General features: G+C 32.2%; 5 protein-coding genes across 7 annotated transcripts; 1 reads left to right on the forward strand and 4 right to left on the reverse strand.

Moving 5' to 3' along the window:
* Positions 1-12,086: 12,086 nt before the first annotated feature.
* Positions 12,087-15,152, reverse strand: LOC114176112 (pentatricopeptide repeat-containing protein At3g24000, mitochondrial-like). Of its 2 annotated transcripts, none has more exons than XM_028061046.1 (2): positions 13,228-15,152; positions 12,087-12,406 (listed from the first exon to the last, which is right to left on the reverse strand). In XM_028061046.1, exon 1 carries the CDS (start codon positions 15,019-15,021, stop codon positions 13,312-13,314), a length of 1,710 nt encoding a protein of 569 aa, XP_027916847.1. In that variant the 5' UTR covers positions 15,022-15,152; the 3' UTR covers positions 12,087-12,406; positions 13,228-13,311. The 2 variants fall into 2 exon arrangements, with proteins under 2 accessions (XP_027916847.1, XP_027916846.1); XM_028061045.1 differs by having other exon boundaries at positions 12,087-12,373; positions 13,228-15,149.
* Positions 15,153-19,130: 3,978 nt separating this feature from the next.
* LOC114177915 lies at positions 19,131-21,801 on the forward strand. 2 transcript variants are annotated; one of them, XM_028063515.1, is made up of 5 exons: positions 19,131-19,308; positions 19,995-20,090; positions 20,430-20,490; positions 20,642-20,682; positions 21,429-21,801. In XM_028063515.1, exons 2-4 carry the CDS (start codon positions 20,006-20,008, stop codon positions 20,673-20,675), a joined length of 180 nt encoding a protein of 59 aa, XP_027919316.1. In that variant the 5' UTR covers positions 19,131-19,308; positions 19,995-20,005; the 3' UTR covers positions 20,676-20,682; positions 21,429-21,801. The 2 variants fall into 2 exon arrangements, with proteins under 2 accessions (XP_027919316.1, XP_027919317.1); XM_028063516.1 differs by lacking the exon at positions 20,642-20,682 and having other exon boundaries at positions 21,429-21,725.
* Positions 21,802-22,322: 521 nt separating this feature from the next.
* On the reverse strand, positions 22,323-26,692 carry LOC114177913 (putative ubiquitin-conjugating enzyme E2 38). Its single transcript, XM_028063514.1, has 6 exons — positions 26,495-26,692; positions 24,702-25,211; positions 24,373-24,436; positions 23,964-24,103; positions 23,576-23,887; positions 22,323-22,887 (listed from the first exon to the last, which is right to left on the reverse strand). Exons 1-6 carry the CDS (start codon positions 26,549-26,551, stop codon positions 22,552-22,554), a joined length of 1,419 nt encoding a protein of 472 aa, XP_027919315.1. The 5' UTR covers positions 26,552-26,692; the 3' UTR covers positions 22,323-22,551.
* An 18,026-nt stretch (positions 26,693-44,718) lies between these two features.
* Positions 44,719-46,533, reverse strand: LOC114175099. Its single transcript, XM_028059857.1, has 2 exons — positions 46,086-46,533; positions 44,719-45,326 (listed from the first exon to the last, which is right to left on the reverse strand). The coding sequence occupies exons 1-2, from the start codon at positions 46,531-46,533 to the stop codon at positions 44,719-44,721; spliced, it is 1,056 nt and encodes a 351-aa protein (XP_027915658.1).
* Positions 46,534-54,974: 8,441 nt separating this feature from the next.
* On the reverse strand, positions 54,975-55,949 carry LOC114175100 (floral homeotic protein FBP1-like). The gene has a single exon (XM_028059859.1). The coding sequence runs from the start codon at positions 55,947-55,949 to the stop codon at positions 54,975-54,977; it is 975 nt and encodes a 324-aa protein (XP_027915660.1).
* Between the last annotated feature and the right edge of the window lie 16,140 nt (positions 55,950-72,089).

Here is a 72,089-nt window from a genome sequence, read left to right on the forward strand (position 1 = left end):
CTATGTGTGAAGGATCAACTGTTAAAATATCAGCTCGATCCAACGGTTAACGAAGTAGTAACCTTCATTTTACAAAAAGTGTGCAGTGTTGTCAACAACACGAATTTAGTGACCTTGCGATAAAACCTGCTCTCACTACAGAGCTCCGATTAAAGATCCGACCGCTCAAAGTCAAGAATTATGTGTTAAGGATCAGCTGTTAAAATTTCAGCTTGATCCAACGGTTAACGTAGTAGAAATCTTCATTTTACGAAAAGTGTGCAGTGTAGAAAAAGAGTAGCACCACATCAATTAAACATACTTGCTCACCATACATTTTTATTCGACCAACAACCTCATTCAAACATCACAACCATACAACAGACCAAAAATCGGCAAAATAACTTTAAAAACATAAACCCTAGCTTTCCTTATCTGAAAAGAGTTAGTCAAAACGACCCCGACCCTTAAGCGAATGAGCAAGACAACTACAAGAGCATATTTAAGAGTTGAAAATCTCAATACAGAGGAAGCACGGAATTATTACGAGGAACCCTAACGACAAGCATGAAGGTTAAACTAAAAGAGAAGAGTATGCATCGGAAGTAACTTACGTGAGTGAAAGAAATGGGTTGAACTCAGTTGAACTTGGATGAACCCCAAACCCTAGCAGAGGAACGTTACTGTTCTAAGAGAAGAGAGGCTATTTTTCTGAAAGTGAGAAGAATGAAAGTGTTTCAGCTGGTTTAGAGGCTTTGGTTCCTTATGGGCCAGCCCTAGGCCCAACTTATTTGTGGCAGTCCTTTAAAATAAAGGTAGTAAAGTAAGTGGGCCTTACATTCTCCCCAACAACAAAAGTTTTCGTCCTCAAAAATTCATCGATGAGATAGGAAGGAGCTATGTTCTCCTTGTCTCCTCTGAGAACCACCACTCAAACACGACTGATATAACGACTCCAACACCTATAGTCACTGGAAACTTTGCCTTTGTGCTAAGCGATATATGTTCAACAATGTAGATTGGTTTAGTCACTACACTTGAAATGACTTCCAACTTGCAACCTTAAAACTTGAATGTTCCTTCATACTTGTCCAACTAACTTGTATCTGATATACTGACTCACCTCCCATATGCTCCCCATTACCTCTTGTAGGTTGTATCAAAGTCTCAGATGACTTTATGTCTCAAACTGAAGCATGTTCGTTATCACTTCCCATCACCTTGTTCACTCCTTGATGCATCACTCCACTGTCTTGATCACTCTTGAGTTCTTTCCTACTGCTCCACCATCAACACTCTTACCCACTTTTACGTATAACGACACCCATAACATCTTACTTCCTTTGTTGGCTTCATCCAAGGCAACAAAGTTCCCTACCGAGTTATTCCATTTCCAATTTAAAACTCTCAACTGATTCCATCGCCATATCGTTTTGGCATCCTATCCTCATTTTTTTTATCCCTTAACTCGTAACCATCATTCCACCAAACCACAGAACCATAACTTCCATTGACTCTAAATCTCTAGTCTGTTTTGCACCAAGCAACTATATGATACACCTCAAACTAAGATTGCCTGATTTCGCCTTTTCCCAATCTCTTTGAGAAACTTACTTGTCCTAGTCGAATAACTAGATCAAGGGAGTCTCTTCACATCTCCTCCTCTCAACTTAGACACTTACTTCTCCGACAACCCTTACCCTTACCCTGTCAAGCCCAGATCTTGAATTCTCTTCTAGAAATAAACACCTACCCTTGCTTCCTTACTTCAAGGTTGGTACCCTAACTTGAAAACATAATTCAACCACCTCTCATTTCCTTAGTCCAACTTCCTTTGTGCAACACTATACTTCCAACTCGGAATGATCATTGCACACTTTTACCCGATACTCACAAGAATGAAACCTTTGATGTTTCTAAAGAACTGGCCTTCGTAGAAATCTCTAGGTCAGGAGTAAGATAGTTCTTCTCGCGCACCTCTTACCATTTCTAAGCATCATCTGCCACCATCCCGCTGCGCTTCTCTGATCCATACACAAGCTCACTTGTTTCCCTGCTCAAAATAATGATCCTTTCATGTCCGCCATGACAAGGAAGCAATCGTCATTGAGAAACTTTCCTCGAGACCCCTAAAACTTGCAGAACCCTTTAAACTCCTCTTTTGATAGCCTTAGCACTCCATTTTCTCAACCATGTATCTATCCGTTTTAAAACCATATTCCTTATTAGTCACTCCAACCTTAGTCAATACTCTTCTTGAACGGTTGACACATCACAACTTCTTTTAAAGATTCACCAAACTTGTAGTCATCCTAGTGATTATACTGAGTTTATACCATTATGTCTCCAACAACTCTTTCACTTGTTCCTCTTACCTCACAATCCTAGCATAAAGCTTCCAATTAGAAACTATCAGCACAAGTTCGACTTCAGACCCAAATACAAAAGGGAACTTTACCACTCTAAAGCGAAAATTCTAATATTTACTTCAGAACAAATCTATAACTCTTCTACCACTGAGATTCCTTGCGTCTATTTTTCGCTCACCTTTGTCGTATAACTCTGATTCACATGACATCTTGCCCTCACCTTTCAGCTTGATCCACACTTGTTACACCACTACTGACATATCTCTTTAAATCAAAGGATACTACTTCGTTGGAGATCACATCTCCTAAGAATGAGATTAAGAGAACAACCAATTCACCCTTGAGATTATGTCCCAACCTTGTAAAGGAAACAATTCAAATCGACTTTGAATTTAAATACTTTGATCACCGCGAAGGCACCACACACCCGAACAAGTCTCCACTTGGTTGCAATTGTAGCAAACCATCATCTCAACCTCAGCCCCATTTTTTTAAAGGCAATCATGACTCTTTTATCATATTGGCAACATCAAGAAGTACACGATCCTCAGAAAATCGGCCCTTAGTCCAAGCATCACTTCGTAAGGTGTATCTCTGGATGAGATTTATTCGTGCTAACCACTTTAGCATCAACCATTGTAGACACCATGTCAACCACTCAAAACTTTTCTTTTCATTCTCCCCATCATTGTGCTCCGACATCAGTTAGGTCATCCTTCCATACGAGAATGATCTTTAAAGGTGTGCTCCTCCGTCTAGTACGTGAAACCTTCCACTTTATACCCAAGGTCAGATGCTCTACTCATGGGAACTACTTTTCTTGGAAACATTCCACTAACAATTTGAAAAGATCCATCCTCACCTGCTGACTATTAATCCTAGTATGAATCTCTTATGCCACTCCTTCCCTAACCATAAAGTGTTTTTTCCTCTACTTAGGAACCTCATCTTTCCTGATTGATCAGTAAACCCTTATCCAATTCAGTCTCTCACTAGAGATTTGCCATCTTTTCGCACTTCACGGTCTCCTCCTCTCTTAGCTTTCTCGTTGCCAAGCAATCTCTCCACTTTCTGCAACTTAGAATTTGCCAATTGTTCCTCTTCCACCACTCCAAGAAGCACTAGATGTGACCATATGACTATATTCAATGACACTTCTCCTAACACTGTATGCATTTGCATGACTCTGAACTTCAACATTGACGGGATGTAGAATCAGGTTGATTTTCCTCAAACGTTGTTCCACTTGCATGCACTGGTATTCTCCCATATGTTCTAACCTCTAGATTCAACTCATTTGGAAAACTTGCGGTATTTGATCCCAAACTTGTCCTTGAAGCTCCCTTAGTCCAATCATTGCTAAACTCCAACATCTTTTCTCAAACTATTAACCCAACTTAGCTTTCCTTGCTCAACGGTATGCATCACACATCAACTTCCTATCTCTAAGGCGAAAGTTGTCTCAGAGACCTCATCCAGCACTTGTAAAGGAAGGCAGACCAAGTTGACATTGGATTTGCATTCCCTCATTTCTATAGACACCAGACACAGAGTACAGAGACATAACAAGACAAACTAGAACATACGAAGCAACACTCCATCATGTACAGACAACCAAACATTTTTGTCTGTCACCCTTCTTTCCCCAGCCAGTAGAATTAAGAAAGGAAAAACAACCTTTAATCTAGTCATGAGTGTACACCCTCATTACTTTATCAAGGCATTTTTCTGTTCTTAAAACTTTTGGTTTTACTGACACACTTGACTAGACATGACTACTCACGCCTGCGAGGGATGACAAACCCACAACCTCAGGTCATCCTAAGCACGAACTGCTCTGATACCATTAATGTAACATCCCATTTAAATAATAACATAATTAAATGAAATCTTACACCGGATAATATAAAGAGCCAAGTTACGGAGTATAAAGTCACTCCTTACAGTTATCCAAGATACTTAAAAGGAAATACTAAAGCTCACTACAATGCCTACAACCCAAAAGGAGTAAGAGATAGCCAGTATTCGAAATAAAGCCTTAGGGGCAATACAATACACAGGCCTTCGCCCTAAAGAAAAGCCCAAAGAGACATGAAGTCCAGCACGGGTAGACTGTACAGCGGAACCATCCCTTCTATGTTGACCTCGAGTACCTCTCGCATCTGCTCCCATCAATAAATTGATGATCATCGCAATGATAGAAGAACAACATACAAGGCAATCAAACAAGCAAAAGGGTAAGCTAGAGCCAAAAAGATTTTATCATGCAATCAGATATACTTTCACAATCCAATATACATACATCATTCAAGCATGTTATGACCTTCCAATCAATACACTAAGACTCGACTCGACTCATCCGGATACATATAATCTGTTCGGATTCAGCAGATGCTCGCACTTGTGGTGGATACCTCTGCTCACCCCCAAGCTGCTCACCCCCAAGCTATGTGTTACAAGTGTTACAAGTGTTATAATGAAACAATTCCCTCACACACAAGGTTAACCCTTAATGAATTTCAGGCCTCCTGCTACTCTCACCACAGGAGTCAGTCCGCTCTGAGTGAGACTAACTGACTCCTTAGAGTGTCAGGATGCAATCCTTACCTTGAATCCTTACCAAATTATATATATGGGACACCATCATGGACACCCACTAACAGGGGCCATGGAATTACGTCCCGACCACTGAAGCACGACCCTGAAATTCCACCTAGAGATTTCAAGGAATTACGCATTAACCACAGACCAATCATGTTCAATCAATCAAGTAATGTTTACCATACACAATATCTCATGCCAACCTTTACAACCCATTCTCATTCATAACCAAATGTTGAATCCATACCAACTCATCCTTCCCAAATAGTGAATATATATATTTATATTTCATATCAAGACCATGTCTCCTTGATACCAACCATCTCATTTAAATCACATGCCGAGTTCATACCAAACCCATCATCCACAATCCATGAACCAACTCACTCATGCATAATCATTTATCACATGCTTTTAATATAACAATTAAATTCAAGCCAGTAATAACCATTCAAGATCAGAGAAACAACCAAACTACAGAGAAACAACCAAACTACAGCGATCTGGCGATAAAAATGGATCTCACTACAGAGGTCTGATTCAAGATCAGACCGGTCAAAGTCCAAAGCTATGTGTGAAGGATCAACTGTTAAAATATCAGTTCGATCCAACGGTTAACGAAGTAGTAACTTTCATTTTACAAAAAGTGTGAAGTGTTGTCAACAACACAAATTTAGTGACCTTGCGATAAAAACTGCTCACACTATAGAGCTTCGATTAAAGATCCGACCGCTCAAAGTCACGAATTATGTGTTAAGAATCAGCTGTTAAAATTTCAGCTTGATCCAACGGTTAACATAGTAGAAATCTTCATTTTACGAAAAGTGTGCAGTGTAGAAAAAGAGTAGCGCCACATCAATTAAACATACTTGCACACCATACATTTTTATTCGACCAACAACCTCATTCAAACATCACAACCATACAACAGACCAAAAATCGGCAAAATAACTTTAAAAACATAAACCCTAACTTTCCTTACCTGAAAAGAGTTAGTTAAAACGACCCCGACCCTTAAGCGAATGAGCAAGACAACTCCAAGAGCATATTTAAGAGCTGAAAATCTCAATACAGAGGAAGCACGAGATTATTACGAGGAACCCTAACGGCAAGCACGAAGATTAAACTAAAAGAGAAGATTATGCATCGGAAGTAACTTACGTGAGTGAAAGAAATGGGTTGAACTCAGTTGAACTTGGATGAACCCCAAACCCTAGCAGAGGAACGTTAATGTTCTAAGAGAAAAGAGGCTATTTTTCTGAAAGTGAGAAGAATGAAAGTGTTTCAACTGGTTTAGGGGCTTTGGTTCCTTATGGGCCAGCCCTAGGCCCAACTTATTTGGGGCAGTCCTTTAAAATAAAGGTAGTAAAGTAAATGGGTCTTACACCTATAATGCCATGTATCAATGTCACACTTAGCACAATTAAGCACAGTATTAGGGACAAAATTAGTTTTTTCAATAACAGTGGTGCCATTAAGGTAGTATAAGCCCTGGTTGAAATCAGCTTGCCTAATCATCTGATATGCGTTAATGTCTTGTATCTAATAACACTCAGAGGAAAAAATCAGATTATAGTTCAAATCCTTGATCAAGTTTGAACTGAAATTAAATTGAAAGAAAATTCTAGAACATACAAAACATTAAAAAGAATGAGATTCTCAGAAAACTGGACTATTCCAATGAAATTAGTAGTGACAGTATTGTTATTAGGCAGTTTAATATTCATAGGTCTTATCTTGAAAAAGGTGGTAAAGCAACCTTTATTTTGTGCAACATGATCAGTTGCACCAATATCAAGAATCTAGAGGTTTTTACCTTGGGGTTCTTTGTCAAAAGAATTGGCACGCCTTTGTATTTGGTTAATACTGTGCTAGAATCATTATAGTCACTTAGGAGTTTCAACAATTTTTGCATCCGATCTACTGTGAGCCCTTTGATTGTGTCATCCTTGACATTATGCTTGTCATTAGGGTCTTCTTTCACATTCAGATTACAAACATGTTGCTCCTTCTTATCTTGACTTCCTTTTTCAGTGAGATTGATGTTGTATTCAGTCCTCTGTTTATACCATGGGGGATAACCATGTTTGGAATAGCATTCATCAATTGTATGATTCATCTTATGGCAATAAGAGCACTGTTTGCCATAATTGGGATTCCTACCTCTTCCCCTTCCTTAAGACCGAGAACTAACACCTCTGCCTTGACCTCTCTAATTGCTATGTTCTTGAGATTTGTAATGCCTTTCAGTCGTATTGAATAAAACCTTACCTTCCAGGTTTAAACCAGCAGCACCATTTCTTTCTTGTTACGGAGTAAACTTTATTCATATTGGGTAGGGGTTCTAATAATAGAATTTGAGTCTTAACAATGATATAGTTATCATTCAGACCCTTTAGAAAACATATCACATACTCAATTACCCTTTGTTTCACGAAAGTTTTAGAAAGATTACATTCACAAGACTTACCACAAACACAGTTGGGAACAAGTCTGAAAAACTCTAATTCTTCCCAAACAATCTTCATATTTGTGAAGAATTGGGTGATACTCCTTTCACCTTGTTTGGCAGAATGCTTTTCCTGAAGAAGGTCTGAAATGCAGAAATAGTCTCCCTTTATGAATCTTTCCTTTAAGTCTTCCCAAAGATCCTTTGCAGAATCGATATAGATCACATTTTCTGCTATTTGGACAGAAAGAGTCCTAATAATTCAAGACAAAATCATAACATTGGCTCTTTCCCAAGCTTCATAGAGGGCTCGTCTCTGGTGGGAATTTTGATGTTGCCATCCACAAATTTCAGTTTATTTTTGGACATGAGAGCTCTTCTCATATTTTTTTTCTCCATGAGATGTAATTAGTTTTTGTGTATGTTGACCTGTGTTGTTGACTTTTGACTTAATTTCTTTGTTGTTGTTTTCATTCTCCATGGTGCAAGAAACCTTCTTGAGGCTAGCAGATCACTAGGGCAAGAAAATAGAGTGGGCAGATGGATATATAGTAGGCTATGAACCTGCTTTAATACCATATTGAGCCCCTTGCATCATTTTCCCACAACACAAAAAGGTGCCCTTCTCTCTCTCTTCAGATATAAGAGCCCTAACTCTTACATCAGAGGCGCACCACGAAAGGAAAAAGAAGCATGGAGGAAGAAGAAGGAAGAAGAGAGGAGAAGAAGAAAACGAGATGCAACAAAATGGTAAGAAAGCAAAAAACTCTACTTGCACTGTATTTTCACATTGTGTTCACACATTGAAAAACTAGAGAGGATCTATATCTTAAATAGATCCCAAAATAGAAAAGGGGAAAACGACCCTAACCGATTCTAACAACAAAAACCCTAAATAGTAGGGTTTCAACAGGCGGGATAACCTGCCCTTGGCCCCTTAACTTGTTTTTATTTTATTTTTTTAATTTAAAAATTAAAATTAATTAAAAAAAATAAATTTTCTATATTTTATTTTTGTATAAATGTAAATATGCAATACTATTATAATTTAAATAATTGACACTTACAAATTAAGTTCCAATTATTAGTTATAATAGAGTAATTCAACATATAAATATAATAATTACTTTTATTTATCTAATAAAAATATTAATTGAGCAATTAAAAGCTTAGAAAATATTTATATGAATAAATATGCTCTAAATATTTATTTATGTATATATATAAACAAATTTTATAAATAAAAATTTTAAAAAATAATTAAAAGAAAAAAGTGGTGGGCTGACTCGCCATGTGGCGAGATGGGTTGTAGCTTCTAACCCGTTTTTCAATGGTGGGTCAGTCCGGCTCTTTTTGCCACCCCTAGTTGAAGTGAGCTCAGCTCACTTAACCCACGGGTTTGAGCTAGGTTGAAGGTGGGTTGACTCGTAACCCACCAACAACAATACTTTATTAGTATTTTTACCATTTTTTATAGTTTTTTATTAAAATTATTTACTACTTCTAAATATATAGGTTTACAATTTGATTTTTTTAAGTACTTGAATAGTATTCAATAATATTTGAACAGTTTAGATGTTTAATTTATTTGTTTGCCAAAGTTATATACGTTGAAACTTTAATTTTCAACTATTATCTTTATAATAATATTTGGAGAATTAGATAAATACTTTGATTTCATTAATATAAAAATAATTAATCGAGTCAATATAATTTTATTGTACTATAATAAATATATAAATAAATTTAAAAAACAAAACATTTGTAAGTGAGTCAACGCACCAACCCATGATAGGTCGAGTCGGGTTACAAAATTTGTGGCTCACCAAAAAGTGAGTCAGGTTGCATATTTGGATATTATTTGGATCATTCTTATTGCATATGGTATTACAATTCTATAGAAGGTTGTCACTTTGTGAACTGCTACAAAAGAGTCCATTGTCACAATAGAAGCAGTAAATGAAGCCTTATAGGTACGAGGTCTAGCTGAAAGCTCAAGATGCAAGACCAAGTTGTCACCTTCTAGTGTGACAACAACAGTTTTATACACTTAACCATGAACCAAGTTTATCATCAAATAATGAAGGACATTGACATCAAGTTTCGTTTTGTAAGAGACTAGATTTCTCAAGAATCTATAAAGGTTATAAAGGTCTTAACATATCATAATCCCTCCGATATGATTACAAAGGTTCTAACAAGCAACAAATTCTTGCATTGTTATGATTTGATCTAGTTGTTTTGGTGATTAAGCCTGTAATAGCTAAGAGGTAAGTAGTTATTATCGTTCACAAGATTTGTGTTGATTTAAGGTGGAGATTTGTTAAGATTAGTTCAATAAAATCTTGTTAAGGCTTCGAGGTAGTCTAACTGCTTCATACCATCTAACTCTTTCATACCATTCAATACTAGATGTTTATCTTCATATATCAACGTGGGTAGAATGTCTTCTTTAGGGATGTCAACAAAATTCATACCTACGGGTATTCATAGATAAAACCCGCAATAGGTAGGAAATGGATATTGTAAATGGATACCTGCGGGTAACAGGTACAGATATTTTTAAAACCTGCATGTTAACGAGCGGGTATGGGTATCATACTATCCGTACCTATGGATACTTGTATTCGCTATACTCTAATTTAAATTAAAAAAAAAACATGATTAAAATATTAACATATTGATTTTGAATGAGTTATTTTTTTATCAATTAGTTTTAAAAAAATTCATTTTTTTATAAATTGTCACTCAACATTATTTAAATGGGTTATTTGGACTTTGTTTAAAATTTATGAATGTTATGTATTCTATTTTATTTGAATTTATGATTAAAATATGTTGTTAAATATTTATTTATATTTTTTTGTAAATACACGCGGGTACTCTGGATATCCGTGGATATTAAAAAATTTTGTGAGTACCTGCATAACGGATACCCGACTGATATGCATACAGGTACAGGGCATATATTTATCCAACAGGTAGGGTACGGGGAAGCTATTACTCGTACCCTACCTACCTCGTTGACTTCCCTAGTCTACTCTCTTAGTTTCTACTAAGACTATTTTTGTCTAAGAAAGTCGCCTAATCGATGTGTCAACTCAATAATATTAAGATTGTTCAAGTGTCTTATCCACTAATTTAGACTTTTTTTATGGAAGTTAATTATGGTAGTTATTACTTTGTAAAAATAGAAACTTGTGTTGATGTTAAATGAGAGTTGTTGTTTCACTAAAATAATATAAAATTATGATAGTTGAATAAGAGTTTACTTAGAGAGAAACTTCGAGTTATAATCTCTCTTCATAGTGAATTTTGTTGGAGATGCATAATGAAGTTCTTTAACATTCAATTGAACTAGGGGATTTCTTTCTGCACCTCCAAGATTTCTTCTGTACCTCAAAAAAAATTTTAAATTCCAAAATTATCCTTTGACCATTTAATCAAAATAAGCAGATCGCATCCCAGATTAAATTCAAACGTCGACTTCCGATAAAGATGTTTCCATATGTCGACATCAAATGAAGAATTTGAACTTTCGGATGTCAAAAAATTTATATCGGAAATTGACTTCCGAATATATATATATATATATATATATATATATATATATATATATATATATATATATATATATATATATATATATATTATATATCGTTTTCATTTTTATAAATTCAGTTTATTTTTTTTAATTATATTTAATTTTTACTTTTATTAATTTTTTAACAAATTATATTAAAGTTAAATTTAAAAATATAAAAAATAAAGAAAAAAATAATTAAAATTAAAAATTTTAATTTTAAAAAGAATTAAAAAATTCAAATAAAATAGAAAATAGTATATATTAATTATATAAATAAAATAATTATAAAAATACTTATAAAATTAAAAAATAATTTAAATTAAAATAACAAAACTTTAAATTAAAAAAAAGAAAAAATAATATATATTTTGCCACTTCAACGCTTTTTCATCTTAGATGTTTTTCTTTTTTTGATACTTTTCTTCTTCAATACTTTTCTTCTCCAAAACTTTTCTTCTTTAATACTTTTCTTCTATCAATGTCTTTTCTCAATATATCCCTTTGATGTAATTTTCTTTTGTCAATAACAGGTTGAATGGAAAATCTTTCAGCCATCAAAGGGAGAATGTGAAATGTACATTTAATATTATTCACAATGAGTCCTTTTTAATATTATTTGACAATTCATTAAGCAAATTTAGTTAGACATATAATATACTTTTTAAAAATATAAGTAAATATTGATTATAAATATATTTAATTAGAAATACATCATTTATCTAAAATTTAGTATACATAATAATTAGAATAATATTAAAACACTTCAAATTTTTAAAATTCAGTATATAGAAAATAAATACTAAAAGAAATAACTATGAAAAAACTTACTTTTAGAATAACTCAATTTTTATTTTAACTAATTCAAAAACATCCAATTTGTCGAATGTGTGCACATGCACATATACTTCTGTAATTTCTTAAAATAATAAGGATGCGAATAATATATAAAATAAGAAAGGTATGTATTGTGTTTTAATCAAGTAGGGTGTAGATGTAGCACTAGGTAGTCATTGTGAGTATCCTTATATATATATATATATATATATATATATATATATATATATATATATATATATATATATATATATATATATATCATCTTTCAATAATTGTATGCTTTGCAGCAACATCTGTAGAAGAATATCTATAATATATGTTGTATCTTTCAATAACTTTAGCCTTTGAAACTGACAATTCATTCTTTAGACCAAGTAAGAAGTGAGTATTGAGTTTTGTATAAGCTGTTGAATTTACCAATCAAAGACGTCCCCAAGGCAGCCAATGGTGAAGAAACTTTCACTTCTTTGACCGACAGATGAGGCGTGTTTTGACATTGACAAATTCCAAAAACATTCAAGCTTTCTCCATTCCATTCTCCCCGATGTCTCTCTGTATATGATGCAGTTTTTCAAGTGATTAAAACTAGAAACAGTGAAAAAGGTGATTAGGACGAAGTTCTAATACAAATCAAAACAAGAAGTCAGCATATATTAGAAATGCTTTATATAGAATCACCCAAGAACCAAAAATGGTAAACTCTGATAAAATGACCATTCATTAATTTACCAATGATTAATCAGATAGAAATTTAGCACATCCTAGATAGCAAGTCAAGTCAAGAATTTAAGTGGCTTCAAAGTCAAAGAAAGAAAACAATGTAATGAAACCTATATAATTATTACTTGTTATTTTAAAGGGATAACCTTTTATTGTTTGCCCACCCTTCTATATCCCTCTTTTTCCATCAACTTTGTTTCCTAATTGGCAGTTAAACTTTTCATTGTGAAGACAATGAACTAGAAGTCTTAACAGTTCTTGCATTTGTAAATTTGTGTAATTATTTTCCGTAGTGGGACTTTGAACTTCGAATCAAGTTATTGATGGGGACTGAAATAGCATCCCTCATACAAGCAATCTTTCAGGGACATGAGACCCAAAGTGTACTCACCTACTCTTCAGAATGTTGTTAACTCATCATGTGTTAAGTAGATTAAGTAGAGTACTTCCCTGCCCAACCTCCTTAACTAAATTTCATGTAATAACCATGAGAAAACAACAAAGGGAATAACACAAATTCCACACATCTTTTGTTTTGTAAGCAATTTTCATAGTCACAATTCACCTATCTGCCTTCACAAAAAAGTTCGTGATGAAATATCTTAAACTTGATCAAATTCAAAAAGAGGATAAAACGCCAAAAAAATGAAAGCCTACTACAGGACTACAGTAAGAAAAATACCTACCACTATGTGAAAAATCAGGCTCTTTCTCAGTATCCTCTGCTATTTGAAATAACCCTCTAACATATTCACAGTCACTAACATATTCTACCATGTGTCTCTACACGTACAGTTACCATTCACAAATCTATGGTATCTGTTGACATCCCTCACAATAATTTCCCTTTCCAAAACTCTTGTCATATACTTAAAAGCCTCGTGGCAATCCTTACAAATCCTCAAATTCTTCACAATCCTTAACGGCTTCCCTGGTAGTGCAGATCCACACAACACCCCAAACGCAACAGCCAACTTCTCACTGTGATACCAAAGAGCCTCTTTTCTCTTTTCCTCCTCAACATTATGCAACACCTCATCCAAAACAGGAACATACCCCAATTTTTCAATATCCCCCATAAGCTCTTGCAACTTCTGATAAATTTCCTTGGACCTCTTATGCTTCCAATCTGCCGCCACAAACACATGAACTTCTCCCTGCACTTCAATCCAACTCCTCCCTATTACTTTTTTCGCCCTCCTATCCTTTATCATCTTCCTCAATTCTGCAACATCATCCCACCTCCCCACACTCGATAACACGTTAGAAGCAACAATATAAGCAAAAGGATCATGCGGCTCTAGCTCTAATACCCTCTTTGCCATATACCAAGCTCTGTCGGCCTCACCAAGATACGAACAAGCTGATAGCAGAGCTCGCCAAACTGCAGCATCCGGCTCAAACGGCATATTCAACACAACCCTCTCAGCACGATCAAATTCTCCAGTACGTGCTATTGCACCCACCAAACATGTACAATGCTCCAAACTCGGCTCCAAACCATAATTCACAATCATCCTCGTAAACCACTGATCAATCTGCCGAAACATCCCAGCATTACACAAAGCAGTCAGGATCGCCAAAAAGCTATACCCATCGGGCACAAGTCTACAACCTTCCATAGACTCAAACAGTTCAAAAGCAGATTTATAATCCCCTTGCTGCGCATAAGCAGCCATCAACGCATTCCATGCCACAATATTCATATCAGACAAACTATCCTCAAAAACCCTCCTCGCATCGCTAACAACACCAGCTTTACCATACCCATTAACGAGAGCACTACCCACCACCACACTGGTATCAAACCCCGCAACAATTACGTGTGCATGCATCATTTTACACTGCTCCAAAGAAGCTAGCTGACCCGCAGCGCGTAAACCCCCGGAAACGCTGTGAATAGTGGACGCAAAACCCCGACGTGCCATGTCTGAGAAGACGGATAAAGCGTCCAGAGAGCGGGAATTCTGAGCGAGAGCAATGACCAAGGCGGAAAAACAGACATTATCCGGGTGGGGAATATCGTCGAACACTTTGCGGGCACTGAAAGGCATGCGGAACTTGGAGTAGAGGGAGAGGAGGGAGGAGGCGGTGAAGGGATTGCGGGCGAGGGCGAGTTTAAACGCAAGGGAGTGGAGCGAGAGGGCGAAGGACAGGGCGGAGACGGTGGCACAGGATTCGAAGAGGGAAGCGAGAATGCGGTGGTTGGGGAGAGTGGGGTAGCGGAGCATGGCGAGGAAGTGGCGGAGGGAGAAGAGAGTGTTGGAGTGGCCGGAGATGAGAGCGCTCCATGAGACGACGTTGGGAGGACGAGGGAGATGATGGAAGAGGGAACGGGCATAGGAAGAGAGGTTTGATTTGGAGTAGTTTGTTATGAGTTTGTTCCACACTGCACGGTCTTTGCTCTCCGATCGTATGGCCCGAGCGTGCATCGCACGGGGATCCATTCCTTCCTTCTCCTTCTCATCACACCACACCATTACTCACTCTCTTTCATCTCCATTTCTCACAACACTTTCAGCTTCAAACTCAGGTTTAAACACTTGGAACCTCAAAACACACACACTCGTTCACCTTTGAACAATTTAAATAAATTTCATACATTTTTTTATATAAATAAATAAATAAAATCATGATCAGAAGTCAACACAATATAATTATTGTTTCAAAATTCAAGTCTAAGAGTAAGTTTTAAAATGAAAAAGTTGACCGTGAATGATCCATAATCTCATTTGGGTTTATGATAATTTTATCTGTAGGTAGAGTTTAGCTTATTGGAATAGTCTCTTCATATGATCTCCTTCGAAAGACATATAAGTGTTATTGAAACTTAAAGTTTGTGTTGGTAACCGACTCGAATAAGTATTTATATCGAAAGTTTTTTAATCAGGCAAGTTTATTTTGTTAAGATAAATTTTTATATAAGAAGGAGTATTCGTGATTAGCTCAAAGAGGAAGTGTCAATGTGAATTTGAGAGAGAGAGAGGTCAAGGTCGTCAAGCTCAAGAATTTACATAAACTCATGAAAGCCCATTAAGCTCATATCGTAAACTCTTAAGAGTTTACCTTATAAACTCGTAAGAGTTTATCTTAACATGAAAAAGAAAATTATATAAATAACAATTCAAATAAGTTCACAAAATTATATAACTTAAAAGTAATTTAAACAAATAAGATGAGGATGCACTTGGATGAGTATCCACTTAATTTGATCCATTTCTAGACATAATGATCTAATTTTAGTATTTCACTACAAAATAAATAAAAAAAACGGATAATAAGCATGAGTTGTAGTGTGGAGTGTGTCCATGAGAGAGGTTGCCACTTCCTCCACCCCCATTTATTTCTTTTGCACCTCTCTAATTTCTTTTAATATCCACTTTACCCCAAAGTAAAAAGATAACTAATTATTTTTAATACCCATTCTACCCCAAAGTAAATAAATAACCCTAATTTTCATCCCCATCTTCCGTGCTGCTCCACACTTCTTCTACTGAGAGGGAAATGCAACTTCTTAGTGGTGTGGCGACCTTTCTAAAAAGGAGAAGCTCACGCGATACAACAACGTCGACCTCGGCGATGGCTCTGTTTGGGAGCTCTGCACAGAGTGACGCAACCAAGGACGATTACAAGATGATGGTCGATGGCGAGCATAGTGGCAAGAGAGAGTGCCGCGATGACAAGTCGGTGATGCAACTCTGGAGAACGAAGAAGAAGGAGCTTAATATCAAAAGATTGAAGCCCTAATCAGGTGAGTTTTCCCTTCCAAACGGCTTTGTTTGTCTTCAAAATTTTCCTCTTTCGAACTTGCCAAATTGCTACAAACTCGTGAGTTCAAACGACTCCATTGATTTTACATCTGATTCTACCACTTGTAGTTGAAAAATGAGTTTGCTTCCGAGTTGACTCAGAAGCCATGACTAGGAACATAAACTCGTCAAAGTTAACGAGTTAACTCGCGAGTTTGATAACCATGTGGGAGATTGTGGAAAAGTCCAGGTGAGTCTAAATCTCATATTAAGTAAAAATGAGAAAAGTTGAACATTATATATGGGAAAACTCATAAATTCATTAACTTATAGTGTGTTTGGATGAGGCAATTTAATAAAGTAATTCATTTATGTTGAATATTTGAAATTCTTTGAAGTAAAATTGACTTGTTTGAATGAGGAAATTAGAAGGAAATTGAAATTTAGGAATTTCAAATAATTAAAATAGTAGAATTTGATATTCACTCAAAAAGGATGGAAATTGAAATTCCACTCCTTTTAACTCCACTCACGAAGGTTGAGCCAAGTCAACTCAGGCCAATGGACGAGCTAAGGCAAGTCGGGTTGAAGGTCGAGCCTAGTTGACTCACGCCAAAGGTCGAGCCGAGTCGGCCTATGCCGAAAGTCGGGCCTAGTCAGCCCAAGTTGAATCCTTGCGAGTCGACCCGAACCAAAAGTCAAGACGAGTTGTCCAGGATCGAAGGTTAAGCTAACTCAACTCAGGCTCAAAGATAGAGTTGAGTTTGCCTTAAAATAGAAAATAAATTATTTTCTCCAAATAAGAAAATTGAAATCTATGATATTTCAATTACTCCATCCAAACAAATTATTTATAAATGAAGAAAATTCAATTGTAAGTAATTTAAATACCGTGTATTTCAATTTCTTGAAATTTTTGAAATCCCTTATCCAAACATAAGGTTAATTTCTTTTTCCAAACATGTCATTTTCCTTGAAACAATTTCAAATTCTTCAAACAAATGAATTACCCTCTTGAATTACTTCATCCAAACACATAATTAAGGTTTTGAGTTAAAAGTAACATCATTCCCTTATGTATGGTCCCAATGTTCTTATGTTCTTCTCTCGAAAGACCAATCAATAATGCAAACATGAATCGCTAGGTCATGTAAAATGAATGATCATAAATGAAAAAAAGGTTTAAATATTGTTTTACTTCAGATTGTTTAGTTTGTCCCTTCTTTGTTTTTCTTTCACATTCAATTTGGTCTTAGGTTGCTAAATTATGTTCAATTTCGTCCGTTGACGCCGTTTAAATTGATAACGGCAAAGTGTACAGCTGACACTGTTCACATTACGTAGACTGTTTTAATTATGATTGTTTGTGTTTTATTCAAATAAATTCCTATTTTACTTAAATTCTCACCCTTCAATTCATCATCATCATCATCAACCTCCAATTCATCATGACCCTCATCATCCACTCCTTCATCACCCTCCCCCTCCATTTCATAATCCTTCACTATAGCCACCACCACCACCACCATCGTCACCGACACCACCACCACCATCATCACAACCACAACCTCCATCACCAAACTCACAACCACCACATTAAAACAACAACCACCCATATAACTACCACCATTATCCCTCCCACCACCACATTTACATGACATTTCAACAATAACATGTAACATTGTCATTGTCACTATCACGTCACATTATCTTTATCATGTGATAATGTGAAAAGACCCTTCCCTCATTTGACATGTGACAATTTAAAAAAATATAAGAAATAAAAAAAAAACATAGAACAGACACATAACACATAATTAATATCGTTATTATTATATTAACAAAAAGGCTTAAATACCTTTTTCGTCCTCATTTTCGTAGTGTTTGTTGCGGATGGTCTTTATTTTGACAGAATGTTTAAAATGGTCCTCATTTTTACCGAATGTTTAAAATGGTCCTCATTTTCGCAATTCGTGTTTTATTTGGTCCTTTTTGTGACGCTGTTTAAATCAGTTACGAAGCATTGTACAAGTGACACTGTTTGTATTACGTTGCTTTGGGGTGTGTTACGTGTACTGTACAGATGGCTAATTAACGTTAACTTTTCAATTTGGGAGAAATTTTACAATTATGGCTTGAGTTGGATTGCAGTCGCGCTCTTCATCGTTGGAGGCGATTTCTTCATCGTCTTTCTTGAGCTTGAATTTGTAGAGGAAATAACTAATACTTGCCATTTCATCGTTGGATTGCAGTCGCGCTCTTCATTTCAATTTTCCAGTTAATCATCATCAACGAGGTAAGTGGGTTTAGGGTTTTCTGGGTTGTGTTTGCTCGTGGGTTAGGGTTTTCGTAATTCTATTTTGAGGTTTGTTTCTGTTTGGATTGTTGTGATGTTCTGCATGATTTCTAAATTACTACACATGTACAATACATGTAACACACTCAATGCAACGTAATACAACCAGTGCCACCTATACCGTGCTCTGTTACTAATTTAAACGGCGTCATAGAAAATGACCAAATAAAACACGAATGCGAAAATAAGGACCATTTTAAACATTCGGTCAAAATGAGGACCATTTTAAACATTCTGTCAAGAGGTTTATCCGCAACAAACGCTACGAAAATAAGGATGAAAAATGTATTTAAGCCTAACAAAAATATCAAATCGAAACACATTTAAAAAAATGAAATCAAGACTAAAAAAAAATTAATTTTTAATAAAAATAAGATCAACCTTAAAATATAAAAGTCCAATCACAATATAAAAGTCCAAACAAAAACAAAGCAGAACAAATTAAAAAAAAACGAACATAGTTATATAAAAAAAAACATAAAAATTATTACCATTTGTGATTTATTCATTGTAAGTTTCCTACATAGTTCTCTCTCTTGTTGACGAGATTACGGTGGTGGTCGTGCTCGACCTCCCTCTCGCTGTCTGTTCCATTCCTGGCTATCTGAAGCGCAAAACCGCCGCAATCGCATCAAACTTTGTATCTTGATCTTTATCTTAAGGTAACGAACATCGATCCCCGATCTAGTCATGGAACGAGATCTCACTTCCTCATGATTCTTGTTGTTTTGGACCATTGATTTTTTAATTAATTTTAGAAAGAAGTTTGATGCTTGTGTTGATGAGTCTGTTCTCTCATTATTGTTGTTAGATTTGAAATTGCATGGTTCTTGGGTTGAAATAAATGGGGTTGCTTGGGGGTGTTTGTTAGGATGCGTTTGGTTCAGAATACTTTATGCTAGGCTCTTGCCGTTCTGAGGTGTATTTTCGCACCCTTAATTTCTATTGAAAACGTTCTATGTTTCGAAGCCATTTCTAAATTGATTTATTTATTTATTTATTTTTTCTTCATTCCTTTGAGTATCTTTTTCCCTTGTGCTCCTTTTGGACTTTTTATTACTAAAGACGAGTTTCTTTCATGCAGTGTAATCTTTAACTTTTTAGAAGAATTAGTATGCATTTATTGCTATAAATTGTTAATTTTTGTATCCATTATTAGTGCACTGTTTGAGGCTGTATGTAAAAAAATGTTAATAGGGAATACAGATGATGGCACTGCATGCTAATAGTCAATACTTTTTGCCTTTCTTGAGCATGTTAACAGCAATTTCAAATACTTTTAGTGATGATTTTTTGAGTTATTTGTCTTGATTCTGATTGAACCAGAAAGAAAAATTTGTTTATGCAGCTGAGGAAGAGATGAATTGGATTCAGCGCAAGATCTACCTTTACAATGTGACGTTCGGTCTCTACATGTTGGATTGGTGGGAGCGTTGTACTTTCAGTATCCTTTATTACACTATCTTTTAAATGGATTTCAATTCTTTCATGTGTCTTTTTCTTTCTTGTTCTCTTGAAATGCACAAATTTTGATCATTTCTAGATATTTATGTGGGGGTTTCTTTGAACTATGCAAATGCAACTAGGATTCATCAATTGTTGGAAACTTGTGTTCCCCGTACTCCTAACGTAGTGTAAGCAATAGTGGTTTACATGTACTTTGGTTAGAAAGATAACTGAAACTATATTAGAATTATGACCAAGAGATTAAGGGATTTCTTGAATTCATATGCTGTCATGTCTTCTGTGGTACTGCTTGTTGGATTTCCTAAGCTTTTTACAGATATTTTGGTGATTGTATTAATGTGTTTTGTCGTTCGATATGTTACTCAGTTCTTCAAGAGGTAGTGCATCTCTTCCCTTCTCATCAATCATCTTAATTAGTAACATAAATTGCATTTGGCCATTTCTTAACATGCAGGTAGTTTAGTGGGATATAATGATATATATAGTTAGTTAATAGCACTTCTAATTGCGCTAATTCTTGTTATTTAGGACTACTACATATATCTCTGCAGAGAATATTTGACATGCAGGTAGCAAACAGCACACCATGGCATTTCAGTATTCATTTACATTTTCTTAAAAAGCAAAAATGCTTAACCCTTGTCTTCTTGCTTCGCTAATTTCCTTCATTTGTCTCTATCAACCATACTATAGGCTTTATGTTAAATTTTGGAAGAAGCATAGATGTATGTATAGCACCTTTACAAATTTCTACAATAATCAGATGATAACCATTGTTCAAAAACTCAAAGTTGATACCTTTCCTCCAACTTCCTTCACTGCGATAGATGTAAATTAGAGATCCAAGCCAAGCCACAATAAGCAAAGCCCTTTCATGTGGAGATTATATGTTTATATTATTATAATCCAATTGATGTAAATCCTTTCTAGTGCTATGCAGCAATATACAATTTTGAGATCCCTTTATATCTTATCATCCGATCTAGTCCTATTTCCAGTTCTGAATATGCAAGTAAATGTTGGATTATATATTCTTTCTACACAATACTTCCACTCACGTCTACTAATTTATAATATAATGCTCAAGATTTTCCATTAATGTATTGCTCAAGGAAAGCTGCATGTAGTGCAAGTTTAGCCATTGGGAACTTTTGGTAGTTTCCTCAATGGCAGTGTTTTTACACCAGCATGAAAATCCAGCCTTATACTTTATAGCTTCTCAATTGCTATGGAATATCTGTGCATGTTGTAATTGATATTACTGTGTCAAATTGGTCTTCTCTCCCCTTCTAAACTTTATACTTTTTAATCTCAGGTATGTGTGGTAAGAAACAAAATCCATTCTCACGTGAGGAAGCAAATGTAGATTGTTACTTGGGAGTTTAAATTAGTTGCAGCCGGTGTATTTGGTATGGCTGACTAGGGAATATCTTGATATAGCCTGACTTAGAATTTCTTAAAGCTACTTTTCATGCCAACTATACACCGCCATGAATCTTATTTGAACATTTCTTTACTTCTTAGCTTGTATGGATGCCGTTTGATATTCTTTACATTGTAATAATTATATTATTATTGGGAAATGATAGTTTAGACTTTTGAATGGTGTAAAGTGTGAAATGCACCGTAATACCATCAAAATGAAGAGTGGTGGTGTAATTAAAAATAACATTTTTGACATTTCGAAACATTGAATAAAACTGCTTAAAACTTTTGCCTTTTTTCATATCTGAAAAGCATAGTGAGAGGAAAATATACGGAAATTGGATTTAGTTTTTTTTGTTTTACGTTGTTCTCTGCTCCCAGCATTTACTGGATTTTCCTCACGAGCATAACTGAACATGACTCAGGTTGTTCTATTAACTTAACAATGTTTATTTTGACAAATTTAAGATTTATGCATTTTCTAAGACTGTTTAATTTATATTCTGATGCGATGGTCTTCATTTTAAATCATGTCATACTTTTTTAGTCAATAAGAATGTCGGAATTTTTAACTGTATATAGAGTTATCATTGAAAAATTAACTTAGAAAAACAATTAAGAACCCATATTTTGAAGAAAAAGACAGAAAAATGAAAAAATAAACATTGTTTTAGAAATAAACACACACCCCATCCAATGCTTTATATTACAGAGGATTTAGGTAGTGTGTTGTCCAACCAACCGAGAATGAATTTTTTGGAAATAAAGCACCCACTCCACAAGATAATCTCAAAACTATTGACATTTTATTAAAGAAACATGCAAATTATAAGAAACAAGTAGCCATGTTTGGAAAAGCTAAAGACTAGGATGTAAATCTTTACAACTAGGGGTTATATAATCAGCAACGAGGGTGGTCATGTGGGACATAAAAATCACCACAAAAAAGTATGAGAAAAAAAAGGTACCCACTACTACACTCCATTCTCAGCATAAATAAATACTAAGGACATTCACACCTGGGTCAATGTTGTTGTGCCAGAAGACTCTATCTTGTAAACCTCTAAGTTTGCAGTAGCCACAGGAGACAAGTTATAAATCTCAGGAGATCGAAACTCATCACAGTCTCTGGAGCCATTTTTGGTGAAAAATGCAATAAGAGTATTCATCATCCTACTCACAGCTGACTCGAATTCCTTTTGGCCGTTAGCCGGAGTTGTAGAAATAATACTTGGAACTAGATTATGTACAACCGACCCGACCGGAGCCCCCTCCACGTATGATTTACATGCTGTCAGTATGAAATATGCTCGGGTTCGGAAATGCCCTGCAACAAAATCCTCGAAGGGCTGCACCACAAGGAACGTTAAGATACATGAGATCAATTATCATTTAGCCATATTCAGGTGTTTGACTGCGTTCAGGAAAATAACAGAGTAACCTACAAATGACCTATGTCAGCAAAAACAATGAAACAGGTTGGAAAGTGACAATTCAGAAATAATCTGCATTTCCCGTTTATCAAGTGCTCCACAATTTGTAAAACGAATTACACATTAGCTCTTTCTTTTTACTTGATAATACTTGCAATGGATTTTGGCCAGTGGCAAAAAGATTCTTGATTCGCAGCAGTACTACATATCTGTCACTTGAAGTATTTATTTGGAGCTTCTGCATTTGGCATAAATGCTTTCTTATTTTTTATTGAAGCATGTTCATAAGAAATTTTTGGAGACTACACAACAGCAAACACCCATTACTTTTCCTGCCCAGTGGTTTTTTAATTTTGTTTTCTCCATGACACCCCAAAACCAAGTTTTGCCCCTTCCTTGCTATCTTAGACAATCTTCCCTGTCCAATTTTCTGGTATCACTCTTTCTTGTACAAACTATTGAAAACATTAAGCAAAATGGAAACAAGGTAACATTTTTTAATAAATAATAAAAATATAAATTAAAACAGTCGGAAAGATATCGAACTATCAAGACAAAGGCATAACCAAGAATGCAGAATCAGATATTGTTCTAGTTTACATACCTTTGGAGGTTTACGCAGGGTATACATCATTGTCTTCAAGGAATAAATAAATGTCTTTTCGTTGTACTCCTTAGATCTTCTTTGCCCCTCCGGACCAGGAAATGATGATAAATATCCAGGCTCATTAAAGAAAGGCTTCTCATTTAGAATTAGAGCCTGTATTGAAACCAATACTTGTAGCATGGTTGATTTTTCTGGAATCCAGTTTTCACTATTCTTACCATGCCAAGTTCCCAGAAGACTAAGGCACACTTTTCCACATTCATATAGATTTGGATTTAGTCTTAGGCCACCTGAGTGGTAGTAAACTTTCTGCAGAAGATAATAAGTTTTACATTATACACAGCATAAGACACCTGAAAACATGTTAAACATTGATGATACATACCGGTGGAACCCCAGGATAGTTAGAAGGAAAGAGGCAATCAAAAAAGAAAAGACCATCATGATATGGTGTGCCTTGAGGTCCAATGATGACAACCCTTAGAAGCTCCATCTTTGATTCACTAACTCTCACAAAGATTGTATCTGAAAATGAAAGCAAATAATCATACAGAATAATTTCAATTTCACCACAATGATAAAAGGATTGATTGTAAGAAAAGAAGTTAAACGATTATTTACCTTTCTTCCAAAATAGATTTTAAGGATGGCAATTGTTATTAGAAAAACTGGATTGAAAAAAATGCAATAGGAAGACACCTCAAATAATAAATCTCTAGAGAAAACATGAGCAAATATCATCTTACATATAAAGGATAAAGAAAAACTTTTCTAATGAGAGAAAGAGATTTTACCAGGCAGATTTTCCTCTAAAATTTTCCATTCCTCCAGGATCTTTTTGGCCCAATTTTTAGGTTTCTGTATCATTTTAGAAAAGCAATATTCTATTCCATCAGTTGATTAAAAGTATGGGAAATAGTGGGTAGAAAGCTAGAGAAATAAAAAGAGAAGTGTATGAATGATAGATGATATTATGCGATAGGAAGAGAGACATAGAAAGAAATAATTACTGTGAATGTGTTTGGAGTTGTGAGATGCTCATGTATCATTAGTTCATAACTATAAATATATATGTCCTGTATATACAACCTATCGCCCAAAAATATTTCACAATATTTATCACCTGAGACTCTGAAGTTCCCTCCTTATCATAGTGATGTTCAGGAAAAGAATCAACAGTATCAAATTGCTTGAATTGTTGAAACTTCTGTACGACCATATCATCAATTTCATCCACTTTTCCCTTTGAACTAGATTCTGCACGGGGAAAGGTCACAGCCTGCTTGACATCACTAGAAGAAATGTCCTTCAACCAAGGCAGTGATGCTTCCACCCCAGGAGGTAAATCCACATTGTCAAAATGATCCTGCATACTTGAATAATTGTCTTCATAAATATCGTCATTGTAGCTAAAAGCATAATCAGCATCTTCATCTGCATCATCATCATCAATCATATCTGCGTCATCATCATCAATCATATCCTCATCTTCTTGACATGAAATGTCAGAATTGGAACCATTTTGATTGTTTGAATTCAGTGATCCTGAGGTAGAACTTTTGCAGAGATCACCACTCCCAGATGACTCTCCTACACTCATAGAATTTCCATGATTACTGATCAAAGCATCATCCTGCAAATGATTAAAAAAATACTTAAAATTCACATAGAGCAAAAGGTCATTCTAAGCACGTGCGCTCATCACCAAAAAGAGTCAGGATAACTTAATAGTCTTACACTGTCACATATTTCAACCTGTTCATTATACTCTCCTCCCACCCACACACACACCCTTTTTCACTCAATAAATGTTTTCTCTTTCAACCTCAATCACGTCAAAACTAACCCATCATAATATAACATGCAAGATTGACACACGATTTGACTTTGCACATCAATGTAAAATTAGTAAGTCAAGCAGTAAGCCACCATGTCACAAGGTTTCTTACTCTGTTGGAAGATTTAAGAACTTTCTATTACTAAACTGTAGGCATGCTTAAGATTCACCTACAGGTATTGATAGGTTATGAACTCAACTCTTATAGGGACTTAGAAATTATGAGGTGCTTAAGTCTCACATTGAGTAGTATAGGATGTTCTGTGAACTTAGTGGATTGGGTTTCCTCCCTTGACAACTAGTTTTGAGAGTGTTTATCAAACTAACTAATTTTAGGGGGAGACAAACCCTTATCTATGAATTTAAGATGTACCAACTAGTTGTTCAGAATAGGATCATACCCAAAATGTAAAGACCTGTCTAAATGGCCTTCAAACAAAAAGACAGGGTTCATGGTTTTTCATGGCAGTAATATAAATGTAATACAAAAACTCAACAGATACTTCCATACTTCCAAATCAAAAGCACTAACAAACGCATTTCCAAGGTCAGTCTGTTGGCTATTTTCAAAGGTAACATAGGCTGATGGTCGAATCCTTACAAAAAAAGAGGGGGTTTTATGGCATTTTAAGCATTGTTCCACCCCCACATTAGTTAATTTCGCTGTAAAATTCAATGGCGAGGTTTCTATTGTTGAGTTGCACAACAACCACAAATCAACACACCTGAGGTGGGATAACGTGAAACGTAAAACAAAAAAAAAAAAATCAAACCAGGAGAACAAACGAAGAAAAGAGGGTATAAAAAAAAACATATTTCATCAGAAAGAACACGAATAAGGGTGAGTTTATAAAATTCCAACGATGGGTGAGTTTATAAAATTCCAACGATCAAGAGGAAGGTCAAAATCCAAAAGGAAGACACAAGACGAACAAGATCATAAGCCCATAAAAAAAACAAACTTTACCCGTGATCAAAGCAAGAATAAACATGACTGATACAAACGATTGCACCAAATTCCAAACAAAAAAACATATGAAAAAAAACAAATCTTTTTTAGGAGAATTGTGAGATGGTACCTGCTCCGGCTTTCGTTTCTTCATCCCAGAATTCTGGGGGTTTTCGTGAAGATCCATAGAATCAAAGGCTGAACTGAACCCCCACAACACGAGTAGAGAGAGGTACCACCCAAGTGCAAACGAAAAGCCACTCCAACACTCCCAGAAAAGGGCTTATAATAGTACCAACTACTATAGATATTACACTAGTATGCTTCAACAGAACAAATCTTTGTTTAGGTTAAGAAAAAAATAAATAAATGTTTTTTAGATTTAGAAGAAAAAAAAATGTTAAAAGGTTAAGAAAAAATAAATGTTTTTTTGCGTACTCAAATTTATAATGAATAGTTTTTTAATACATAAACTATATGTTTATATTTCTCAAAATAATTTAAACTATGATGTAAACTTATTGTAGTTATTCATTACTTGTCTAGAAAGTTATCGCCCCTTTTGGTTACACGTTATAAGAAAATATTAATGCCATTGATTAGAAAAAAAAAACAAATTAAAATTATAGTAAAGTAAAGGCATACTTAACAAAATTTATATTTAATTATGATTATTTAATTTCTATAATTAATGTTCATTAATGTGCTTTCTTTATCTGAATGTATAGTGGTTAAATCCAGGAGCAAAATATTATATGAAATATTATAGTTATAAAAGATTAGATAAAAGGATAGTATGTTCAAATGATTGATGTTTTTTTATTCGTGATAAGTTAGTGTGCTAATACTCCGAGCCTTCATTTAAATATATAGTTAGATAACAACTTCATTTAACTTAGTAATAATTTTTTATATTATTATAGTATAGTTATTCAATAATCATTTTATATTAAATAAAATATTATATTCAAGTTAAAAGTCCTATCACCTAAAGTTATTCAAAATTATAATTATAATATATTACAAATCGTATTTTTATTATTAAACTAATACTACTATATTTCACAAAAATATTTTCCAAATTCGTAAAGCTTTGGATTTGTATCTATGATTGTTATAGTTTTTTTTTTCGACATCCTATAAATTTTAATAATTAGTGTATAAATATGATTAAATATTTTAAGTAAAAGATGAAATTGTTTAATAATTATAATTTAAAATTTTTTAATAATATTTTAAGAGAATAAGATTTAGTAAATAATTATTTAATTAAAAAGATAAATATCGTTAGATATTAGTTAATACTGTTGGGTATTGTTATTGTTATATTGTTACAAATTAAGAGATATTTTGAGATATTATTAGATAATAAAAAATAAGAATAAAATGTTATATTTTATAAGGCTTATAGATATATTGGAAGACAATGTTTATGGGAGAGTTTTAATAGAACCAATCGGGAGTCAACGAACAATAGAGAAAGTTTTAAAGATTAAGTTTTTATGGAGAAGGAGTGAAAAGTATGAGAAACTTAGAGTTTTTTTTTTTTCCAATATATTATTTTATTGGTAAGCTGTGTGAGAGTTATGTAATATAGTATTTTCTTGTTTGCTGATATTTTAATAAAATAGAAATCAAATTTTATTTTAAATTTTGTAATTTTTATTAATGATATATTTGAGGAAGCGAAACAGTTGAGGTTAATATTTTACAAATTTCATCTACATACATATTAATATCTTCAATGTAGAGGTATAAAAGTTTTAAAGGATTAGACATTTAATTTCAATCCATTTATACTAATTAACATAACAATATAAAAATATAATTAATTCAATAGAAAAAATTCACATGATGTTGTATGTTTATTGGCAATTTTTTTTAATAAATATGTCATTTATCGTAAGTAATAAATGACAAAAAAAAATCTAAGTATCTAATCAGTATAATAAACTTTTCCTTAGAATAAAAGAGTAAAGATAAATCAAATTATTCAAATTAAGAAATAAAAAGATAGAGATATTTATACCATTATGGAAAAGGGATTTTTCTTTATAATTTATACAATTTTGTTTTCAATTTTATCCTTCAATTGTCTTTTTTGACCTTAAAGAACTGTTTTAAGTTTAACTCTTTCTTTATTTGACATTTTTGTTGGACTTAACCACTTTTTTTAAACTAAAATAACTGCCTACCAATAATAAAAAAAGTACAAAATAAATAAAAATATCTGCAGTATTGTTAATTTTAGTTTTTATTTATATTTATTTTGTTACCACATATGCAAAGAAAGTTATTCTACTTTTTAATCTATTTATTTTATTTTTTAACATATTTATCCTAAAAATAAAATATATCTTTATACTATTTTATTAATTTTTTATTTTATCTTATTATTATTTTTATTTAATTTATCATTTAATAAATTATTTAAGAATAACTTATATTTAACATGCCCTTTATATGCAGTCTCGTCCAGGCGAGAGCTGGTAGCTTGAGCGAGGGATCCCTCTAGTCTAAGCGAGAATTCTTTAACTTGAGCAAGATGGGCAGAGTTGGTTGGATATAGGTATGCTTCAAATGATCAAATGATTGATTGTTATAAACAGTTCAAGTATGATGTCTTGTATGTTCTACATGATGTATTGGGATTTGAATTAATGAGCTTGGTATGAATTTCGTATGGAACATGATTAAATGGTTGGTTATAAATATTGACATGAGATTGTTATGCATAATAAATTTATGTTTAGTTGGTGTGACATGATTTTGGTATGGTTTAGGACATTATTCCATGAATCTCTTGGTGATATCTCATGGTTAAGACGTAATTCCATGACCCTCTTGGTGAGAGCTCATGGAGGTGCCTCATGGTTAGTGTAACATCTCATCCGGATATTACGGATTTAAAAAATTAAAATAGGGATATAAGTATAAATCGCATTTATGATAATATTTTTTTCCAAAACGCGGGAAATTTAAAACTTTTATTACCTCAATAATAATCCAAAATCCATAAATATAAATACTATTATAATTATCCAAAAGTCTAGTAATAAAAAAGGATTACAATTTATTTGAAATCATAAAAATATAAAAGCTTTGATAAAAAATCTTCTCCCATGCTAGCTCCATTCTGGCTCTAAGCATCACCATATTCACTTGCAAAATCATATGCTCCCGTGTACCGCGTACACGGGAGTCGCCAAACACAAGCAGATAGGGTGAGCTAACATAATAAACATATATATATTATTCAAATACTTATAACAAAACACATTAAAGGAATTCCCCCCGCCCCCTATTTCTTCCTACATGGCCACAACCATGTTTTGATATCAAGATCACATCAAGGAATTCCATCCTTTCATCCTACATGGCCACAACCATGTTTGGATATCAAACTCACATCAAGGAAATTCCATCATTCGTTCCACATGGCCACAACCATGTTAACTGTGTTCTATGTCTTCTAGTGAGTACCTCAACATGTCTTGCTGCCATACCTATCAACCACAACCGATAGAGCATGTGCAGAAAACCATGCTACGGATCACACACCGTAATGCCAGGTGGCATTCCCAATACGAACATAGTTCGTAACGTCCCAAAAATACCAAACTCGTCAGCTAATTACTGAGGAGGGCAATCTATTTGGACCCATCCGTGCGGGCCACAACCAACACACTCACCAACCCGAGCCACAACTCAAGAGTTCCTCATGTTCATCCGTCATCCCGAGCCACAACTCAAGAGATGTTATTCCGAGCCACAACTCAAGAAAGACCACGTGCTTAACCCCCATCTTGAGCCACAACTCAAGGGATATGTTCCGAGCTACAACTCAAGGAACACCAGCAAACCCACCTTTGAGGTATCATAGAAGCCTTGTAGACCACGTATCACGAATCAAGCATAAACCCTTCCACTACAACTTTATCACCTAACTAAGAACACCAAATTTCAATGTTCTTCGCTTAAGCTAGAAGCCTTCGCCCAAGCACCCCAAACCTATCTCGCTTAAGCTAGGCTCTCTCGCCTGAGCGAGCACCTTGCATAAAAAATCCTCGAACTCTCGTTGTGGCGAGCCTTTCACGCTTGGACGAGACCACCCTTCATCTAGGAATCAAGTCTCTCGCCTAGGCGGAAAGTCAAACATACCACACAACATTTCTCGAATTCTCGCTTAGGCGAGGGAATCTCGCCTGAGCGAGACGCTCTTTCGCCCAGAACAGAGTTTCACGCTTGAGCGAGACGCTCAAGCAGAACCACCCAACACTCACAAGTTCTTGCTTAAGCGAGATGACTTGTCGCCCAAAACCAAAATCCTCCGCTTGAGCGAGACGCTCGAACAGAAACAGGTTCGAGTCTTTGCTATTTTCGCCTAGGCGAGCCTAGCTCGCTTGAGCGAGAATAGCAGACTTCTACCCTGTCTACGCACGCAAACACCAACAACAATGTCTAAACCGCATTCTAATCCATACCAAACAATTGAAAATAGTGCACCAACATATGAACATAATTTAGACCCAATATAGTCCCCAAAATCCAAGTTTGAACCATAACAACATAGACAGTGCAGAAACCCATCATATTCTTACAATTGGGTAAGAATTTCGATCAAACAATATCGAAACACGTCAACCCCTAATTCACATCATATATAGCACGAATTTCATGGCCTACAATCATCAAAATCATGTGCACAAAACAACAATACGAAAATTCGGGTTCACCTCCCTAACCTGGAATTTCCTTTGCTTAGAGTTTAAATTATGAGTCTTCCCTTGAGCATCAATGTCCTCCCTTTGATTCCTTCCTAAATCAGCTTTTCTTTGCACACTCAACCTCACAGTTCCTGTCTATTCTCTCCCAATTTGGCTTTTATAGGGGTCTTAAAGACATGTTAATGTGTTAAAACGAAAATAAGTTTAATGATGAGGTTAATTGTTATTTAAGGGCCATTATTTAGTTGTTTTTCAGCCCCTCTTGGCTGCCCCTTCTGCTAGGGTTTTCGCTACCCTTTCATATTCATGTCACAACTAATTTTTAGCAAAAAGAGAGTTAAATTTGGGTTCACCAAAGTTCAAACCCATACCATTCTCATCACCAAATCAATGGACAACCACTCAAGCAATTTATGTTTCGTGACAATTCCTATAAATATAGGGTTACCTTATCACTCCACATGATCAATCATATTATGAAAATAATAATAAGTCAACAACATATAGTTGCCATACATATGACTCAAACCCAAGTCCTCTCGCACAAACAAGTACTCTCAACCACTTGAGCTAGTACTTTCCCACGTCATACAAGTCAGAATTAAATGCCATAAAGGCTCTCACTACCCGCATTTATAAATTAATTATTTAATTAATTAATTAATTAATTTTTCACGGGTCTTACAATTAGGCCTAAGGCTGGCCCATAGGGTGCCCAAAACCCATAAATTAGCCTTAACCTCCCCTCATTCTGCCACTTTTCAGAAAAACAATTTCCTATCCACTCTCCATTTGCTTCTACGTGAGCTCTGCTAGAGTTTGGCTCCCACTCTTCATTGAGCTAGAAAAACTCCCATTTTATTCCACGTAAGTTGCTTATCAACCCATACCCTCTCTTTTTCTAAGCTCTGTTTTGTGATTCCAATAGAGGTGCAATTTGATAACCTAGTTTTCTTGTGCCATTGTTCCCAGCTCTCGAATATGCTCATGGGGCTGTTGTGCTCGTTGGCTTAGGTGTCGAAGTCTTTAGCTAGCATTTTCTAGGTAAGGGAAGCTAGGGTTTCGCTATTTTAAGTCATTTTCGCATGCTTGGCCTGTTTTACGTAATGGATGCTTGATTCATGTTGTTTGTCGTATGAAAATACATTTTCTGTGCTGTTAATGTGATTGGATCTGGCTTGGTACGCTTGAGAGCAGGGGAGGTTCTGCTGATCTCGCCCACGCAAGCTGTTGGTTGCTCAAAATGAAAAGCTCTCACTTAAGCGAGGAGCCCTCGCCTTAGCGAGAACACCTGCAACCCACTTTTCTTTCTGGTTCGAGGGCTCGCCTAAGCGAAGGCCACTCGCTTGAGCGAGAGTAGTCTCACCAAATTAATACATATTAAATGTAGTATGTGAAAGTTGAACCAAGTCGTCTCCTAACGACCAATATTTTTGTCCACAACTTAATTTCCATAATTAAACACAACACCAAAAGGGGGGTGGTTTTGATGGATTCGCACAAAATTTAATTCACAAAATTGTAGATTTAGCATGAATATGAGTCCTTAATGTGGACAAAACACGAATTTGAGATTAAGCATGCATCTAAAACGCATTTTATCATGAAAATGCAACCTGAATAAGAGTAAATCTGAACACAACCCAAAAATGATAAACAATCTCATGGTTTCATTTCAATTTCTTCAAGGAATCAATACAAAAAGCTTAGCTAAATATGAAAATGGAGCTTACAAGCCCTTCAAAACGGGAATCACGATAACAGAACATCAAACCCTAACTTGGGTATTATCCAAACGCGATTTCAACATCAAAAGAGAAATTTCAAGGCTTCAATTGAACGAAAAACATTGTTGTGGTATAAAAACCGAAAACCCCATCAATGGGTGTTGTTCCAAGTCAATACAATTCACAAAATGAGATGTCCAAGCTAGCAAATGAATTCAAAACGTATAACCCATAGTGGGTGATGTCAAATGCACATAAAAATGGTAAAAATGAGTGCTAAAACATGAAAAATTAAAGAAGGCACCTCCATGGTCATCCACCAAAGCTTAAAATGCAAAAATGGAGGTTGGAGAAGAAGAAGCTCGGCTGCTACTACAAAAGACCTAAAAATCTTATGGTCAAATCAATTCTGCCACTACTATTTACAAAAATGTCATTTTGCCACTCAAAATTAAAAAAATGCCACCATTAAGCTTCAAATGTTGGCCCATTCACTTAGATGACGTGGAAATGACATGAAAATTATGTGGAAATGATGTGACAACTCTCTTCATCTGAAGATTAATGTCCAAGCTCCAAAATTGCTTCACCCAAGTACCTAAAAATAATTAAAAACAAAAATTATGCCAAATAATGTGAAATTAACCCATATTCGGAATAGTGGCCCAATAAAACCCAACAGATGAAAATAATGACTCATCAATGCCTTGTATGTTCTACATGATGTATTGGGATTTGAATTGATGAGCTTAGTATGAATTTCGTATGGAACATGATTAAATGGTTGGTTATAAATATTGGCATGAGATTGGTATGCATGATAAATTTATGTTTGGTTGGTGTGACATGATTTTGGTATGGTTTAGGACGTAATTCCATGAATCTCTTGGTGAGATCTCATAGTGGTGCCTCATAGTTAGGACGTAATACCACGAATCTCTTGGTGAGATCTCATGGTGGTGCCTCATGGTTAGGACGTAATTCCATGACCCTCTTGGTGAGAGGTCGTGGTGGTGCCTCATGGTTAGGACGTAATTCTGTGACCCTTTTGGTGAGAGCTCATGGTGGCGCCTCATGGTGGCGCCTCATGGTTAGGACGTAATTCCACAAACTCGTTAATAAGGTTTCGTGGTGGTGCCTCATTATATAATTATGTAAGGATTCAAGTAAGGATTTCATCCTAAAACTCTAAAGAGTCAGTTAGTCTCATGTAGAGCGTACTAACTCAAGTGGTGAGAGTAGTAGGAGGCCCTAGTCTTTGGCAAGATAATGGTCTTAGATGTTTGAAGGCTAATCTTGTGCGTGGTAGGGTGAAACCCATTGGCAATGACTCTGTAGAGTAGTAGAGGCGACCACAAGTGCAAACATCCAGTGAATCCGACTAATTATATGTATCCGGATAAATGAGTCTTATAGTCATCTTGGTTGTTATCACATGGTGTAGTGATTTATGTGTTCTCGACCTTTGAATTCATATGTTTAATTGTATGATAACCTTTTTACTCTAGCTTACCCTCTCTGTTTGCTTGTGTGTCTCGTGTGTGGTTTTCTTCTTTTGCGATGATCATCAATTTATTGATTTGAGCAGATTGGAAACTCCTAGTGATCGTAGTGGCAACGGGGATGCTATAGCTTACTTGGACATGGTTTAGTGTTGGGTCGCTGTTGAGCCCACGTTGAAGAGTTATTATTATATTGTAATCCCTCGCTTATGAGCAAGTTTTTGGTCATCTGTTGAATCTTTCTGTTTTGTTAAGGGTACAATGGTGTGCCTTAGTTTTTCTTTATTGAATACTTGGATGGTTGCGAAATCCTTATACTTTAAGTCTCGAACCCTTGGATATTATAATATGTACGATGTTTTATTTGAATAGATTTATCTATTAAAATAGGACGTTACAATTGTAATAATAATATAATATAAATTTTAATTTTAATTAAATTTAACTTAATAAAAATAATTTTAATTTTAATTTTAATATTTTACGGGTAATGGGTACCCACGAGTATGGATAATATGATATCCGCACTTGACCTGCTTATAAGTGAGTATTAAAATACCTGTTATCCGCTACTTGCGGGTGGCAAATGTCTACGGATACCAACTATCTGTCATGAATTTTATCTGCGAATACCCACGGGCACGAGTATTTTTGCCATTCTTATTCTCTCCATACATTAATTAGATGAATATAATAAAAAAAAGTATACAAGTTTGTAAATACATTGATTATATGAGTATAACAAAAATCATTAGAAGAGTCAATGAATACACAATAAAAGAGTTTATCGATACATTAATTAGACGAGAATAACAAAAAACATTAGATGAGTCATTTCATACATTGATCAGAAGAGTTTAAGAATACATTGATTAAACAAGTATAACAAAAAATATTAAATGAGGTTGTTGAGGCACTGATTACACAAGTTTAACAATACTCTTTAGATGAGTATTTCCATTCAATCATTAAGTATAGGAAATAACATTAGACGGACCGTTCACATATTGATTAGACGAATCTAAGAATATCCATTAGACGAGTTTGTCCATGCACTAATTAAGTAAGTTTAACGACAAACACTAAACGAGTATGTCTAGACATTGATAAGACAAGTCTAACAATATACATTGCATAAGTTTGTCCATACACAAATTATACTAGTCTATTAATACAAACTAGACGAGTTTGGTCATTCATTGATTAAACTAGTTTTGCAATACACACTAAACAAATCTGCACATACATTGATTAGATGATTATGTCCATACACTAATTAAACGAGTCTAGCAACATACACTAGACAAATGTCTATACAATGATTATACAAGTTTAGTTATATACACTAGACAAGTTTGTCTATGCACATATTAGACAAGTCTATTAATAGACATTAGACAAGTTTGTCTACTCACTAATTAGAAGAATCTTGTAATACACATTACACGAGTCTGAATATACTAATTAGATGAGTCTAGCAACACACGTTGTATGAGTGTGTTGTTATATTGATTAGATAAGTCTAGCAATACATATTAGACAAGTTTGTTGATGTATTGATTAGACGAGTTTAACAATACACATCATACAAGTCTTTCTATACACCGATTAGAGGAATATAACAAAAAGACTCAAGTCTAACATATTAGACAAGTCTGTTGATGTATTAATTAGATGAGTCTAACAATACACATTAGACAAGACTATTCTTATAGTAACTAGACAAGTAAAACAAAATATATTAGAAAATTCATTCCATACATTGATTAGACGAGTATAACGAAAATTGGTAGACAAGTCTAGGAATACATAGATTAGATTAGTAAAGAAAAAAAATTAGACGAGTTTGTCAATGTATTGATTAAACGAGTCTAACAATACACGTTATATAAGTCATTTATATATTGATTAGACGACTTTAGAAATATACATTAGACAAGTCTTTCCACACACAAATTTGACGAGTTTATTAATAGACATTAGCCAAGTTTGTTCATTCACTAATTAGATGAATCTTACAATACACATTAGATGACCATGTTCATACATTGATTAGATGAGTATAGCGAAAAATATTTTACGGGTCTAGCAATACACAATAGACGAGTCTGTACATATACTAATTAGATGAGTATAGCATAAAACATTAGATGAGTCATTTCATACATTGGTTATATGAATATTAGAATACACATTAGATGAGTACGTCTATACACTAATCAAATGAGTCATACAACACACATTAGACAAGTTTGTCCATATATTAATTAGACGAGTCTAACCATATACGTTAGGTGAGTTTGCTCATACACATATTAGATGAGTCTATTAATACACATTAGTCTATTCATTCTCTGGTTAGACAAGTCTTGTAATATACATTAGATAAGTTTGTTCATATACTGATTAGACAAGTCCAACAACACATATTAGATAAGTTTGTCAATACATTGATTGGACAAGTATAACAATACACATTAGACCAGTTTGTTCATACATTGATTTGTATTTTTACCGACTTTATTCTACATATTTCTACATATCCTTTATTTTTTAGAGATTCTGCTTTTATTTTTGCACGTGTTTTATCCTTTGTATTTTTATAAAGTCTATTATGTATATTTTTATAGACATATTGACTTTCTAAACCTATAAATATTTTTCAAGTTAATTATATTCAAAAATTAAATATAAACTTAAATATTTATTATTTCTTCCATCAATGATAAACATACAAAAAAATACCAACATGTGCGAATACACGTGTTTAAAACTAGTAAAATTATAAAATTATTTATATATACTTTTATAATTATCAATAATCAATAACTATATATAAACATGATACATTGTGTTCTCTTTTATTTTTTTTTTAATTTTATCCTCTTAATTACTACCTTTTAAACTTAAATAATTATTCATAATAAAAAACTAATTTAAGATTTATGATTTTAGTAACTACTTTCTTCAATTCAAATAATTATTTATTATAAAAAAATTATTTATGCTTTGATAATTTTAGTAACTACTTTTTTCAAATTTAAATAATTATTTATAATAAAAAAAATATTTACACAATATTTACTTATAATACTTTTTATTTCAATAACTAAAATTTAATTTATTAATATATATATATATATATATATATATATATATATATATATATATATATATATATACATTTATTTTTATTTTACCATTTCAATTACTACTTTGAAATTTAAATAATTTATAGAAATTTTAAAAAATACCTATATACAACCTCTATTGTAATAATAATTTTAGTATCTTTATCACAAAAAAAGTAAACAAACCGTGCAAATATTTCAACTAATAATAAAATGCTATCAAGGATTGATTTTATTATCTTTTCAATATAATTCCCTATTTTTCATGTTAAATATTTTAATTGTAGTTTATTTTAATTTAATAAGAAATTAATTATATTATTTAAGTTATAATATGTACATATCCTCACACACACACATATATATATATTCTTTTCTTGGTCCTTAGTTTTGTAATACTCTTTTTGTTTCTTTGACTACACATTTTTTTCTTGATCTCTCTATTGTTTGGCTTGTTCATATATATATATATATTCTTTTCTTGGTCCTTAGTTTTGTAATACTCTTTTTGTTTCTTTGGCTACACATTTTTTTCTTGATCTCTCTATTGTTTGGCTTGTTTTATATATAAAAAGTTTAATTAGGGGTATTTTTTCTTTTATCAAAATCTTAATAACACATTTTTTCCTTTATGTATTGTTATGTTCGAATGAGTATTCTCAATTTCATTGAATCAAATAATTTTTGTGTCATACTTTTGATTATCTATACTCCTTTTTAATATATATTATTTATTATTTATTTTTGTTACATGAGAATATTTTTTAATCTCAAGTGTTCAATTGCATAAACCCTTATATAACATTAAAAAAACTTATCATATTCTTTATTGTCTTTGATCTTTTTTTTTTCATTTGAAGAACCTTTGTTTTGTTTAAACAATTTTCATTATTTTTCAATGGTTCGATATCTCTGACAAGTTTTATGAGGTCTCCAAAGTATTTTTCATCTTATCATATCATACCACAACTATATATATATATATATATATATATATATATATATATATATATATATATATATATATATATGTTTCATTTGCAATAATTAATAATTAATTGTAATAAATATTTTTTTATAACCATTCAACTATATTGAACTTCAAAAGATCTATCTTTAAATTTGAATTATTATATGTTGAATTAGGTTATTTGTGCAATTTCTAGTGGTATATTATAAATTATTTGTAGTATAAGAAAAGATGTCTCATTATAATTTAGAGAAAGAAAGTACATTTATACAACTATAATATTTTCTTAATGTGTGATATCTTGAAGAAAAGAGAATATATTCTTTTAATATTGAATATTTTGACAATATTATGATTTTTTTTGCTATAATTGTTTATAGAAATGAATTAATTAATATTTAGAATCGTAAAAAGGTGGGTATGAGTATGAGTATATAGGTATACCCGTCGGGAATGAGGATGGAAAAAATTGTATACTCGTTAACTTTTGAAATGGAGATGTGGATATAATTTATTGCAAGGATGGGGATGTGAATGAAACTCAAACCCTATGTGCTTTGCCATCCCTATTTCAAATTGACATAAACACTAAAGGCAAAACTAAAAGCTCAAAGTACACAAATATATTCATGTGCATGTCTCATTGACATAAGATTAGGTCTTCCGAGAATTAATGGAAGAATTACCCTTGAGATGCAAGGTTGTATATCACCAAACCCTAAATATATAACATTTGAAGTTGTATTTTTTTTTACTGCTCACTCATAGAGTGTCTTCTTAGGTCAAGTAGTAGTCGAGACAAGAGTGAAGAATGTTCACATAGTCCTAATGATTGTTGAAATAAAGTGTGGATACCACATGTCTCTTGCTTAAGTGTCCTTAAGATGCACTTAAGCAAGAATCTCTCTCTTAGGCTGCTTATGTAAGAGTAACACTTACTTAATTGATTAGATGTTTTGCTTCAAGAAGATATTAGAAATATTTTAATATAATTTAAAAAATAAAATAATTAAAATACAAATTCTACTGTTACTCATGATTTTATAGACCTTTAATTTATGGGTTAATGTTTTTTATGGCTAACGGCTATATTCTTATTACTATTTACTCCTTTCTCTCCCTTTTCTACCTATAAATACCACCTAGGTGCATGGGGAAAGATACAACAACAACAACAACAGAGACAATAAACACTAGAGTTTTTTCTTAAAAGTGTTATTCTTTCCTTTTTTTCTCTATATTATCTTTAAGACAATGGTGTTCATAAGGTTCGAAGATCCTTCGCTGCACTCGATTGATCTGACGGGTTATTGTATCTAGGGAGAGAAACACATATGATAAGAAACACATATGAGTGTGTATTGATATATTTGTTTAGCCCTGTGCAGTATGGGCGTTTTCTCTCTAAGGATAGCGCTATGCGTGCCTCAACCCATGATATTTCTATTTCTTACCTTTTATCTTTTATTTATTATTGTTATTATTGTTAATCTCTGATTAATATTCATTGTTTTATATATATGTCTTAGTATTATTATTGATTTAATAATTGCTATTATATCATTTTATATTTTTATTATTAATAGTATTATTTGAGTAATCTTTTTCTAACATTCTTAGAGAGAAAAATAAGTTCTTGTTATTTCTATTTTTGATTACTCGTTTGTATTCATTTCTAAATTAAAAACAATATAGTTGAAGACAGAAAACACATGTTATGAGTGTTTCTTATGGTTATAATTAAATCAATTTCAACTAAGCCTAAAATCTTATGTGTATAAGTGTTTTTATTTCTATTGGTAACAATAAATGAAATTATGAATAAATGAAATTCCTGCTCATTGAATAATTTTTTGTGATGTCTATAGATAATGTTTTTGTTGTTATATTAATTTATGCTTTAATATTGTCTATTCTTACCATTGATAAATATGTTATATATCATGTTATATATTGAGAAATTTTGGTTAGAGACCATTCAAATTATGAAATTTTGAGGTACAAAATTAATTAAATAGAGAAGTGATGATACATGTCTTTACAAATGAGTGTTTTTATGTAAAATTCATGGTATTATTCATTAAGTAACATCTTTATATAGTGTATGGTGTTAATATAATGGTGCAGTGAAAGAAAGAAAGAAAAATGCTTTGATATAGTAAATGTTATTCTACAAGTTCTAGCTTGCCTAACATTATATTAGTGAAATTTTATATATTGCTTACCATATTTTGAACACAAAAGGTTGTGTTAAAACTTGTTATGAGTTATGAAAGAAAAAAGAACCATATTTAAAATATTTCAAAGTGTGGGGGTGTCTTGCAATGGTAACATACCTGTTAATAAAAAAATCTTGGTTATATATTATAAAATGCATGAATATATACCTCACTGTTTGTCATCTAATGTAATATTATTTGTGTCTAGTTATGGCAATATGTCCATTTTTTTTTTAGATTATTGAATGATATATATTAATGTGAATTCGATATTGATTCTAGTGGCAAAATATCAAATATTGGTTATGGTTATGTTTTAACCTTGGATGAAGGTGCCCTATCATGGAAATATGTTAAAAAGTTGTTGTCATGATCTACCTTGCAAGCATAAATTATTCCTTTTTCCAATTCATCCTGACAATTAAATTGTTATATTTAAATTTTTTTTTTAGTAAAAATGTTAATGAAAAATTGACATATTAGAATGAGAGACAAATGTATTAGAAACTTCATTAATCATGATTATCTCTCTTGACTTTGTCAGGTAAAAAAGAAATATTGCAGATCTGCTTATCAAAGGGTTGATGCATCAACAACAAGAATTTAAGTCGTCGAGGGGAATGAGACTATAGCCCATAAATTAGTTGCAACATTGGACACCTATTTCCACATGAATGGTGATCTCATGGAATGGAGTTCAATGGGTAACAACGAAGTTGTTGTTGACTAAAGTACACCAAATAATTTGATTAAATTTTATGTCTCATTCCTATGGCGATGTGTACTATAAATTGTGGCAATAATAAGGTTGAGGTATGTGCATTATTATGCGTATTTTATAAAATACCTCTTAATAAACCTAATGGTTGAGGTATGTGCATTATTTTATAAAATACCTCTTAATAAACCCAATGACAATTATTGTAGGGGTGTGAGTCACAAACCACCCTTTGAGGGTTTACCTAGTGAGTGTGATGGTGGGCCGCCATTGTGAGACATGGGCAAGTCTCTAAGTGACATTCATGAAACAAGATACATGCACAAGGTCGTAACGTGCACCCAATGATTAGAACCTATAATGAACACCAATATTGTATGTGTTATTTTCTCGTGTGGAAGTTTATAAGTACTAGGTGTAAGGGTTAGACCCAAAAGGTTCCTTACACTGAACTACAATATTTTGTTTTAAAAGATAATATATTTTTGTTTTATTTTATTAAATTATGTAGGGGATTGTTAGAAATATTTTAATATAATTTAAAAAATAAAATAATTAAAATAAAAATTCTATTGTTACTCATGTTTTTATAGACCTTTAATTTATGGGTTAATGTTTTTTATGGCTAACGGTTATATTCTTATTACTATTTACTTCTTTGTCTCCCTTTTCTACCTATAAATACCACCTAGGTGCATGAGGAAAGATACAACAACAACAACATAGACAATAAACACTAGAGTTTTTCTTAAAAGTGTTATTCTTTCATTTCTTCTCTATATTATCTTTAAGACAGTGGTATTCATAAGGTTCGAAGATCCTTCGCTGCACTCGATTGATCTGATGGGTTGTTGTATCTTGGGAGAGAAACGCATATGATAAGAAACACATATGATTGTGTATTGATATATTTGTTTAGCCCTGTGCAGTATGGACGTTTTCTCTCTAAGGATAGCGCTATGCGTGCCTAAACCCATGATATTTCTATTTCTTACCTTTTATCTTTTATTTATTATTGTTATTATTGTTGATCTCTGATTAATATTCATTGTTTTATATATATATATATATATATATATATATATATATATATATATATATATATATATATATATATATATATATATATATATATATATATATATATCTTAGTATTATTATTGATTTAATAATTGTTATTATATCATTTTATATTTTTATTATTAATAGTATTATTTGAGTAATTTTTTCTAACATAAGAATCCTTATTCCAGTTTTGAAAAAAAAAAAGAATCTCTTCTTTTCGTGCAAAAATAAACATGAGACAAATAAAACATAAAATCACAATAAAAAGGAAATTTGAATAAAAACTTATTAAAAAAAAGTATACAAATATAAACAAAAAAAATTGAGTCAAAATATATGTTTATTACTTATAATGTGCAAAATAAATAGGATACACCTATTTGGTGTCTTTCTTTCTTTTTTTTCAATTTTACCCCCTCTTAATTACTATCTTTTAAATTAAAATAATTATTCATAATAAAAAATATTTTTTTAGTTTTATCATTTTGGTAACTACTTTCTTCAATTCAAACAATTATTTATTATAAAAAATTATTTACTCTTTTATTATTTTTGTAATTACTTTTTCAAATTTAAATAATTACTCATAATAAAAAATTAATTACACAATATTACTTATAATAATTTTTATTTCAATATCTAAAATTTATTTTATCTATAACTATATCTATAATATGTATCTATAACTCTATACACATTTTTTTAATTTTACCTTTTTTAATTACTACTTTTAAAATTTAAATAATTTATAGATATTTAAAAAATGCATACAGAGCGCAATAGTGCTTGTGTTTATATTAGTAATAATAATAATTTTATTGTTTTTATCGTAAAAAAGTAAAAACACCATGCATGTATTTCCACTAGTAATAAAATGCTATCAAGGATTGATTTTATTATCTTTTTCGATATAAGTAGCTATTTTTCATGTTAAATATTTTGATTATAGTTTATTTTAATTTAACTCCTTAATAAGAAAAAAAATTAGATTATTAAAGGAATAATTTAATTTTTTTATGGACTTTGGCGATGAAAATAGGTATGCACATATCCACCTTATCCTCATCTAAATACTCGTTCCAATACCCATATTGTCACCATCCCCATCCCCATTTCAATTGCTCAAATATTCATAATTTATTAGGTAACTATTTATATATATAGTGTTATCTATACTCCTTTTTAATATTTAATATTTATTATTTATTTTTACATGATAATATTTGAGTCTTAATTTTAGGTGTTCAATTGTATAAACCCTTGTATAACATAAAAAAAAAAACTTATCATCTTCCTTATTGTTTTTTATCCTTAATTTTTTGTTTCATTTGAAAAACCTTTTTGTTTTGTTTAAACAAATTTCATTATCTTTCAATGATTCAATATCTTTTGACAAATTTTCTTAGATCTCCAATGTATTTTCCGTATTATCATACCCCAATTGTAAAAATGTGTGTCATTTATAATAATATAATAATTTATTTTCATAAATATTTGTTATCAGCATCCAACATATATTGAAGTTTAAAAGATGAAATATTTATCTTTAAATTTGAATTATTATTAGTTTAATTTTGTTATCTGTGTAATTTGGTTCAAGTGGTACATTACAAAATGTTCATAGTATAAGAAAAGAGATCTCATCACAATTTAGAGAAAGAAAGTAAATTTATACAACTATAATATTTTTCTTAATATTTGACATCTTAAAGAAAAGAAAATATGTTCTTTTAACGTTGAATATTTTGATAATATCATAATATCTTTGCTGTAATTTTTTTTATATAAAAATGAATTAATTAATATTTGGAATTGTAAAAAAGGGTATGAATATATAATTGGATGGGGATGAAAATGAAAAAAAATTGTATACTCGTTGAGTTTTTAGAGATAGGAATGATGATAAAAATTATTGTAGAATGAGAATGGGATAATGATACTCGAACCGCCCTTTGTCATCTCTACTTCAAATTGACATAAAGACTAAAAGTAAAACTAAAAGCTCAAAGTACACAAATATATTCATGTGCGTGTATCACTTTCTTAGTTCTATCTTTGTTTTTTCAATTTTTTATTAGAACTTTCAGTTGCAACCCATTAAGGTTTTGAACACAGCCATCAAAGTCTTCATCTTTTACATTTGTCATTTTCTTTTTCCAGATAACATTCCTTCTCCTTATAATATTTATACAACATGTATTATTATATTGTAACACGATTAATTTTTGGATAAGTGGGGATTCTGATTAACCGAGTCTAGGGAGAAAAAAAAACGGTATATGAGACCGAACACATTCAAAGATTGTAGATTACCAAAAAGCAAGGGAGCACAGCTCTAGGATTTAACACAACGAGTTCTTCAATCTCCGAGTGGTCTCTCATTTTCTTAACCAAAGAATCAAAGCCACGATGAGTGATTTCCTGAATCTCTTGTAGAGGATTATGGATTCTCCCAGCTATGACTCTGCACAGCATAACACATTTTCTCCTCACAGATTTGTTATTGGATGAGGAAATTGAATGAATGGCTTTTGCACTGGAAGAAGAGGTGCAAACCCCAAGTGCACCATGAAATAGTTGTTGGTTGGAGGAAAAACCATGCTTCAGAATTTGACACACACCACATTGGTCTGAAGAACAAAGGGTTGAAGCAAGGGAACATGCAAGTGTTGTGCCATGAAATCTGAGTAATTCATTTCCATCAACCAAGCATCTCGGGTGCTCGTTCTCTAGGGTTTCTGCTTTCACTCTTACCATTTCCCTACATTCCTCGTACCATGCAAAACTTTCTTGCTTGCTCTGCACTCTCAGAACACATTCAATTGCATTGCTTTCCGTAAAGTTACCTTCGCATATTTGTTCGATGATCTTGCTCGATGAATCTTCTCTCTCAAGTTGGATCACTGAACCAAATGTGTACAACAAAATCAATCTTCCTTCGTACACAAATTATTATATTTACTCTTGTTGTACTTACAAGAAAAGGGAGAAACACGAGGAAAATAGATAAATTAAACAATATTAATTTTAAGTTTGACTTGGTTTATTTTGTTTATTTATAGCTTAATTATTTTATGAAATGTTACTTTTGTTTAACTTTCTCAATATAATATTTAATGTTGTTTTTTAATACTAGACAGTTTATCTACCAATAGAAAAATATGTTTAACATGGGAAGTCAACATTTTTAAATATTATATTTTCATAAATGGAATAAAAATTATAACTTATTGACTTTTAAAATAAAAACTTCAAAATCAGTCAGAGTTTAGTCAACAGATTTTAATGCACATATTTCCATAAGCAACATATAAAATAAATTAATTAATAAAGGAAAAATCTTCATAATAATATTTTATAAATATACATCCACGCACGCTCAAATCCATGTTTATACGAAGGAGAAGCCTTTTACTTTAGAAAAACCATAATATTAATATTTTTCACCCAAAAGCAAGAAACCTAAACCGATACAGTCTCAGACTAAAATTACAAAAATCACATGAATATTCTTCCAAATCTTCCAAAGATTCTCACACGAAACTATATGACTAAATTGTCAAACTAGTGTAAAATGGTTCCATGGTAAATGGTAAAAAATTATATACATATAAAACACTCCATATACTGATTCATTTTGCTGGAAAAATTATCGATCTTACCTGAATGTAGATGATTTTGGTGTTCTTCAACAGTGTCACAAGATTTCATTTTGTCTTCAAATCCACGATGACGTGTTGATACTGGGGGATTATTAAAATCTTTCACTGGAACCTTTTTCTTTGAGAAAACAACACATTCATCACAATCAACACAATGTGTTTTTGATGAAACTAGCTTGGTTTTTGCAGGACAACGAGAAGGTGTTTTTGATGAAACTATAGATACCTTGGTTTTTCTAGGAGAATGAGAAAGAGGCTCTTCTATGGGATAACATGTACAAATCTTAATCTCACCACTTGATCTATCAAGGAAAATTTCATGGCTAACTTGGTTTTTGGACTCTCTCTTATTTCTCTGATCTCTTCTTTTTGCCTGCGGATCATGAACTTCTGATGAATGAGATCTGCAATGAAGTGATTTCTTCAGAACATGCCAAACCTCTGACATTCTCTTGATGTTTTCTTTCTCGCATGTCAAATATTCATTACCGATGTTTTTATCTTTTCCAATTGCTAAGGTAACTGAACATTCTAGGAAAACGAATCATTATTAATTTTTTTTTCTTTGTATCACATAATATCGGCCAGATTGTTTTCTTTGTTTGCAGCATTCACAAATGGGAGGAAATTCATGGAGTGCAGATTTTATTAACACTGTCATCTTTCTATAGAAGAACACAAATAGAGTCAACCTTCTCATTTATTAATTTATTATTTAAACCGTAGAGATTTTCCTTTATTTGAAACGTTCTGTTTTTCTATATAATCATAAAAAGAAATATTTGTTTTGCTTACACAATAAAAAGGAATGTGAGTCCATGAAAATATTTTTTGAAATAAAATAATCCATGCATTACAAACTGGTTTTGCTTTGGGTGTTGATTTGGTGCCCCTTTAAAGTATATATGTGTTCTAGAGTGGTCACGTTTAGAAAAAATATTGTTATAGTACGTATGTGGGGACGTTTTGGATTTGAGACAAAAAATATTATAGAATTAAATTTATATATTTGATCTAAAAAAGATACATATTTTATTTCATATTTTATAGAAAGGGAAATATCATTTATTTATTTATTTGTTTGTTTGAACAACATATTTTTTATTATTTAAAAACAAGGTTATTTTTTTAGAAAAGAGGAAAGTATATTTTTATTTGACATTTTTAACTTTTTAAATCATCAAAGTGGCGAGTCCTTGTTCCTTCCTACATACTCTGCAGTATAGACTTATGTCACATGGTTGGGTGACATATTTTACATTTGTATAGAGAACAAAAGTTACCCACATGTTGGGATTTAAGAATGTTTATATATATAGAGAGAGCTAAAATCCTCTTCAGAACGTCCACAGCCATACTTTACCAAATAGGACCTAGACCCAACATAATATTCACTAAATATACAAATTAACTGTTATAGAAAAATAGCCTAAAAAATCCAAACCGTTATGGTTTTCCTATTCTATTTTTCTTAAAGAATATATAAATGTCAAAACATATCATTTAATACATAGATGTACTATAGTTTCCTTAACCATCTAATTTTCTTCACTCATTTATAGGTATTGTTCTAAATTTTTTTTATTGACTTTGATAATAAAAAGCTTTCGTAGGTAAACCTTTAGTACTTACTCATTTTAACGAGGGTTCATCATTAAAGTTTATCGGTTCAATAAGGAGACATTTTTTTTTATAACTTGTCCAACAATGTATCAATATCATTTTCTAGTAAGAATATATTAGTTACTCATCAGTGTAGTAAGGGCTTTTGGTCTCGATTATTTTCGTCATTCTGTCTCAGTTTTAGTCCTGATACATATTGGGACGAGGTCAAAAGGGAGTGTCTTTTGGTCTCGGTTGCAAAGGGACCGGAGCCATAGAGGAACTTTTTTGCTTTGAGTCTGTGAGAACCGAAGCCATAGGTTAAAAATTTCTTTTTTTTAATTAAATAATTTCACAGAGCCTTTTCTGCAGGTCTGTGGAGGTGCATTCCGCAGCAAGCAGTGGTTCATGCAGCGTCGACGTGACTTAGGAGGGGTTTTTTGCAGCGGCACACGACTCGCACCGGTGATTCTGCAGCGGCAGTGGCGGAGGTTTCCGATGGCGATGTTGATGGTGCAGTCGCGCGCGAGTTGCAGGTGATGTTCCTTCAGCGGCGAGACTTGTGGTGGTCGCAGGAGGCGCGAGGAAGATCTGGTTCGCAAGACAGAGCAACAGTGGTGAGGTTGATGGCGTTGCAACAGAGGTTGTCTGCGTCACTGTGGCACGCGGTGGTTTGACGTCGCGCTGGCTCCCGGTCTGGTTGCGTTTTTGGGGAGTTGCGTAGAGGAGAAAAAACCAGTTCACGATTTGGGTTTGCGCAAAGAAGATAAACAGTGCAGGGTTCGCGAATTTGGAACCCTAAATAAGGTCTATGGCCTCGATTCCATTAATAACCAAGGCATAAAGTCATATAGGCCTCGGTCCTATTCCACCCGAGGCCAAAGCCTCTACTATCAGTGGTAATTTTGAAATTTTGGGGAACACTAACGAGTTATAGGCCTCGGTTGAGTGATAACCGAAACATAAAAGCCCTTATAGGCTTTGGTTGGATAGGGACCCGAGGCAAAAAAGTTTGAAAAATTTCAGAAATGTCACCGCGTCCTTATAGGCTTCGGTTCCGCAGTAATCGAGACCTATAAGACGAGTTAAAAACGCGATTCTGCACTAGTGACTAGACGCTAATTTTTTATAGTCAAAACTTTGATAATTAATGTTAATTATTAATTTAAAATTTAATTAGTCACTGATTATAATTTTTTGTTCATAATAATAATAATAATTTTAGGACTAATAATTTTTAGTTTTTAAATTAGTTAATATAATGATTAATTTCTTTTTCCTAAAACTTAGTTGCTATTTAAAATTTTTTTATAGTGATAAAAAATACCATCAAAAAATTTATAAATTAAAATTTAAAATAGAAGATAGAGATGAAAAGACTTGATTTTTAATAATGAAAGGTAAATGAAGGTAATGGATATAAATAACTAAAAAGAAAATAATTAAATCATATGATAATTCATGTGAAAACATAAACATTTAAATGAAAATCTACATTATTGGTAACAAGTTATACCTAACCTAAGCATTTTTATTATAACAAATCATGTCAGGTTTTAATATATATGAGGGTTAAATATGTTTTTGGTCCCTCAAGTTTCAGCGAAATTTGGAATTAGTCCCTCATCAAAACTTTTGACCAATTTAGTCCTTCATCTTTCAAAATGCATGAATTTAGTCCTTTTAACCAAATTTTGTTAAGTTTATCTGACGTTTCAAGCGCATTTTATGATAGTATTTAAATTATTTACATTGTTTGACACATTTTTGCTTCAATGTTAACTTAAATACTATCATGAAATGTGCTTGAAACGTCATATAAACTTAACAAAATTTGGTTAAAAGGATTAAATTCACGCATTTTGAAAGATGAAGGACTAAATTGGTATAAAGTTTTCATGAGGGACTAATTTCAAAATTCACTGAAACTTGAGGGACCAAAAACATATTTAACCCTATATATGACAAGTTAGTTCATGAATTAGTTTAAGCATTTAAATAAAAAGTAGAAGAAGTTTGGCATTCACTAGATGACTTATGAAGATTTGTCATATGAATTGTAAAGACTTGTTAGATGGTTGCTTAAAAAAGAAGTGTCTGATCACTCATAAAGATACAACAAACAAATGAAATGTTATGTACTTACTTTAAGGAAAATTCTGACACACAAAACCTACTCTCTTGACATTGTATATTCATTTTAATACAATCAATGTAGTTGTTCTAATAAAGTGTGTCCTTTTCCTCAACGAAAGGAGTACTACATTGAACTACCAACTCAAAGTCAAACATTCATGTTAAAAAGGTTTGACACAAAGGATAACCTATAGCAAGATCAAATTGAATCTTTTTATGATACCTATAAATAGAAACATAAGTCAATTCAAACATTAAAGCAAATGTAGAAGCCAATATGAAGGCTAAATCTAAAGTAGACACCACAACTATAACACTTGTGAAAGCTCCACTGAAGTACAACCCATTTCCACAATACCGCCAATGCAAATCAACTATGCTATCAAATGTTGGAAGAATGTGACGCACGTTAGACGTAGAAGATAACTAATCTATACAACTTCAAAGCGATTAGATGTGCACCATGATTATGCAATTCTTCAGTGGCAAGGATGCTCCATGAACCTTTCCACCTTCAATTTTTCTACCACTCACCCAAACACCATTTAACCTCAATTTATCAGCCCCAAACAGAAGTCCAAATAGAACAACCCTAACATCTCACCTTCGCCTTCTAAAAAACCTGCAAGCACCACTTGTCCCTTTTTAATAATGACAAAGGGGTAGAATTATTTCAATAATTATAAAAAATTAAAATGCATTGTGTTTGAATTCTTTGTAATTAAAATTTTTTCATTTTCTAAATAATATGTTTCGATATTTCGATAGAATCATTGAAATATCTTACATTTCAATTTTTTATTTGGATAAAATAATTGAATTCTCTTATAAGATAAACTTTCATTTTAAGAATATTTATTTTAATATATAAAAATTTGAAATTAAATTTAAAAAATATATTATGACGAATCTGACTCGATTGAATTTTGACCATAGCCAATTTCGTTGCATTCAGCCAATTTTCGCTAGGAACGACACAGTCAAATTTGGTTGAATTTCGGCCGGGGTCGACTTGGCCGAATTTCGATTGGAGCTTACTTGAAAAACTTTTGCCAAATTTGGACCAAATTTTGGTCGGGGTTAACTCGGTCAAATTTGGCCAAACTTCGGCCGGTGCTGACTCAACCAAATTTGGCCAAATTTCGGCCGATGCTGAGTCAACCAAATTTTGCAAAATTTTGGCCTAGGTCAACTTGACCAAAATTGGTAGAATTTGAGACAGGGTCGCCTTGACCAAATTTGTTTGAATTTTTCTCTAGTCGACTAGGTCAAGTTTGGCCAATATTTTAATAGAGGCTGATTCGATCAAATTCGGCAAAGGTTCACTCTATCGAATTTAACCAAAACTCGACCAGGGTCAACTCACCCAAATTTCACCCATATCCCACTTGATCGAATTCGGCCAAGTCCAATGTTAATCACATTCGACCAATTTTTTGTTAGGAACAACTTGATCGAATTTCACCCAATTTGGAATGAGGTTGACTCAATTGAATTTCGATCGGGATCAACTCGGCCAAATTTGACAGAATTTGATTGAGTCAGCCCTCTCGACCAAGTTAGGTCAAGTCTACCCTGGCTAAAATTTGGTCGTACTCGGCTCTGGTCAAATTTCGATCAAGTTGGCTTCGACCAAACACGGTCGAGTTAGCTCTAGCCAAATATTTTGTCAAACTCAGTTGAATCGGCCTCAATTGAAATTTGCCCATTTTCGGCCAAGTCAATCCGAACCAAATTTCTACCAAGTCGGCACCGATTGAAATTTGACCAAATTCGACTGAGCCAGTCCTAGTCGAGTCGGCCTCGACCTTGTTTTATCTTGGTCAATGAGGAATTCCACAATTTGCGAAATTTCAATTTTCTTCTTTTTTGTGTGAATTTAAAATTCTATTATTTTAGTTATTTGAAATACCTTCTTAAAATTCTTCAATTTCAATTTTCTTTTAATTTTTTCATCTAAACAAGTCATTTTGTTTCAAAGAAATTCAAATTCTCCAAATAAATGAATTACTCTCTCAAATTGTCTTGTCCAAACACACCATTATAATATCAATTTTATATAGGAGTGGCAAAGTGGGACACAAATCACACATCGAATGTCAGTCTACCAAAAGTTTGGCAAGTTGGGTTGGAGTTTTCTACCCACTAGCCTAGTTTGGTCTGCCTCACCCAACTCACTAAACTAGTAATCCAAAAGCATGGCCAAGAGTTGTACTTGGACTTTGTGATTTTCTTTAAGGGTTAAATATGTTTTTGATCCATCTTTCACAAAAAATTGGAATTAGTCCAACTTAATCCTTCAACTTTAGAAATACGTGAATTTAGTCCTTTTAAAAAATTTTGTTAAGTTTATTTGACGTTTCAAACAATTTTCATGATATTATCATTTGAGTTGTCTACACCATTTGAAACATTTATGTAGTATGAACAACTTAAATGCTATTATGAAAAACGTTTGAGACGTCAAATAAACTTAAAAAAAATTAGTTAAAAGGACTAAATCTACGTATTTCAAAAGTTGAGGGACTAAATTAGGTCAAAATTTCAAAGAGGAATTAATTTCAATATTTATTAAAAATTCAAGGACTAAAAACATATTTAAACATTCTTTACCTTACTATTGTTGCATTGCATTATCATAATATTGTGCATAAGAGTTTCCTCATTCTTTTGGAATAAACTTTTAAAATGAGGGGCTCAGAAAAGTTTTACTTTGATCTCATGGTAAATGTCAAATGTTTTTATTGAAAAGAGAGACTTATCTTTCTAAAAGAATGACAAAATAAGTTAGCTTAGCTAGTTTTGGTTGTCTCGCCATAGTAAAACAGGTCAAAAAATCTTATCGTGGCTTGTCACTTTTTTTTAAGATTTTTTCTAGTTTTCTTTTTTAATTTATTTATTTTATTAATTCTTTTTAAATTTTATATATATATATATATATATATATATATATATATATTAAAACACTTTTAATTATATAAATATTTTTTTTTGTTTTTAATTGATTAATTAATATCTAATAAAATAAATTAAAATATATATGACATTTAATGTTAAATTACTTCATTATATGGTTAATAATAGTTAAAACTTAATTTATGTGGATTAATGTTTTAAGTTGCGATATTATTATTAGGGGTAGCAAAATAGGTTAGGCCCAATAGGCCAACCAGTCAACCCTTGTTAAAGGGAATGAGTTGGATTGAAGATTTCAACCCGTCAGGCCGTTATGACCCATCCTATCCAGCCCGTCAATTTGACGGACCAAAATACGGGTTAGTCTATCTTGGCTCGTTGGCCCATTTTTAAAAAATAAAATAAAATAAAAATAATTAAAAAAATTACTTTTTTATATTATAATAAAAAATATTTTAAATTATTTTATATTTTAATTTTTAATTTAATAAAAATAGTAGATTTGACTCTTGCTGTAAAATTAGAGACACTGATACAAGATTTTCCGATTGAAATAAACATATATTTCCTTTTAATACACCTTATTGTTATCATATATTATACCTAATAATATAATTTATTAATATTAATGTTAATAAAACTTAATTTATGAACATTTAATACTATTTTAAAATTTTCTTAAAATTTGACTGCAAAAACACTACCAGACGAAAATTAACATGATATTTTTGTTTTAGTATTTACATATTTAAAACTAAATGCGTTATTAGTAATTAAGGACAATTATGGTCCATCGATATTTCAATTTGATTCACGTATTTATTGTCAATACGTATCCGTGTTTGATATCTTAAGAATGTTTATCAATGAAGTATCTAATATAACAGAACACATATTTCATATTTGTTGTTGACACATATTCGTGTCCAATATTATAAAAATACTTATCAATGAAGTATCTAGTCTATAAAGTAATAGTACTAGTATGATAAGAAAACTTTTATAATTTTTTATTCTAACAACATCTAATACATATGATTTTAATTTAGATTCACCTAATAACAAACACATATTTATTATGATTTTAAGAATTTTTGTATATTTTTAATACGAATATATCTTGTACCATATCATATTATTTTCAAAATATAAACATATTGGTATATTAGATATGTATCATAGATTATTGTACCAAATTTTAATTTAATTTGTGGACTCAATATATTACATTTCTTAAACATTTGAAATTTTTGTTATTATATTAGTTTGCTTTTCAATTAATATTTTATTTAGTTATTGGTAGTAATGACAAATGAACTACTCCTCACCACTATTATTTGAACTATTTCTGATGTTAATCGCAGGGTAAAAATGCAGGTAGGTCTACTCTGTTTCTGTTTTGGTTCGTTCCGCATTTGACAAGAAAAAATAAGTTAGGATAGACTCTCCCGCATAGGAGGATGCGATGTTATTCTACAAATGGAAAATTTCTTACAAAAATATCAAATATACATTTCGTAATATTCTGTTTCACCTAAACAATATCTAAAAATTGATCACTTTTATGAAAAGTGGTAGGACACTTTTCCTTTTACCATATTTATGCCATTTTATAATTTGCCTTTATTAGTAATGTTAAACTCCCTACTGCACAAAAAATTATCCCATTCACATTTTCCATAGTCTTGTAATCTTGCACTCCAAAGTCTATACTTTTTCTTCCTTCCACTATTTTTTCTTTTCAAAATTAATAAAGAAAAAGAGCAGATAAAATCTTGATATATATGATTCTATAAAGAAACTTGCATGAAAGATAATTGTACGGATTCAGACTATGGAAGACAACTTATAATTAAATTCCTTCATATTATATCAATAAGAATCAATATGGTTTATAAGTAGTGTGACTTCATTATCCTAAATTACTTTTAAAAAATGTTTTAAATTCTAAAACTTTCAAACATAAAATTTTTAAAATCTTTGCCTCTGCATAAAAGAAAAAAAAGATAGAATCAACGTATGCCTTCAACCTTGTATTCTTACCTATAATCACGAGTTGTTAACATTAATGCAAATCGTGACAATATTTTTTAAATAAATAAACAAGTAAAAGAAAATCTAATACAAAAATTATTGTGCTAACTGTTGTAAGCAAGTAATGCTAAAAAACATAACAAAAAACTAAAATCTAAATACAGATGAAAGAAAAAACATGTATGTCTTACTAAATAAAACCTACTTTCTTCTGTGCATATAGTTTAAAAAATGAGGTTGAAGCATATTAGAATCGTCATAGCCATTAGGTTCAAATCTCTGTGATGGACTTGGTCGATTTGACAGGCTCTGGAACGTTGCATCGCACTGCAATTGAGAAGGAAGAGTTTGAAAAGCAACATTATTAATATTATATGGCTGCATTGTTATATCTGCATTGTAATAACACGAAGAGAAGTTTTGATTTTTGTCTAATCCATCCTCCTTCTGTGTACCCATTTTGTGATCACTTGCACCAACTTGATTACCCCAATCCACTGCTGCACTTTTTTCCATCAATTGGGTAAAGTTTTGACCCAATTGAAACAAAGGTAGAGAACTTTGGCTCAGATGACATGGATAAAATGGTACTTGATTGTTATCATTAGTAGAGAAAACCTGTGTTTGAGACATGTTGTGCATGAAACCTAAAGTTGGAGTCAAATAGGGAACAAGTGTTTCATCATTCTCCGATTCTGCTATTGCTTTCCCCTTTGAATCACGCTTGAACATGTTCATCCTTTGATTACAAACATCAAGCTTAGCATCCAGAATGCTAACAAACATCCTCAATTGTTCCTCTTTAAGAACATTGTAAGAGTCATCCCAGGTTGGATACAAGAGCTGGATCTTCCCTTTCTGCACTTTGGAAATCTCGCCTTCGATCCTTTTCATTCTTTCACTAAAATACTCTTCCACGTCATACACCTTTGAACGTCTATCACTGGTGGTGTTCAGATATTTCTGAATCACACGTTTGAACTCTCTTGGCTCCTGTGGCCATATTTCAGGTTCATCAAGAAACTTTGAGGCAAAGATAATCACACCAACGTCAACTGAACAAAGAGTCGAAAACTCGTAAACTTTCTTAATTAATCCGTTCTTTCTCTTCTGAAATGTTGTTTTTCGAGCCTTCTCTTTCTCTATCAGATCCATAGGTATCCTTCCACGCCCCATTTTCTGCTATACACAACAACAATACAATATTCTGCAACAATAGAATTGTTTATTTGCATTAGCAATGTTAACAACGCAAATTCATCCAAGTTCTGGTTGTGATGCTAGCGTTGGGCTGAGGATATATGCAGCAAAAGAAAACCAAAGTTTTTCGTATAAATGCATACAACATGAATGAATAAATAACATTAACATTTTCATGATTCAAAAGTTTACTATTTTGTTAGTATAAAGTGCACATACCTCTTTGATCTTCCTTTTTTTCCTTTTTCTGAGTAATCGCTTATTTCTTGAAGAAAGTCTGGTTTGTATTATCTTTTAAGCTTATTTGGTTTTCTTCGCTTCCTATACATATATTCATGATAGCATAATGAGCGTCGTCATAATATATGTGATTAAATAATAATCGGGATTTTAGTTTCCTTTTTATTTTTCATTTTTTTTATCATTTTTGAATTATAGTAAGATTATACTTAATTAATTCAAAAAATTTAAATCATTATTGCAGAATCCGGGCATAAAATATGTTTTCATTATTTTATTTATAAAAATAAATATATTTAATGACTTAAGATTTTTAAAGTTAATTAATGATTTCTTTATCCCTTAAGTAAAAGATTTAGAATAATTCTAATAATGAATATTGGGTAATATAAATAGTAACAACGTGAATTTTGAGAAATAATGTTGATGAGAACTTTTATTACTTATATATATATATATATATATATATATATATATATATATATATATATATATATATATATATATATATATATATATATCAACAAATAGAATTGATTTTTATTTTATTATTTATATCTTATTTATAAAGAGAATTGTCTATACAAATTAATAAAAAAATGATTAAATTTTGTAACGGTTTTATAATTTTTTATGTACACATTCTTTATCAATTTTATCCTTATTCATATAAATTATTTTATTATCTATATTTACTGAAATAACGGTCAATTAAACAATAAATTTGGTAAGTATTTATATACATACAAAAAGAAAGATAAAAGAAAGTGCGTGTATAAAGAAACAATAAATTTAAATTAAAAAACTTTTATAAAAAAATCCTCACTTAGAAACAAATTTTAAAAACAAAACCAATTTAAATCAGTCACTAATAACAAATTTATATACTAATTTAAAAAACTAAAAATTATTAATTATTAAAATAGTCACTATCATAAATAAAAATCCATAATTAGTCACTATATTTGTCACTCATTGATTAGAAACCAATTTAAAAATGAAGTCATTTTGTTAACCAAAATCTAGGTAAATAATTTTTAGTGATCAATTTCCTTTTGTAGTCAAGATCATAATAACTAATTTTGAAGATCAATTATAATTCTTTATTCATAATAATAATTATTTTATTAACCAATAATTTGTAATCTTATAAATTAATATCTAAATTTATCATTATAGTTAGTAATTATTATTGGACACTAAAATTGGTCGCTTTTAGAAGTTTTTTTAATGAATGGAATGTATGTCACATAATTGATGTTAATAAATAATAAAAAATATATAAACAATTATTGCAGAATCTATCATTGATGTTAATAAATAATAAAAAATATATTATTTTTAAAAAAAATATATAAACCATTATTGCAGAATCTATCATGACATACATTAATATACTAAAAAACAAATTATCTTATATCATTATTACTGTTGGTAATTTAAAAAAAAATCGACAAACATTATCGTAATAGTATGAAATTATAATTAATTTTAATGATTGATTCAGAAAATTTTATTTTTATAATAAAATTAAAAATAATATAATATTGAATTCAAATCTTATAAATGTAAATATATATATATATATATATATATATATATATATATATATATATATATATATATACAGAGAGAGAAAAGAAATTATTTTAAAAAATAGTAATTATTTTAGAAAAGTATATATCAATATTCATTTTTTTTCAAAAATATTTTTTTAGAAATTTTGCCAGTTTAAATTTATTTAAAATATATATTTTTCTAAATATTTATTTATCTAAATTTTATATATATATTTATAAAATATTTATTTATATATAATTTTTCTAAATACTTATATATATATATATATATATATATATATATACATATTCTAAATATTTATTTTAATTTATTTATTTATATCTATTTGTGAACATTTCTTTACAATGTATCTATTTTAAAAAAATTAATTAATCTAATTTTTTTATTTGTCTTATTAATTAAATAAATTTTCCAAACATTTATTTTTAATTAATTATAAATTAAGAAAATAAAAAAAATGCAAATGTCAAGTCATAATTGAGTTTTTCAAAAATCAAATTCTGACCAAATTTAAAATTATGCAATTTCAGTAAATATAAAACATAAGATGTTATATGTGGAAATGAAATTGAAAATAGTGCTAGTAAAATTCAAATATCAATAACTACTAGATTATTTTTAAGAAAAAAAGTTTATATTTTATTATAACTTTAAAAAATAATGACTATTTTTTTTCAATCACATAATTCATTTCCCTCTTTATTGAATTGTTATTGAATATGTTAATTTGAGAATTGGTTTTAGTTCTTTGGTATTTTCGCCCAAGCGGATCTTTGCTAAAAAAAATATAACATAAACTTAAACCTTACTCTGTGCACAATTTTCGCTCTAGCTAAAAAAAAATCTTTTATTTTGCAAATGTAAATTTGAATATTAATTTCTATATATGATTGATTTATGATTTTATTTAAATGATTTATATTGTATTATAATATTTATTAAGATTGATGGAGTATTATAATATTTTGTGAAGTATTATTAATTATTTTGGCTAAGTACTTGTGATTGATAGTAGGTATCATTGGCAACTTTGTCTCATCATTCCAAGACAATGCCTAGTTGTATGGTTTTGTTCATGCCATAGGAAGATTCCACCAGCTTTTAAAAACATGTTACAAGAGTAAGTATTTTTTTTTCAATTCTAACTTATGTATCTACTTAGTTATAAAAACTTACATATGTTTTATGTTTCCAAAATTTCATTAGAATTGTGGGTAAGCCTAGAGGCCAACAACTTAAAGTCATATATCCAAAGGTTAGAACTCATTCATTTTAAAGTTATTAATTTTTGTATGTCAACTTATGACTTTGATGTGTTTATTTTATTTGTAATGTTCAGTGTAACAAGCAAGAAGATTCCTGGAAATGTGGATATTATGTCATGTCTTGGATAAGAACAATCATTCGAGCTGCAGTTAAAGATGAATGGATAGAAGTAATTATATATATCTTTCACATATTATAAATCATATCAAACTTTAAAGAATGATATTCATACATAATGAAATTGTATTACTTTTTCAGCGATTCAAGAATCCATCACCTCTGCCAGATGACATTATCCACACACTAAGACAGGAATGGGCGACATATCTATTGGAGAGATGGAGTTAATAGCACATGAATTAGAACTCCTTTCAAAAACTTTATTGTACAAGAATTTCATGTTGAAATTTTTAGTTTGTTGTTATTTATATTAGTTTAGAATATATGTTGAAACTTAAGTTCTATTATATATAACTGTAACTCCAGAATTGTGCTGAAAGTATTATGAAATTGTTCTGGGAATTTTCTGATTTTCAGGTGTATGGATGTTGTAAAAACAGTCATTTTTTTTAAAAAAAAATGGAGCAGTTTGACGTCTGGTGTGCCCTGACAGACGTTATTTAACGTCTGACCGTACCAGGGCCGACGTTATTTAACGTCTGACGGGCTCTGACAGACGTTAAACTGCTCAGGTTTTTCCCTCATTTTAGCGCGAAAATTGACGTTTATGTTACTAGCCCCGACGTTGGATAACGTCGGACTCCTAAAAGACCGACGTCAAGTGATGTCTGCTATTTTTCCGACGTTATTTTGACGTCACCCGATACGACGTCGGTGTTTGGGCAGACGTCAAAGGTCGAAAATGTCGGACGTTAAAAGGCTTTTTTGTGTTAGTGATTGGAGTCACACATATAAAATAATGTGTGAACCATTATTGGAGTTATCGATTAAGTATCATCACTTTTGTTGTAATAGATATATCTTAGCTTCACTAATGGTCTACGTCACATAGACTAAGATATCAGGTGGTGAGTAGTTGAGGGAAGAGTTCTTACACATCATGACATGGGTAGATTGGAGGCATGAATTGTAATGAACTTACCCTGATTTCATGCACTAGTGCACTTTTGGCTTTTTTAACTCGCGTTATAAGTCTCGGTTATCGCTTAACCAAAGCATAAAATGGCGCGGTGGCATTTTTATAATTTTTTCAAAGTTTTATGCCTCAGTTCAGCATATACCCGAAGCAGAAAACGCCTTTCTGCTTCGGTTATAAGAAAATCGGTACCAAAAAGTTGGCCAGTATTTTAAAAATGTCACTATAGTTATATCTGGCCTCGGGTGAAATTGAATCGATGCCAAAAAAGGTTTTCTACCTCAGTTAAAAATTGAACCGAGGCCAAAAAGTTGGCCAGTATTTCAAAAATGCCACTATGGTTATATTTGGCCTCAGGTGAAATTGAACCGGTGCCAAAAAGGGTTTTCTACCTTAGTTAAAAATTGAACTGAGGCCATATCCTTTAATTAGGGCAGAATAGTAAAAATAACCGTTGTCAAATACCCTTTCTGCACTGGTGATGATTCGTCGATTCACTTGTAAATTCACGTTTTAGATTGGATCAGATATTAGTCTTTGGTAGGACATTCTTAATATGAGTCTTCTGGAAGGCATGAGTCAATATTTCACTTGTTGAATATCTTTGACGAATAAGAATCACGTGTGGTCTTTATGTTTTTTTTTTAAATTATTGGTGTTTTGATGAAATTTGAATTGTTTTTGGTTACCTAATTACAATGTTTCTTTTATATATACTTTCTTAAGTTAAAAAATTATTTTCAATAGCTTACCCTTGTATGTGTTGTTGTGTGAATTGCGATGACTAAACTATGTATGCGAGCCGATATAGATATAGATGTAGAAAGAATATTTGGAAGAGGACAGAGAATTTATTTTGATTTATATTTTATAAATATTTTCATTTATGTATATTTGAGTAAGTTTAGATTGTACTTTGTATTGATATAAGCTTTATGCAAGCCCTTTGATAGGTTTATAATATATTTGATAGTTTAATTTTAAGGTGTTACATTTATGGTATCAAAGCGGTTCGTCCTTAAACTGACTTGGGGGTTGTGGGTTTGTTGTATTTCTTCTATGTGTGGATACTTGTTTAAGTCTAGTTTGGACACGTAGGTAAAAGTATTTTAATTGAATATTTGAATATGGTTTTTGAAATCACATTTGAATGACTGATTATTATAAATTAAAATTAAAATATTAAGAAAAAAAATCTCAATGAAGAGGTGTAGGTACACAATTATGACTAAATCAAGGTGATTTTCCATCTTAATTCTAAAAATTAGAGTATATTTTAAAAATATTTTTGGATGGTTCTTTCTATTTGGTCTGTAAGTTTATCTCAAGCAAATGTTTGATTATAAGATAAAATGTTTATTTTCATTTAGTGTTTTGTTTATATATTTTGAAGTTGTTTTTTAGGTTGATAGTTTTACACCAACAAATGTTTAGGTGTAGCATATTATATATGTTGTAGGTTGTTGTTAATGAAGGACACACATTCTAACTGAATTTGAGACGCTTACCTTTGAAGGATCTAGATATCATTTTCAGAATGGATTGATTCTTTATTAATTTCATTTTATAGCTAGTGAGAGATAATAAGTAGTATATTCATATAAGAAGGATGTAGAATGACTATTTGCACATTAAGTGTGGGGTGACTTACATGATTGTGTTAGTTGTTTCATAATTTAGTTTCAGACAAAGGTCAGTTAAGATAATTAGATAAAAAAATATACTAACAATGCTTAGATGTGCACAAGTGTTTGCATTGAAAGTGTCAAGGTTAAATTTCAAGTTAGAAGTAAAGTTTTTTCTTTATCTAGTGCTCGAAGCGAAGTTAGTGTTAATGACACCTTATAAGATAGTGTTCTTGAGGAGTAAAGCTTAAAAAGAAATTATATAATTGACAAAAAAAAATTATCAAGTTGAGTGTGTCGTTGTGAGAAGTATTAATGTAGTGGGTAAAGAAGAAAAATAGGGGACCTAGGTCATGTGTAGATTGTTGATAGTTAAGATATATTATTGAGGCATGATAGTTTAATCGATAAAATTGCAAAAGTAGTCAATGTTTTTGAAAATAGACTTGGATTTTGAGTATCAACAAATTTAAGTGAAGAGTGAAAATGTGTAGAAGACAACCTATCATTTACATATGACTGCTATAGTGGTATTGTTTAGAGTGATGAGCATCGCAAACATATTCAAGGATTGTATGAATATTATTTCGTATCTTCTTAAAACTTTTTATTGTATTATATATATATATATATATATATATATATATATATATATATATATATATATATATATATATATATATATATATATATATATAACATGTTTATCTAACTTATCTTAAGGAGGCGCATGAGGAATACCTAAGGGTAATGATGAAATTCTTAAGGAAAAATAGTATAGGTAGGTGTAACATCTCGATCAGATATTACAAATTTTAAATAAATAAAATAAAATAGATAATGTAAAGGCATTTATTTATCTGCCTTTTCCCAAAAACAAAGAAAAATGGAAACATTTATTATTTCGCAAAAAATTTAAAAACCATAATATATAAATGGCAACAACAAGTTCCAAGTCTGAAAAAATAAATGTTTACAAAATCTTTAAAATCCAAAAAGAAATAAACTCCATATAAAAGATTTCCCAAGCTAGCCCAGCTCTGGCTCTATGCCTCACCAACGCCAGCTGCAACATTATCTGCTCCCATGTAACAGATTACACAATCATCGCCAAACACAAGCAGATAGGGTGAACTAACAGATAAACATATAACAATTCAAATAGATATATGCATACGCTCATCAAATGAACTCTAACCTTTGATTTCATACCGTATGGCCACCACCATGTTATCCATGCTCTACATCTTTGGATGGTAACCTCAAGATACCCTTTGATGCCACACTTACAAGCCACAACTTGTAGAACACGTGCGGGAAAACTACTACAGATCACCCTCCGTAACGATAGGTGGTGTTCCCAATACGAACCAAAGTCCGTACTCTTGACACAAGATTAGCACATCACTAGTCACAACTTGTGATTGCTCAATCGAGTGGAGACCCTCCGTACAAGCCACAACACGCACACTCACATCGAAAACACTCGCCAATCTGAGCCACAACTTAAGGAATGCTCGTGTTCATCCGCCATCCCGAGCCATAACTCAAGTGATACCATTCTGAGCCACAACTCAAGGAAAACCACGTGTTTACCCTCTATCCCGAGTCACAACTCAAGGGATACCGTTCTGAGCCACAACTTAAGGAACAGTCCAACAAGTTGATCTTTAAGGTATCACCCAAAGCCTTATAGACCACGAACATCCAAAGCATACAAACATTTTGCCTTTGCATTATCATCTGGGGTTACTTAAGCGCCATAAGGAGAAAGTTATTTGCAGACCTCCTGGTGGACCCTCTCTGCCGTCAGGCACCAAATGCCTTAGAACACACTGCCTCTATAGGTATCGTCTGACGAAACAATCCTCACCGCCAGGCGCTACACGTCTAGTGGCTTTCTATAATTATAACTATCGCCTGACAATTCCAACCTCACCGCCAGGCGCTACACCAGTATAGTAAAACTTACTAGTTTTTACCAACTTGAACATTTTACCAAACTCTCTTCATACCTCAACACTCACTTCAGATACCACAGGTATAGCTGGTTACTGTCCACACTACTTCCAAATAATCAAATCTCATCTCCTATACTTTAAATTTGCTAAGTGTTGGTATCCTCTCATGTACCAAGACCATTGTCATCCATCCTTTGATCATACCATAAACTTAAACCAGTGTCAGGGCATTTAATTTACATTTTAGGTTATGGTACTACTCGTTCACAATTCTGGTTCAACTAAACTCCTTTGTGTCTTCTTTGTATCACACAACTATGACCGATACAATACTCCCCTACATCAACACCTAATTATGATGTCCCACACTAACATGAACCCTCACACAACCACCAAAAACACTTATTATCACATGAATTACCACATCATCCCATCTTTGACCTTAATGCGCCAACCTAACCAGACTTTGGTGATTGGGAAAAAAACATGCAATCATACACCCAATTACTAACTGGTTCATACATCAACCTTGACGAAGACCAAAACCAACAACTCTCATTTCAACCAATAGAAGATCATGCAGAAGTTGGCATTCCAAATGAAGTACTTGATACTTTTAGTGAGGATGAAGACGAAATCCTTGACAATGATAAAGAGTATGAATGGGATGAAGCAAATGAACAATTCCAAAATATTGAACCTTATCAACTTCAGTCACCTTGTTAATCACCAATACACTTTGTAAACTTTCTAAACGAACCAATTTTATACGATCCAGAATTTGGTCACACCTTGCAATTTGAAACTTCAATTTATCTTCCGGATACACTATTTATCGACCAAAGGTTTAATACAAAGGAAGAAGTGAAAGATGCCATAAATCATTTCCACATTCAAAACCATTATACATACAACATTTAATTCTCAAATCAATTGAGGTTTGTGGTGTAATGTGTCGATGTTATTTATGATTGGAGGTGTGGAGCAATTCTGTGCACTAAGGATCAACGGTGAGAAATTATAAAGCTAGAAGGTGTCCACACTTGTGTTTCTCCCATGATCTCACAAGACCATAACAAGTTGGGGTCTCAAATAACTAGACTAAACATCCATGAAATCATCTAGGTTGACCTTTCTACCCTAATCTCCACCATAATTGCTCACATAAAGTCCATGCTAGGGTATGCACTTACTTACAATAAGGCATGAACCGGAAAACAACTAGCCGTAGAAAACATTTATGGAAATTGGGAAGAATCATACAAAAAATTACCATGTCTTCTAAATGCAATGCAAGTTTACATTCCTGGGTTTATTTGGAAAATGAATACTCAACTAGCATATGAAGGAAACCAATTGGACGAGGACCACATCATCTCCAAGAGGGTGTTTTGGAGATATAAACCATACATTGATGACTTCAAATTTTACAAGCCAATTGTCCAAGTTGATGGCCCTTTCTTGTATGGCAAATATAGGGGCACATTATTGGTCGCAGTTGCATAAGACGAATGCAACAAGATATTACCAATTGCATAAACTCAATCTTAAAAAAGACAAGAAACCTTTCAATCTCTTTGGTTATGGCAACATACACCCGTGGTAACAAATTCTTCACCGATAAAGGTAGATAAGTTGCAACCATGATAGTTACTAGCCATGTCTACTCTGAAGCTGCAACAAAGGCATTAGAAGATGCACAATCTAAGGCAAATATTCATACAAAGTTTTTTTTTTTGCCAGGAGGAGCACCAAATTTTTGATACAAGAAACACAAAATTCAGGAAGATTTGCAGTCTGCTTAGATGAATTGGGGTGTGACTGTGGTAAATTCCAAAAACTACACTTACCATGCTCACAAGTGTTTGTTGCATGTAAATATGCACACCACGATTTTGAAGAACACATTGCACCTATGTATAGATTGGATCAAGTCTCTAAAGTATACGAAAGCTTTTTTGATAAACTTAGAAAGGAAGATTATTGGCCTCCTTACACCACCGGTTGAAAACTACGCCCAAATCCACAAATGAAAAGAATATCAAAAGGCAGACCTAAGTCAAGTAGGATAAGAATAGAGATGGACTTAAGGGAACAACATGGTCGATCCAAAAAATGTGTATACTGCCAAACACCAGGACACACCAAAAGAACATGTCTGAACAATGTTGGGGCGTCCACTTCTCACCGCTGATTATGTTTCATTTAGCAAATTGTATTCCATGTACCATTATTTAATGTATTTAATATATGCATGTTCATTTATTTGTATTTATCTTCAACTTATACTTTATCATTTTTTGTCTAAAGTAACTTTTGTTAACAAATTTTTATAGTTTCTCTATTTTATTTTTTAAAATTCTATTAAAAAATTTTATATTTTTCTATATTTAAAATGTCCATAAAAATTAGTTTTTGTACTATACATATTTAAATTTTTAGTTTTGTACTTTATAATTACTATGGTCCATACTAAGTACAACAAACATGGTGTGTGTAATTTTTCAATTTTTCAAAAACCTGTACAAAAAGTCCTTCTCAACTTCCCATTTATTTGCACGGGACTTACCACATATGTGAGACATATCTTATGAACTTAAGACAATTCATTAGTTTGGGTTGAAAAGCACTTCAATCTAATTACCATGGTCCATAAAAAGTTCATTAAGCATGGTGTGTGTAATTTTCCAAGTTTTCGAAAACATGTACAAAATGTCCTTCTCAACGCCCCACTTATTTGGTCGGGTCTTACCACATATGTGAGACAAGTCCTATGGGATTTTTTGGGGACATAATGTAAGGCAATTCATTAGTTTGGGTTGATAATCACTTCAATCTAATTACTATGGTCCATACCAAGTACATCAAACATAGTGTGTGTAATTTTCCAAGTTTCCGACAACCTGTACTAAAAGTCCTTCACAACTCTCCAATTATTTGCACATGACTTACAACATATTTCTGATAAGTGTTGTAGCTATTTTTTTTTTGGACAAAAGGCAAAAAAAATCATTAGTTTGAGTTCATAAGCACTTCAATCAAATTACCATGGTCCATACCAAATACATCAAACATGGTGTGTATAATTTTCCAAGTTTTCAAAATCTTATACAAAAAGTTCTTTTCAACTCCCCACATATCTGCACACGACTTACTACATGTGTGACAGGTGCTGTGGCATTTTTTTGGGACAGATGACAAGATAATTAATTTTTTGGGTTCATAAGCAATTCAACATAATTACTATGACCCATACCAAGTACATCTATATTTTTCTATATTTAAAATATCTATAAAACTAATTTTGTTACTATATATATATTTAAATTTTTATTTTTGTACTTTCTATAAATATTTTTTTATGAATAAACTTAAATGTTTTGCATATTCATATACCTAATTTTTAACTATATTAATTTTCTTTTCAAATAATTTCACCTACAATCGTATCATTATTTAATTTTATTTTTCTAACTCATAACACCAAACATTTTATTATATAAATTATTTTAATCAAATAAATATACATCTCTCAAATTTAATTTTACATAAAACAATCATCATTATAATATATTATTATCATAATTTTTCTATTATCATAATTACCATATATATATATATATTGTAGTAATTGACAAAATCATGAACCAAAAAGAATTCCCGAGGCGTGTGGATTCACTGCCCTTAAGGATACAACAGGAACTTCTCAGAATTTCTAAGGATCTCAAAACTAGCAAGATAACTCTTAAAAAGAGTAAATAAATAAACCCAGAATGAGAGAAGAAATATATGAGAGAAAGGAGGAGAGAACTAGAGAGAATGAATGAGAGTATGGAAGTGTGTGTTTGAGGGAGGAGAATGATGCTCTATTTATAGATGGTGGATGAGGGCATAAATGGGCCAAAATCCATGGCCTGCGAAGGAGAAAATATCCATAACTAATCCAACGTTTAAAATATATGGTTGCAACAATGCACCATATTTACATCCGAAAATCATGTTCTCATTGGTGCAACAAACGACTTTTGCAATATTGATATTATATATAACAATCTCCCACATATTGCAAAAGATAAGAGATAGAAAGAAGAAAAGAGAAAATTTTGGGTTTCACATAGGATGTAATGCATCAGAGCTGGTATAACAAGCTATATGAACCAGTCATAGATTGGAAAACTTAACACACAATGTGGTTGATATAGCAAGCTATATGAACCAAGGACACTTGATGTGTGTTAGCGGTTCATCAATCACAATACACCCCCACAATTCTTTGCTGTTATCATTGTGTTGCGCTTACTAGGCCATGCACGTGCCCGGTGTTCATGAGTTCTCTAGAGATCATGCCAAGATCTCATACAAGCAGCCCCACTTGACACTCATATAGGTGATTTCATCAAGTGCATGCTGCAAATCATACACCACCCGTAAGGGATATGAAAATCACTAAAAATTTGCTTAAATTAAAATTCTCATATCACATAGAATTTTAATTACAAAGTTTAACCTCTCAATATTGCAGTCTCTAGCACTTTCATACACACCATAGGAATGGACATAATTGATTTAAAATAAATTTAATGCTATCAGAACTAACAAGTGACTTGTTTTTACCCATATGAACCTTATTCATGGGATCTCCAATCATAAAGGTTGGGTTGCCAGCACATGTTTGTTTGCAAGTGGCTTAAGTCCCATTCCCCTCGATGTTTCTAATATCATGTTTCTTCCCAAGGGTTTAGTCAGAGGATCTGCTAGATTTTATTCTGACCTCACATAATCAATGGAAATAATTCCACTCTTTAGCAGCTGCTTAACCAAATTATGTTTCAATTGAATATGTATGTTCTTCCCATTGTAGTTCTTGTTTTTAGCTATAGTTATTGCTGATTGGCAATCACAATGAATTGAAACATATGGGGTTGGTTTCATTCCTAGAGGAATGTTTGCCAAGAAGTTTTTCAACCACTCAGCCTCACTACCAACCATTTCAAGAGCAACAAACTCAGATTCCATTATTGATCTTACAATAATTGTTTGCCTAGCTGATCTCCATGTAATCACACCACCTCCAAGTGTGAATACATAATCACTAGTGGATTTTGTCTAATCTAAATCAGAGATCTAGTTAGCATCACTGTACCCTTCTAGTACAACGGGAAATCCACTATATTCAATGGCATAATCCATGAACCTCGTAAGTATTTCATAAGTCTTGCAAGTGCATCCCAATGTTCTTGATTAGGACATTGAGTGTACCTACTCAGTCTACCTACTGCATAAGCAATATCAGGTCTTGAAAAGCTCATTAAGTGCAGTAAACTCCCAATTATTTGAGCATACTAAGGTTGAGAAACAAATTCTCTTCTATTTTTAATTAATTTAAAGTTAGCATCATAAGGGGTACTAACTGGTTTGAACTCATAATATCCAAACTTCCTAAGAAGTTTCTCAATGTATTGTTCTTGGGATAGTAATACTATCTCCCTTCCTTATGATTCTAACACCTAAAATCACATTGGTTTTACCCATGTCTTTCATTTCAATATTAGATCCTAGAAACAATTTAGTTCTAGAAACAATATCAATGCATGTGACAAATATTAACATGTCAACCACATACAATTCGCCATTTTTAAATTTAGAATACACACATTTATCAGCATCATTAGGTAAGAAACCATCACATAGTAAGTGTAATATCGAGTTTTTCATGCCATTATTTAGGTGCTTATTTTAACCTATACAAAGATTTTAAAAGCTTGCATACCTTATTTTCTTGACCAGGACAAGACACCCCTCAGATTGAGTCATATAGATTTCCTCCTCTAAATCACCATTTAGAAAAGCAGTCTTAGCATCTATTTGTTGTATCACTAGCTTATGGGTAGCTGCTAAGGCTAACAAAACTCGAATTGAGAAAATCCTAGTCACAGGGACAAAGGTGTCAAAGTAATCTATGTTGGTTTTTTGAGTAAAACCTTTTGCTACTAGCCTTGCTTTATACTTATCTATGGATCCATCTAGCTGATACTTTTTCTTAAATATCCACTTACAACCAATGGGTTTCGCTCCTTTAGGCAAATCTACTAAGGTCCAAGTATTATTTTTCTGAATTGATTCAATTTCAGTCCTAATGGCTTTATCCCACTGTTTTGCATCAGAAACTTTAGTAGCCTCTAGAAAGCTTATTGGATCATTTTCAACCAGATAGGTATAAAAGTCATCTCCAAAAGAAGTTTCTTTCCTTTGTCTTTTACTTCTTCCCAAAACCTCACACATGGCATCACTATTATTATCTATAGACTGTTCAGGTGTCTCACTAACCTTTAAAGGAAATATATGTTCAAAGAACTCAACATTTTTTGTCTCTATAATAGTATTATGTTCAATTACATCACTTTTAAGAACAAGAAACCTATAGGTAGCACTATGTTCGGCATAGCCTAAAAACATACAATCAGAGGTTTTAGAGCCTATTTTTCTTTTCTTAGGATCAAGTAACATTACCTTAGCTAGGCACCCCCACACTCTTAGATATTTCAGATTAGGTTGATAACCTCTCCAAAACTCATAAGGTGTTTTACTAGTTTTCTTATGAGGTATCCTATTTTGTAAAAAAACATGCAGTAAGAAGGGCTTCTCCCCAAAGGTTATCAGGTGCACTAGAACTAATAAGCATGACATTCATCATTTCCTTAATAGTTCTATTCTTTCTCTCAGCTACTCCATTAGACTCAAGTGAATATGGTGGGGTTACTTCATGGATGATACCTTTTCTAACACAATATTCATTAAACAAAACATATTCACCACCTCTATCTGATCTAATCCTTTTAATTTTCTTATTCAATTGATTTTCTACTTCTGCCTTATATTTTGAAAACACGTTGAAAGCTTCGTCTTTATGCTTGATTAAGTACACTTTAGTGTATCTAGAATAATCATCTATAAAGGTTACAAAAATAATTTTTACCACCTCTAGACATAGTTTGTTTTAAGTCGGCTACAAAAATAATTTATCTGAGTCCTTCAATAGTTCAATTCTGATTGCTAGAGATAAACCTATCATAACTATGATAGAGTGGATTAGATCATACATCATGGGTAGGTTTGCATCCCTAAGACACAAATGCAATTTATATACTACAAATGTGATGCCTAAACCTAAAAAAAGACTAGCTAAGGAAATTGAAAAAAGTGCAAATTGGATTCCAGCCTGGGCAGGGGGGAAAGTTTGAAGTGACTTAGGGGTTCACCATAGAAAAATTTGTTGTCGACCTAACTGAACATAACTGTAGTTGTTATTTCTGGGATTTGGTGGGCATTCCATGTAGGCATGCAGTGGCTGCAATTCACTACAAACAAGAAAATCCTGAAGATTATGTTCATCCCTAATACAAGAAAAATTCATATCTGGCTTGTTATGGACCTGAAAGTGATTTCCCAAAGTTGCTACCACCTATCTACAAAACACCACCAGGACGACCCAAGAAACTACGTAGTAGTGAAGCAGATGAACATGTTAGTCATTCAAAGATAACTAAGAAAAATATTGCCATGAAGTGTACAAGATGTAATCAGTTTGGGCATAATATCAGGACCTGCAGAAAGAGAAACACAACCAGAACAACTAGAAAGGTAACATTTAATCCAGTTTTCTGTCTTTATTTTGGTATACAATATTCAAAATAATTTGAATACCCATTTTAAGGAGTAACACACACAAGAACACCCGTGCACCAGCAGCAACTGAAGCTGGATGTAGCAATTCTGCAGAATCAAGAAGGCAGAGGCCGGGTAGGAGGGAGAGATCCTTATCCTTAGTTGGCACCAACAACCAACGAGCAACAACAAGAAGAAACACAACTCCACAAGTTATAGGGTCCCAAGCAAGTAGCATTGCACCCACTGGACAGCCCACGTGATTTGATTAATTGTAATTCTGTAATTGGTTTGTTGGATTAAGTGAAAACGTTGTCTTTTTTGTGTACATATATGCATTATTGTCACCCACTAATGGAACACTATAGCGGTGGGTAGGCACCAATTTTGATGCAGGGACCACATTTTGATCATGGACCACTACTAAAACATTGCAAACATGATGCTTTTTGTAATGACTTATCAGTTGTTTAATTCATATGGTTTCAAGGTCTACTTTATATAATTACTTTATCTTAATTATTTGTTTGGTTCAAACTGTCAAAATTTTGAAATTAGTAAAGAATTAACTCATTTATGTCTTAGCCAGATTTATAGCAATCTTCACATAAGCCAGATTTAAAAAAGCACAATTAAAAACATGGCCAACAGATTGATAATAGCACAAGGGAAATGGAACACC

Source organism: Vigna unguiculata, chromosome 3 (genome assembly GCF_004118075.2).
Source record: "Vigna unguiculata cultivar IT97K-499-35 chromosome 3, ASM411807v1, whole genome shotgun sequence".
In the NCBI taxonomy this organism is placed as follows: domain Eukaryota; kingdom Viridiplantae; phylum Streptophyta; class Magnoliopsida; order Fabales; family Fabaceae; genus Vigna; species Vigna unguiculata.

Excerpts from the sequence above, each read along its gene's own strand:
- LOC114176112 (XM_028061046.1), bottom strand. The coding sequence starts at position 15,021 with ATGGTGTGGTGTGATGAGAAGGAGAAGGAAGGAATGGATCCCCGTGCG.
- LOC114177915 (XM_028063515.1), top strand. The coding sequence starts at position 20,006 with ATGAATTGGATTCAGCGCAAGATCTACCTTTACAATGTGACGTTCGGT. Across the intron at positions 20,091-20,429 it reads GTGGGAGCGTTGTACTTTCA|ATATTTTGGTGATTGTATTA; the intron begins GTATCCTTTATT and ends AGCTTTTTACAG. Across the intron at positions 20,491-20,641 it reads GTTACTCAGTTCTTCAAGAG|GACTACTACATATATCTCTG; the intron begins GTAGTGCATCTC and ends CTTGTTATTTAG.
- LOC114177913 (XM_028063514.1), bottom strand. The coding sequence starts at position 26,551 with ATGGATCTTCACGAAAACCCCCAGAATTCTGGGATGAAGAAACGAAAG. Across the intron at positions 25,212-26,494 it reads AGAAACGAAAGCCGGAGCAG|GATGATGCTTTGATCAGTAA; the intron begins GTACCATCTCAC and ends AATCATTTGCAG. Across the intron at positions 23,888-23,963 it reads ACTATCCTGGGGTTCCACCG|AAAGTTTACTACCACTCAGG; the intron begins GTATGTATCATC and ends TATCTTCTGCAG.
- LOC114175099 (XM_028059857.1), bottom strand. The coding sequence starts at position 46,533 with ATGTCAGAGGTTTGGCATGTTCTGAAGAAATCACTTCATTGCAGATCT. Across the intron at positions 45,327-46,085 it reads CCAAAATCATCTACATTCAG|TGATCCAACTTGAGAGAGAA; the intron begins GTAAGATCGATA and ends CATTTGGTTCAG.
- LOC114175100 (XM_028059859.1), bottom strand. The coding sequence starts at position 55,949 with ATGGGGCGTGGAAGGATACCTATGGATCTGATAGAGAAAGAGAAGGCT.